This window comes from Strongylocentrotus purpuratus, unplaced genomic scaffold (assembly GCF_000002235.5).
Source record: "Strongylocentrotus purpuratus isolate Spur 01 unplaced genomic scaffold, Spur_5.0 spur5_scaffold_8, whole genome shotgun sequence".
Lineage (NCBI taxonomy): Eukaryota > Metazoa > Echinodermata > Echinoidea > Camarodonta > Strongylocentrotidae > Strongylocentrotus > Strongylocentrotus purpuratus.
In genome coordinates this window covers 17,155,917-17,228,005 of record NW_022145614.1, presented here as the reverse complement: position 1 = coordinate 17,228,005, position 72,089 = coordinate 17,155,917, and the positions used below count along the sequence as shown (strand labels likewise).

Sequence of the window (72,089 nt, the reverse complement as noted above, 5' to 3'; positions counted from 1 at the left end):
TACTATTGTTATCATTATTACTAATAACATACTTATTATTGTGAATATTTTTATGAATTATTTTGTAATCATTATAATTATTATCATTATTGATTAACGTCAATTAAAAGCATGAATGAGACATGTAATACTGCGTATGCTCATGCTGCCCAGGTTATTCGATCGCAGATGGGTTTTTTTTTAATCTGAAAATTGCATCGGCTTGTAGAAGTATAAATGAAAGAAATGCACTATTAACAGACCAACTAATTCCGATACAAAGTCTCAAACAAATGCGATTATTAAGGCTCTGAAATTGTTGCGTTTTTCTTTGAAACTTCCCATGGCTTGCATAATGTCTATCCTTGTTTTGTTCTTGTCTACCATAAACGTTATGTGTGCCAATATAGTTTGGTACGACAGAATTATAGTTTGCTTTTATCGTTGGGAGCTCAAAATAAATTAAAGTTGGAACGCTGACGGACATTTAAATACGCAAGGAAGCAATTTCGAAATGTCCCGAGGCTCTTTTAGCTAATGCTCATACAATAAAGACAATATCGGGACTTATATCAAGTAATCACTAAACTAAACGTAATAAATGAAGTAAAATAAAAGTCATGCACGTAATATATTTTTTTATTCAGAAGATCTCTTTCATCAAGCCGCCAGGTACAATATCTAACCCCAAATGTATAAATCGCACTGGCGTATCCAAATGTGGATATGTTTGGGGGAGGGGGGGGGGAGGTAGCTTCTTGATGGGGGTGAGGTAGAATGTGCCATAACTGCCCACGTGACAAAAGCACATTGCATGTAGGGTCATTTTGTTTGGTTGATTCTGGTCTGTGCCTTCAAACGGGATGAGAGTGAGGGGGCAGAGGGGCTGTACGGCAGCTCCGTCTACTGATTAATGTACGTCACTACAGTGGCGGATTTAGGGGAGGGGTCAACACTGACCCGCGCCCCTTCTTAAAACCAACAAGTGACATACCTTAAGTACGAACCAGAAGAAAGTGCCCCCTTTTTGCGTCCTTGTCCCCGTTTTTTATATTTAAAAGACGTGCTATGCCATATACCCGTCAATCTCTCTCTCTCTCTCTCTCTCTCTCCCCCTCTCTCTCTCTCTCTCTCTCTCTCCCGTTTTCTATTTGTTTCTCTCTATTTCTGTTTGCCTAATTCACTCTCCTCGTGGTCCTCCTCCTCCTCCTTCCCCTCCTTCAAAATATCATATGATATCCCAGTGGGGCACTTAAGTACAGCCACATAGTTTTACCCGTGTAACAACTTTGTTGACATTTGCAGGCATCTGACATTTTCAATTCGGAGTTAGCCGTATTGGAGAGGAATGCTTTACCGGTTCCCGACAACCAATCAAATTAATCACACAAAAGGAATAACATAATGCCCCCAGACTGTATACATGCTGTATACCGGGTCGGGATTCCGCCGCATGTAGTTGCCTCTATAACATACCACTGGCACTGGCTAGGATGAGTGGCACGTGAATTTGCCTTCAGGTGGATCATAGCAAAGAATTTTGTACAGTATTTGCATTCAGTTCAACGTAATCGGCTTTGATAACTGGTATACATTGCATCAAGAGGTGAGTTTCATACAATTTATCCGCGTTTTGCCTCTCTTGTTATTTATGAATAGCTGATATCAGCGTCGGTGTACTTTATAAACCATAATTTGTAGCATGTGTATTACATTTTTTTTATTCAGTGACAAGTTTACCGATTGGGGCGTCAATTCTATATTCAGGAATGACGGGAGAAGCAGAGGAGGGGACCAGGGGGGGGGGGGGGAGCACTTACAGAGACTTCCGAGTCTATTTTGCTCTTTAAAAGCCCACCTTTATTATCAAAGCCCTAACACATTGTCTGCTGGATGTGATGTTAATTCCTTAATGGTCGATAAGGGCACGCGTTCAGCTGTTCCTTCTCCACGCCCCCTCCCCCTTAAATATGTTACCACCGTCAGACGATGCGGATTATTGAATCATGTTACATTGCTTTTGATACCAAAGCAGGTGCTACAAGATTTCATTCGGTCGTGAGAGTGTTATCACTGGTTGTTACACGTACAACTAATGTGATTTGTCAGCCTTGGCTATTAATAGAAACACACAAACCACAAGCTGACACACCATGCATACTCATGTTTCATTTGTTGTCGCTTTTATTTCCGCATAATAAAATCAGATAAAATACATACAAAGTAACCATACAGAAAAAAGGAACAAAATACGGCTGGTAGCCTATTTTCAGCTGCAACGTTATTTTTGCTGCTGGTCTGCCAACGGTCTGCCAAGAACATAAATATATGCGAAGTCATGGAAGTCTATACATGTACAATCTAACCTGACATGTCGGCCACCTCTCTATAAATTCCACCTGTCTATAGTGGTCATGTATTTCGTACCCTTGAGAAGGAAAAGTGTGTTGTAGAACATCTCAAGAAAGGTCCTTGAGTGGCTTCGGTGGAAATGTTTGATTGTAATAATCTATACGCGTTCGCGTGTATGCACCCCTTCACCAACCCCCTCCCCCGTTGTGAGGTCCAATATCGCCCCCTCCTCTCTATCTCTCTCTCTCTCTCTCTATCTCTCTCTCTCTCTCTATCTCTCTGTTCTCTCTCTATATATATATCTCTCTCTCTCTATCTCTGTTCTCTCTCTCTCTCTCTCTCTCTCTATCTCCGTTCTCTCTCTCTCTCTCTCTCTCTCTCTCTCTCTATATATATATATATAAATCGCATTTCCTCCTCAACGCCAATGTCTATATGCAAATGCATATTGAAACCAAACACAGCCAAACCCGAACAGCTGTTGCCAATGGAAAAGACCATTTTACTCTAACATCATGGGAGTACAAAAAATACCAGGCAATAATGTGTTATCCCTTAAAGGGATAGTTGAGTTTTGTTGCAGAGGGCGCAACACAAAATATTTTTTTGTGAGATAATGAAAAACTGAGTATCAAATTTGAAAGAACATACAATCTAAATGACACAATCATCTTTGTTTGATCAAAATCGCTTCAGAGACGGCTGAAGTATTCATAAATATAACGATTTCCAATATTTGTGGTGCGGCCCCACAAATAATTTAAACCAGCCGTTGAAAAAACGAGATAGCGCCTTATACGTTTTATTCCAGCCAATGCCGATGTCAGCTTTTTGTTGGCTTTCAGTTTCGTGTTTGTTATAATACGCACAACCAGCCGGCATGTGTAGTGTTATTATCAATTAATAAATTGATTAACGGTCACCATATTTTTTTTAAGTATTGGTATGATCGTATTGGCTAGATTTCACACATTTTGGGGTCTAAAATTACTTTGATAGCAATTTTAGGTCCTAAAAGGCCACTAGAAATGTCATAAATAAGCATAAGAGCAATAACCATGCACTTTGAAGGCATTTGTGGTCTGAAACAAGAACTCAACTATCCCTGTATCATTTTACATTGTATTAACTTGCCTGTCGTATCTATATATTTCGAAACTTCGTACCTCTTTTCCGTACATTATACTTGTTATGATATCTTGAAAATAAAGTACGCTTTTAGTGATACGCTTGTAAAAAAAGAAAGAAAATTAAATTGAACTGTTTTTTTATGTAAATGTAGAACAAGTACACTTCAAACTTCACACTTCAAATGACAGGGTGTGAAGTGATCAAATTTATTTTGTAAATGATCGGACCAGTTATTTTAGATTGTCAGAATTCATGTTATAAAGCAGTAAGTCGTTTAACAAAACGTTATCTGTCAGGCTCTTTTTTGTTATATGTTTTATGCCTTGAAGCGTCATTGATCCTATCAAATCGTATCGCATCTCAATGTGAAACCCCCCAAGTCGACGTCTCTATTGTAGATGACGAATTCAATTAATATGAAGGCAAGGTACGACAATCTACGAAATTACAATTCGTCCCTCGTAAGCGGTGGTGGAATACTGCTACTTTTCTCCAATCGATATCACCTGTCTAAATTATTAATTCATAGCATTTGAGAAAAAGAAAATCGTGTTCTCACATTCCGCTGCAGACAAAGACCATCTGTTCACCGCGTGTACTAATATGCATCTGAATGTCATACATATGCCGTTTTGCAGTACGCGGGAATATGATTTTTTTACATGGAACTGTTTGATTTACTGATGTTCTTTCAATATTTAGAACATAAAAAGCATGTTTGAAATAGATTTCTAATTTTACGCCACGTGGCGTTTTCATGTTGACAGAGTGTATTCTGGGATGTTGGCGTAGTCCGAGACCATTGAGAGGGAGGGGGGGGGGGGGGGAGGTACGTGCTCTTTGCTCTTATTCATACTTTTTTCACGTTTCGGTCTTTTACAAAAATCCTTGCCTCCGTTTCCTTTCTTAAGTTCTCTGTCTCCCTATCGCCCCTTTCCCCTTGTGTTCCTTTATCTTTTGATTAATTTGACATTATGTACATTATTTTTGTTTTCATAATTTCCTCTTCAGAGGTATTTATGAGGTTATAAAATACATTTAACAACAATATAATTGAAACAGAATTATACATTCACTTTACACCTCATGTACACCTCATGTACATTTATAATGATTCCAATACTATTGTCTTTTTTTTCTATTGTTAATGTCATCGCAATTTAGCATTGAACATTTTATTCAACCGAATTTAAATTGAAAGAACTAAACTGAAGTGATTTATTTTTAATAGCAGGGGAGGGGGGAGAGAGATAGCCCACGATGCCCCCCTGGTGCTAACTTTGCCATTCATCTCAATGTCCAGTAGCACACACTAATAACGGTTTTCTATTCTACATCTTTTTCTCCACGAAACACGCTTCGCCTGTTTGGATAGTGCAGTATATAAATTACATTGAGGTTCATTGCGTTGCTTTCGAGTACCACACTCTAATAAGAGGAAAATATACGCAAAATGTATATAGTTTCCCCATAATTTGTGGCATGTACATCACTATGGTCTAATGGTGATAGTGTAGTCTGACCATAGACGTGACAGTGTATGTTTTTGGTTTATAAAACGTAGGATTTTTTTCAATTGTTTCCTATTATTTAATTATAAAGGAGGATGTAGAGTGCAAGGTGTCTCTTTTAAAGCCTTACTGCACTACTTATAGCTACTTGCGCCCTCTATATAACAAACAATGCCCAATCGGTGCCTGTTGGTCCCCATGATCCTCTTTATAATGTTAATAGAGAGCTGATTTGATGAGATAACCACCTGTCAGTGACATTGCAGGGAGGTCGAAACCCCCTGACCAAACTAGTGCAGACGGGCTTTAAATGCAGCGCACATCTTTACACCTATGTAATTTCCTACTGTTACAACATAGAAAATTGACTTTTGTTCTATCTATCAAGATATCTTCTCCATGCTCTGAAGGTTGGTTGCAACATTTTTTCCACACATCTCTGTTCTCTCCCGTTGTCAGCTAATAGACCAGTTCACGGTTAGCACATTACTGCAATGACCCCCGAATATCCACAGATCTTCAAAACATGAAGAGGTCCTACTTTGTACATTTTGAAATAATCACTCCTAGAGCGATGGAGGTGCTACATAAATAGCCTTTGTTTCCTTGGTTCTTGGTTTCCCTTAGAATTCGTAAAATAATCAATGATAAGAAACATGAGGAATGATTTGTAATCATCATTTCAAACGCCCAGTCGTAATACATCTCGATCAAAAATGTCACAATTTGGGTTTCATCGTATTATTGGCAAAGGCTCTCAGTTTTTTTCCCGTAAATGTATAAGTCTTGAGATAATTCCAATTCAAAAAAAAAAAAAAAAAAAAAAAAAAACTCAAAATCAAAATCAAAACTGAACATAGACCAGAAAGAAACAAAGCAAACGAAACAAAATGCTTTTGATTTTAGTCATATAATAGACAGAGCATATCAAAGAACAGAAAATCGTAGAAAAGATAGAGAAACAATAGATCGAGGTTTGAGGCAAGACTAAACCGACAATTGCATATCTCTGATACCTTATTACGCGAATTCATCACAATCTATAGTAGATGTCAAGCCATTATCGCAAGCAGCCATCTCCATGCCCCGGCAAACTAATAACGTTTATATGGCGTCATTATTTTGCAAAGCCGGGAAATCTACATTTCATTAAGAAGCATGTAGATAATATATTTGTTGACATTTCTTTGGATTCGCAGGCGGTATGACAGACGTTGATATTATTTTCTTTGTCAGGTGATCCGCTGCAGACAGTGAATATTAGTTTAAGTTTCCGCCTGCCACCAAATGTATTTTGTAATCAACATCTTGAGTGTGCTCGTATTTCGATGTGGATTTCTTTTTGTATCCATTCTCTTTCTTTATCTCTCTTTTACTTGTAAGCTCGTCTTTCTTTTCCCCTCTCCCTCTTCCTCATCCCAGCTATTCCCCCCATTTATCTCTCACACTTTCTCTCTATTTGTCAATCCTAAAAATAGAATAGGATTGATTAAAATTGATCTTCTTTAATATAGTAAAGATTTCTCTACCAACAAAACAATTGTTTTCAGTTTGCTGGTTCGAGATAAGAGCTTGCAATAAGAGATTAACATCTACTCTAGATCATGATGACTCGTATTGTAGGTTGACGTTTTCACGACGGTATCTGAATGTTATAATCTCTTCAATGATGGTGCTTCAAGTCTTGGGTTTATTGCTCTTCTCTCTGTCGTATATATATATTTTATCGTCTTTATTCTTATTTTATTTATAGCGTCCTTAATCTCGTAGCCTTGGCTACGAGAGATGTTATTTGTCGATAAAATCAGCATGTAAGAGAATCTTATGTTCATAGAGAAAATCTATCGAGCTCTAAAGGCATTTGATTTTCAGGAAAATGAAACGCTTTCCTTTTTTCAAAAAATCCTCTAAAGTTACCGCGAATAACTATACCATGAATTGTACTACAATGATTATTTTAATTGTTAATAATGTGTTTTCCCTTTTAAAGTGCTTATGTGCCGATATTTTATTGAAATGGTACTGAACTTCATGTTTCAACAGACCCCTTTCTATTTAAAGGACACGCTGAATTAATATCAACCACTCAATGATTTCCTTAGTTTATTTTGTTCTTAATTTCACGATTGTTTTAGAATGCCCTGTCATTTTCTGTCTTTCTTTTTTATCTTCCTTCTTTTGTACCGCAGGTTGACAGCTGAAGTCCATTAACATCTCTGCAGCACCTCCTCCTTAACGCCTACACAGTGTCAGGTGCGGAGGAACCCCTCAAGCGCATTGGAGAAAAGGTGTTGAGCTACAATCCGCCATCTTGGGTCAAGCAGCATCAAGATCAAGCAGACGGTCGTTGTTAATCCTCCTGAATAAGAAACACATTCTTCCGCCTACTCCTCCAACTCCTCAGACGTAATACATAAAAGAGTCTCGAACTCCAGCGCTGCCCCAGCGGGTAGCTCTTAGTATAATTTGTTTCTTGTGGTGGGCACGCTGGCGTAAACAAGGAGGGGTGCATGGTACAATAACGCGGTCTCCCGTCGAGCCTAACGCCTTTCACCTCAGGGCCACCAATCAAGCAATCAAGCGGGGCTCAATCAAGCCAGATTACCTGTTTATCTCCACACCACACATCATTCTCTCTCAATACTCCTCCGCCGGAGCGCGCCCCTCGCGTAAATGTTGGTTCTAATTCGTCCGGCCATTTCTCAGCGGTACACCCCTACGAGAACTAACGCGGGCTATATTGAGAGAAATTGATGTAATCTAGCCGACCGACCGTAACGCCGGAGTTAATATAGATTTTTTTTCTTCTTCTTCCTTCACCAGCCATTTTCTGCTGGAGGGAATGTTCTGTGTACAGGATCGTAGGGTATCTGGAATCTTTTGTTTGACCTGTTTGAGGGCTCAATGAGAGAGTGGCTGTAAATTTTGAAAGCATGGATAAAAGAAGCTTTTCACTGCCCGAGGAGGGTACTCATGTTAATGATATTGATATTCATGTCGAGGGCTCGGCTGACGGGACAAGACGCGACGGAGTTATGGAAAGATCCCGCACATCGCCAAACTCGCGACGCCGCGTGCTATCGGACATGATGCCTGTACAAAGACAGAGCAGTCGTGATCATGTCAATCATCATATGAGTGATTTGCCCGAGCTAAGAGAAGAAGAAGCACAGGGAGCGGATGTAGGGGTCAGAGGTGACCACGAACATGAAGCAAGAAATGCTCATTTACATCCGCCATCATGCTACGGTCGGAGGTCTCGACGGAGCTCAGCACCGACCTTGTTAGAACCGATTCAAGAAGGTCTGTTTGGAGCAGGTCGAAGGAACAGTACTCCTGCGGTAATTCCGCTACCAAATCGACGGGACGCGTCGTTATCACCCGCAAGGTGTGGCGACTCGCCCCCTGCTCGTTCGCCACGTCTATGTACGAAAGTGGCTCATCCATCGTATGCCGTCACGCCGGAGGAAGACCTCGCGGTGAGACTTCAAAGACGCCGTCGGTCCGAACCCGACCATCACTTCAAAGGACTTCAAGCCAATATCCTCTATACCACAGAAGGCTTCTTTCCTCAACCAAGGCGAAACAGTCTGGCTACGGCTACTCTCAATGACATCGCAGCTCGCTTTGAACTACTTAATACACGGAAGAAGGTGGTAGAGGAAGGCGTTGATGGGCGGGGCGCTGCCTTGCCGGGTGCGGGAAGCCGGTCTGTCTTCAGGTGTGAGGGAGGGGCCCATGCAGCGCCCCCAATCAGTGTAACCGAGGCCCATTACTGAGCAAGCATCCCAGACTTTACTCGGATATAATAGCAAAAATATAATGATGTATCATAATCAGGAACTTCAAGGTATGAAACTACACGATCTTGGGCTAATAATCCTATTTATTTATACGTTTCTACTATGTCTATCGAGATGGCAGAATGATCAAACGTGTTATGAGGGCAGTTGTAGTAAAATTATTTGTTGACATGAAAACAGATGTTTATATCCAAGAACAAAGCTTTGTAAATAATAATTCTATCATTCTTATATTTACTGATATTTCAATGGGATGGTTTTTATAGCAATTCTGGCAGTAAAGGTTCGTCGATAAAATATCGTATCATTGTCGCCGAACTGTCGACCTCGTCACACAACACAGTGCGTCTTTAGTTGAAATGCGACAACCATAATGTTAGTAAAGAAGGAAGAAAAAACCTTCATGTGATCAAGTTTCCTGTCCATCCTCCAACATTCAAACAAGATCATAGATTTGAGGATTTCCATGAATTTGGAAGGATTTCCATGAATTTGGAAGGATTTCAGAGAAACCTTTTCTTTGTTTAGCGATTGTCGGCTGACGAAATAAGTATCTACGGATCAATACCTACATTACTTCTCCTCGATGCCACCATCTCGGCTTTATTTTGTGAGGCAGGAACCTCGGCCACTTGAATCAAGCGACGTCTCCGATTTTAATCAGAATCAAAGGATGTTAGGAAATGGGCGACCGACATAATCATAATCGACGTCGGCACGAAGTAAGAATGAGTAATCAGAGTCCTGGGAACCGTTTCACAAAGCCTTTTTTCAATGATAAATGACACAAATCAATGACAACTCTGTTGATAACCAATCAGAAGCAAAGGATCTCAGTAGCTTATAACAAAAACTGTCATTTGTTACTGATGACAAGTTTTGTGAAACACCCCCCTAGTGGCCACCCTCGTTTTCATCCTTGTCCTTTGTGGAATGAATGTGCAATTATATTAGTCATGAAAGACACTAATGGTCTTTGTTTGGAGGCCTACGTCCTTCTACTGGAGTATCATTACTGGGTTTAATTGGATTTCAAGTCGTCTACATCTATGTAACGAGGAATCCCCTTCCTCCTTTTCTTCCCATGACATACATATCAAAATGCATCAAAGGGAAACTGTGATGATCAATCGGTGACATTCAAGATGATTGTCTTCTCAAGCATTGTCTCGTTCTTAATTTCATCATGTGATATGTAACTTATATTGATCAAAGTATTATTATGTTCATTGCAAAGAAGATTAATGATTTGGGTACCAACGTACTATCTGTTTATCTCGTATAAAGTTTAGATCAGGTAGAACAACAGGCCTGCATGGAAATTGCAAAGATAATACATCCTTATAAAAAAAAAAAAACTTGAAAGTGTAATGATCATCTCCTGACATTCAAGAGTATGCTCAATTATTGTCTTCTTTTATTTTCGAAATGTGATTCATAGAATTTACATTAATCAAAGTGTATATCATTATGTTCATTGCAAATTAGATATAGGATTTGATTACTAATGTACTATCTATTGTAACCGTTATAAAGTTGCAATTCCGCAGGAAAACAACCTTGAAAAGAAACTACATAAGATTTTTAGGTCAATCTTAATTACATCTCCAATCACCAAACAACGATGCCGCTTCGTCTGTGCTGCCCCTAAGCGCCTTTTTTCTGTTTTACACCATGTTGTCTCATTATTGACAACCCAATTATCTTATTATAATGATGTAAGTCGGGTAACCTTTTGTAGTAAGCACTCGAGTTAATTAGGCGTGTTGGCTATAATCGTTTCATGTTGCAATGAACTTGTATTGAACCCACATTGTCCGATGCAATTATACCGAAAGTCCCATTATAATTTTATGCTATTTGGAGCAAAAGTGATCTTTCACGTGGGATGATGACAGACATGATAATCCAAATGGCGATCAAAAGGTAAACGGGAGAGGGTAGACAAAACCTTGGACCTAAATGTATGGATTATTACATGGACTAAACGCATTTCAATATACTTTCAGGCTATTCCAAATCTTCTTTAAAGAAGTCGCAAGTTATCATCACCATTGGTCCTTTTACAGTGTTTAGATTATACAAAGAGCACCGAATATTATTTTTTAAATAATGTTTTCATCTCTCGTTTAGCTGTTTTAATGTTGGTTGCAGTTTATCCTGTTTTCACGTTATAATTAATGTTATAACCGGCTAACCTCATGAACTGAAGAGGTTCTTCTCTTTGTATCCCTTGTATGACCTTACACGATGGTGAATTTGGTGACCTTGAAAATAATATTGTTTCTGAGTTTAGAGCAGGCGTTGTCTTATGGAACATAACGAAAATCTTATCTTTAAAAAACAAAGAGTAAATTCAGCAATGCGAGCTGAGATAATAATACAAAAGAAAAATGGAATTCCAAGTGGGGAAAGTGCTTGCCTCGGGCACATTGAAGCATTAGGCATGATTAAATACAGTATCATAACAACAATGAAGATACTATCAGTCTATCAAAACACAAGGGCTGGAAGATGCATTATTCATTTGCCTGTGTTGCGATGGCCATCGCAATTGTTGATGAAACAGAACAGTAATTGCCCTCGGTGCATTTCATAATGGATTGCACAGGCACGTTTTACTCGAGCTCTTTGCAATTGAACCCAAATAATTTGATGGTAATCTGTGTATTTTTCGTGTAAATGTCGCTAGAGGCAATGTTTGCAGTTAAGAGGCAGTGGGGACGGATGATACATCATCTTGAGGGGGGGGGGGGGGGGGTGCCCCTTATCATATTTTCCTTTCAAAATTATATTGAAATTGCAGAAATGAAGAAGAAGAAAAACATCTTTCATGTATTCTACAATAAGCAACACTTGGTAAATCCTTTCAATACATTTGCATTAAACGGATTTGGCGTGTATGAGGGCGCTGTTGTTCGTTTGAAATTCTCGACACTGCGCCCCTATCAAAATCTCTTGCGCCGCCCCCAATGCGATACTCGGTTGGTCACCCAATATTATTCGTTAAGAAATCATATCCATCAGGAAGTATGATCATAATGACATCACACGTGTTTTTTCTGAGTAGCACATATTTTCCTTCTATTCGACACTTTATGGCAGTGATGATGGCAGTAATAATGCTAAGGATGGTAGATTGTTATCAAACGACGTAAACAAGAATGCTTTCTTTTTTCTTCCAACACAAGGATAAAATAGATTTGATAAAAGTTGAAATCGAATTATTACGGCGTTACCTCATTAGGTCAAGATGACGGCTACTGATAAAAGAAATATCATCTGTAGTTATATTTGTTATCGTTGAAAAGGATATTTTGTATATTATTGTAGAATTCATGCATAATTCATCTTGATAAATTGTGACTCCTTTTTCTGCAAGTGTGATAATCTTACCTTCACTCTCGATTTGGAGATTATATAATTGAAAAATAACCTATTCCATTAGTTACATTCCCTTGTATTTACATGCTTTTTTTTAATGTGGTGTTTTGAATAGTATTACTATCCTTGCCATCCTATTTGTGTCGGTAGCGTAGGTTAAAGGTTATCTATCGTCTCATAGCTGTCAACCATTCCCATGTTTAAGGATGACTTGTGTTCCATCCTTTAGCCTTCAAGCCATCATTTTGAAACCTAGATTCCTCTCTTTTTCTGACAAGTTATGTGTGAAAAGTATATAAAATAGATTGTTTTCCTAATTTTGCCTCGAGAGATTCTTGTTTTGCTGTGAAAGGTCAACCAACTATCAACTGTATTCTCTAAGGGGGGTGGGAGATGAGTAGAAAGCACAGAGCCACAGCAAAGACACACTGAATTGTAAAGTGTAAGTAAATGGCAGCTTTGTGCCCCCACAAAATGTCACCATATTCCATAGGTAAAACAGCACATTGTCTTGTATCCTCGTACCTTTATGGAGAGATTACAGTGCCAGAATAGTTGACGTTGTTTGTCTCAAGAGTAGGCCCCTTTCCTGGCTTTCCTGGCCTTTTCGTAACTGAACTTTAGGAAAGTCCTGAAGATGTACCAACTGCCACCTGAGGTCATTTAGATGACATTTATGTTTAGGAACACCAAGAGCATAAAGATGTAAAGAATACAAATACAAGTTATTTACGAAAAAACGTGTTTACGCACTGATACAACTTTCTTTGTTTTAATTTATATAAGGTTAAGACAATAATGTATTCCCCCGCCCCGCACCGCCCCCATCACTACTTGTATATTCCATAATCAGAAAGTTAACACCAATATGTGTATGTTTCCCTACATTACATAACTCTATTGAGATATAGTTCTTCTTGTTCGTCTGGGGAGTAAGTTCGTTGGAGCTCTAACAAAAATAATGACAATTACATCACCTCATCGCACCGCCATATTATAAAGCAAACTTATGTTCTGTGCCCCTACATAGCTTGATGATGTTGATGTTATTTGTCTGGGGAGTAAGTTTTTTTTCCACGATTTTTAAAATTAACGTTCTTTCTCCTTACCGTATCAACATAATTTGTCTTGTTCCAGGTATCGCTTGTAACTTTAGGGAGGGATAAAAATAGTAATTTGATGTTGTTTGTCTGCAGATTGAGCTACGCAGGCCCTTTTTTAAAGCCAATTTCTGTCAACATCTCAGGAAATTATTCCCCACGACAATCCGTTAAAAAGCCTCTCGCTTGGAGGCAACACGCTCGCATCCACAAAGCTCTGCACAATCCCCAAACCTGCCATTAGATAAAGGACCAAACTCCTTTTTATTACGTGCCAGTTGCGATCCAGCATCCGCGCGCTGTAGGATCTAATAATGGAGCCGGTTTTGGGATTTATTAAATCTATTCTTTAAGAATCCCGCAGGGTAGTCGAACTCTCTTTCTCTGATCGCAGTGTAGCAACAACACGATTTTGAGTTCGATGTAACAAGCCCTTACGGCAGGGCAGGGGCGTACGCAGGATTTTTTCAAGGGGGGGGGGGGTTAAAATCTGGCCCAAAATATTTTGCTCCCGAAAATTTGAAAATCGCGCCGGCCGAAAAGTCGCTCAGTGGGGGGGGGGGGGGGGGGGAAGGGTAAGCGGACACTTTTTTTTTTATCAGGGGCTGAAAGAACATGTTAAAAGAGCCGAAATGACAGATTGTTTCAGTATCATTATAGTTTCAAAGCCACTCGGATGACTTTACAAATTGCAAATTTAATTTGTATAATAACCAGTCCAATGATCAACATACTATTGCGTTTGACACTATTTTCCGTTTACCAATGTAAGTGAACAAATTGTTTATATTATGCTTTCTAGAAGATGTATTTGTGTTTTTTGTACCATGTATTTTCTTTAATCATTACTGGAGGGTATTTCTATTCAAGTTAAAACGATTTCATCCTCTGTACTAGTTTGGCTAGGAGGGGTTAGGCAACCCAGGAAGGTCACTGACAGGTGGCTATCTCATCAACTCAGCTCTCAATTAACATAAGAAAAAGAGGATCATGGGGGACCAATGGTCACCGATTAGGATTTTTTTGTCTTTACAGAGGGAGCAAGTAGCTATTACTAGTACATTGGGCCTTTATTAATACATCATTATTATTGATTTACAGTTTTAAAACAGGTGAAAAGTAAATTACCGATGTTTTCAAATCTTCGGTAGATAGACGCGGTAATGCAGTATCGCAATCTGAGTTAACCGACTAAATCTTTCTTTTTCTCCCGGCCACATTGTTTTGTGTATTTTCCTTCTGATTCATCTAAATTGTCTAGTCATTCGAATGATGACTTTATCATTCAGTTTGGTTTTGTGAAGAGAATAAAAATATGATCTGTAAAATGAGATATCTGCATTAAATGTAGACATCGTCACTCGCCCCAAACAGTAGACCCTTGCGATGCACAAGGTACTGTAAAACATGCTAAATGCGTATCAAAAGTCCTGTCGTAACCATGGTAGCTCTGTCATTGATATCCTTTTACTTAGGCCCTAAACAGACCGCATACAAATAATGCATAGTCCATGATCAAAGTTGAGAAATTGTCTATCTAAGATTTGAAAGTATCATAAAAAACATAGGACATACTAAGCGTTTAGAATTTCAAAGAATACCGCAGATAATTTGCCACGGGGATATCGTTTATCTACCATCGATGAAAATACAAATATGAAAAAAGAGAAAGGACTTTAATACCGACAATTCGCGCAATTAGGTTAAAAGCATAAACCTGTGATCAAATTCATATCTGCATGAAGGCCTTCTAAGGAAAAAAAAATCATATAATCTTGTTTTGTGATCGCGCCAGGCATTATTCATATAATTGTCTTGCCGGATACGACGGCTAGCTAAATGTGTCCGATACCCCTTGCATTTCTTAGAAAGGGTAGGTCACACGTCCCCTGTCGAAGTTACAGGTAGACTTGTGCGATTAGTATGCGTGGGGGTATATATGACGAGGTAATGGTATATATAATACTTTCCCTCTTTTTTGCCGCAAAAGGCACCAGCGTCTCTCATCGGGGTGAAAAGGGTCACGTCTAAAACGGTCTGATCCACGTCTAATGCGCGTTGGACACGTTGCGTCATTTCTATTACGTTATCACCTGCGCTAATGGAGCTTTAGAAGCAGAATTTATTTCATGTGAAAGTGAATGTATTTCAACGCAATGTTGCGCTACTCATTTTATATTCACCATTTACAAGGCGCGTCAATACCACATCAATCTCCAATGCCGTCCTACGTCGGGGAAATGTCGTCTCCTGTGCAGTGGGTATTTAGCAGAGTGATCCGCCATTAATGGGACACATGAATGCCCCTTGCACATGAGCCGTCTTTTCGCTGACGGAGTGCTGCGTCAACGACTGACTCGGTTTTTGATGCACCATGTAAGAGGAACGTTATTTACTCTAATAGAAATTCGTAATTATAAATTATTACATGACATATATTCTACGCAGGCAGAATCTTTATTGTTAGATATTTTATTTTGCCTTACCTGTGTAAGCTAGCCAACGTGTAAGGATATTTAGCTGTGCAGACGCATTCAAAGTATAGATATGAATTCAAGAAAAAGAATAAATAAATTTCATTAGTTGATAATTATTGCCTGTGGAATTTCGAACTACCGGCCCTTTCGACAACAATCAAGAATTTCAATTACGCGATGAGTTTATTCGATTTATTATTGACCATGGTTATTTCCATTGTCCACTATTGTGGTTATCTTCTAGTTTTAATCTTTAAAATCACACTGCAGTGCATACATCAGTGGGTAGAATCACAATTTTTCATGTCCAAACTTTGAAATGGTAAAATCATCTTCAACCAAATCCCCTTATAATCCTCAGTCAGCAACCTGAGACATTTCATGACCACATTTTTCAAGGAATTTCCATTTCGGCATTTCGCGCATTGACGCTCTTATGTACATGCATATGCCCCGATGGCCGTCGTGAGGCAACATTGGTGTAATAATTTCATCTCATTCCGCGCTCTAATTTTAATGACTTTCCCACATGAGGGATGATCTTGTGACGTGAGATACAATTTGTGTGGGAACATTACGTTTTGGGCTATGCAACCCAAACCCACTCATAATAATGACGCAGACATAAACATGTAATCTATTGTCGCCGCGTGTGGCGTCGTAGCTAGAAACCAACAATATGAAGATGACAACAACGATACGCTGTGTCTCTACACATAATCAGTGATGTCTACCACACAAATAAAAAAAGTAATCATGAGAGTGGAAATACCATGATTAAAGTCGAAACAGTGCAATATGATGTTAGGACAAGGAAGTGATTAGATTAACAAATGTATGAGATACGTACATCTAAATGAATACATTCGGATGAAGTTGTAGATGGTCTTTCGGCTGTCTAATTTTCAACGGTCAGGATGGTTAAAATGAATATTACGTTGTTCAATACGGAATGATTTGAGAATGGTGTCGCGGAGTAATTTATTAAAAGTACATTAGCATGGCCGTTATGTACTCAATCACCTTTATGATAAAAATGTATCTTCCATCTTTGAGTTCAACGAAGCATTTGCGCCTTAGAAAGATGTGTTTCAAACGTGTGATTTACGAAATTATCTAGTGGTAAGTCAAGCTTAAATCGTGTAAGTTTGAGCTTTTAGCCCCTCATGAAAGATTTTCTTCCATAGCCTAAAATTTTAGCGAGATTGCTCAGAATCACGATGGTATTATTCGAGTGAACTAGGATATGGATAGATAGAGAGCAATTGTATGTAGTGACATGACATGGATATCCTGTATACAATGATGAGTATTTGAAAATTTGAATGTACAATAAAATTGAGTAACACATTGGTGTTGTCAAAACTTAAAGGGATAGTTGAGTTCTGTTGGAGAGGGCGCAACACAAAATATATTTTTTTTGTGAGATAATGCAAAACTGAGTGTCAAATTTGAAAGAACATAATATTTAAACGACAAAATCACCATTGTTCGATCAAAATCGGTTCAGAGACGGCTGAAATATAACGATTTCTAATACTTGTGTACCACCACAAACATTACATATTTTGAAAAATTTGAAAAAAAACCGTTGAAAACACGAAATAACGCCTTTTTACGTCGTATTTAAGCCAATGTCGATGTTGGCTTTTTTGTTTTCATTTTTGTGTTGCTTATATTACGCACAACCAGCCGGCCCATGTATTGTTATTTTTAATTAAATAATAAATTAACGGTCACCGTGTTTTTTTTTTAAAGTGGAGCTGAAGTGGTATGATCATATTGGCTAAATTTCACACATTTTGGGGTCTAAAATTACCTTTATAGCAATTTTAGGTTCTAAAAGGGCACTAGAAATGTCATAGATAAGAGTAAGAGCAATAACCATGCACTTTGAAGGCATTTGCGGTCTGAAAACAGAACTCAATTATCCCTTTAAGCGTACAAGATGCTTTAAATTGTGTAGCTTACGCACCCAGCTCCTATTATATCAGTCTGTCAGCACACACGGTCTGCATGTTTGCAATCGTTTAGCCTCAAAATCCTCGTCTGCAATTTCAAACATAATTATTACATCTTGGGACTAGAAGGGCTATAAGTGGCTCAGATTTGTTAATGTCATTTTTGAGTTGTTGTTGTTGTTTGTTTCACTTTATTATGTTTGTTAGCATACTAATTTGCAATTTGGCCCGTGAAGCCCGTACCCTTACGTAGATTTTTTGTTAACGTAGTGATGCTCTATCTATAGTATGATGACACTACTTACACAGACATAACGAAAGTCATTTTTTCTGTTAAACTTGTGAATATTAGTTGAGCACGGAATTTATCCAGTGCCAAGCGTATTATTTTGAAATTGTAATGATTGTTCCTCGGGTGTGTATATATTTACATTAGTATAATCACATTTCCTTTACCTTGTTCATATGTAAATTGATCAAAGTATTCTTAGACTAGTAAAATAAGATGTATACAGAGTACGGAATATGTAATGACATGTACATAAGATGACGAAATATTCCAAATGTACAGTTTTTGTACGCTTAACAAATAAAGATCAAGCTTGTTTCCTCTGAAAAGACGTTTGCATTGTATTTCTGTTTGACGTTATATAATTTCTTTGTATTGATATAATTGATTTCAAACGTGTTTAATTAATTTGATTACACAAAACGAAAACAAAAGTATATCTCTCCAAAAAATGGTCATTTAAAGAAATGAGAATTTTCTAGATACAATCTTCTCTGTTCTCCCTTTCCATGTTTGATTAAATTTGCTTTATTTTGTTATTAAGTTCTGTACCATAGATCAATGTACGTTGAAAATATTCGATTTGCGATTATGAGAAGCGAAACAAATCAAATAGATCCAGACAGAACAAGCGCTTCGTGATAAGTGAATACGTGGCGTCTTGTAAGCCCTTACAATAGAAGTAAAACAATAAAAAAAAGTTCCTGGTGATGCAGAAAAACATCTCTCTACCCTTTACCATTCCTCCTCACCCACCCCCTATTTTCTCTTCCTCTCCCTCTTTCTTCTTTTCCCCTTTTTACCCTCACTAAATCCCATCTACTACTACGACTACTGTACATGTATCAATAAAGTCTGCCATTTCCCTGTCGATTACAGACATGTGTTTAACGCCCACACACGGCCAGATCTCCTATTAAACTAAAGGTGCATAAGTTTGCCTTTGAACCGTAGGACATTGCATAAACCCTTGATTTGACCATAGCTAATACACATGGTAACAAATCACAAGTTTGGCACACTTAAAACTCACTTTTATAAAGACTACACCCCGTACGCGTTGCAAAGGAAGCTTCGTAAAATATCACCAAAACAATACAAAAGCAAATTATAGGATGCAAAATGTCAAAGACGAAGCTTATTTTGAAAGAAAGGTTGTTACATTGGCCCTCAAGGTGTGTCAGTGTACCCTTGTAGGGGTGTAAAATGCGGAACAAATAGTGCACCCTTTTTATGATGCAGCCATTGTACCGACTCGTATCAGTAAAGGAGATATATATGAAATTATTTTGTATAAAATTTCATATAATGTGAAACCTCGTTAAAAGGTATAGACCAGTTTTGGAAACGCCCCCCCCCCCCCTCTCAAAAATCAAATGGAAGCTCTTATTACTAATCATCTGATTGATTCCACAATTTTTCTTTCACAATACAATCGCACGACCAGAACTGGTCTATATATCTTTTTTATAGTGCATGTGTAAGAGCGGCTACGTGTGGAATGGACCCATCTTTCTTCAATCTATTATTCATGAACCTGAGTAATTTCCACGAAATTAATGTAGGAAAATGAATACAAATATATATATATATATTTCACTATTCTAACATTTTATGAAAATATGCAAGCAGGTTTTCACTCTCTAAGAATACGATAGGAGCATACAGGTCTTTTCTGTTTGTGAATTTTTGTTTCGTTTTGTGCTTGTATGTTTGTTTTGTTTTCTTTTTTTCACAATGCGTGTAGATGTTCATCCATTACAATTTTATATTCCACACTTTTCAAACTGTTGAAAAAACTTCTCTCCTTAGGGGTGAGGCACTGACGTCACAATAGACACCTGAACAGCTGAGTAGCCAGTCATAGATTTAGGTCACGAGATCTGATGCACCCATGTCACATGTCACGACTACGGATGACAATAAATATTGCCAAGAAATTATTCTTTTTGTGTTTTCACATACTGCACTTACTGTCAGCAAGAAGCAACTATTTTCTTCTTAATACCTTTGTCTTTTTGCTTCTTGTCTCGTTTCTTCTTCTTCTTCTTCTTCTTCTTCTTCTTCTTCTTCTTCTTCTTCTTCTTCTTCTTCGTCGTCGTCGTCGTAGTCGTCCTTCATCTTCGTCTTCTTCTTTCTTCTTACGCTTCTTCTTCTTTTCATCATCTCCGTATTCTCCTTCTTTGAAAACAAATGACAAGGACTGCCAAAATAAAGAACGAGTTTTTTTTCTTCATCGATTTTTCTTTCTGTACATATAAATCCATGATCCGTTTTACCATCTGTCCACTTAATCAGATTTCCCCCATTTTTTAAAATTTTGCTTTGATCAAAACCAATTTTTTAACATCCTCTTTTTAATACCGAAATACATATTTGTTATTGTTTTTATTGAGATTGAGATTTAGTCATATTTAAGCAACGTCCGAATTTATTTAAACTTTTAATTTATTACAATTTAAAAAAAGAATTATTCGATTTTATAGAAGAGAAGTTAGATTGGATAATACAACGCAGTTCGTCTATTGAAGTTTGCCTTGTAAACTGGATAGTACTCGAATGCATGGGGAGACAATATGGTAAACCGTAAATCCATTCAATCAATCTAAATACATATAATTCAAAGGCTTTTCAAAAATAAACATGCATAATGCATCATGCACCTGGGGGGTGTTTCATAAAGCTGTTCGTAAGTTACGCACGACTTTACGCACGACTGGTGATATGTTCTTGTGCTACATGTAAATGATTGAGAATCTGATTAGTACCCAAGAACATGTTCCAGTCGTGCGTAAAGTCGTGCGTAACTTACGAACATCTTTATGAAACACCCCCCTGATGGCATACCGTGGCGTGAGGGGGAAACGGTAACCCGACACATGCTCCGCCGACGATTGCTCCGCCGACATTTACTCCGCAAAACGCGACAATTGCTCCGCGACATTTGCTCCGCGACATTTGCTCCGACGTCAAATGCTCCGCCGACAGTTGCTCCGCCGACAGTTGCTCCGCCGACAGTTGCTCCGCCGACAATTGCTCCGCCGACAGATGCTCCGCCGACAATTGCTCCGCCGACAATTGCTTCGCCGTCAATTGCTCCGCCGACATTTACTCCGCAAAACGCGACAATTGCTCCGCGACATTTGCTCCGCGACATTTGCTCCGACGTCAAATGCTCCGCCGACAGTTGCTCCGCCGACAGTTGCTCCGCCGACAGTTGCTCCGCCGACAATTGCTCCGCCGACAGATGCTCCGCCGACAATTGCTCCGCCGACAATTGCTCCGCCGACAATTGCTTCGCCGTCAATTGCTCCGCAAAACGCGACAATTGCTCCGCCGACATTTGCTCCGCCGACATTTGCTCCGCCTGAAGCGACACTTGCTCCGCCGACATTTGCTCCGCCGACAATTGCTCCGCCGACAATTGCTCCGCCTGAAGCGACAATTGCTCCGCCGACATTTGCTCCGCCTGAAGCGACAATTGCTCCGCCGACATTTGCTCCGCCGACAATTGCTCCGCCGACAATTGCTCCGCCTGAAGCGACAATTGCTCCGCCGACATTTGCTCCGACGACATTTGCTCCGCCCAAAAAGTGTCCCATAAACTACAAATGCTACTAGTACTACGACAAATGCTTCGCCGACAATATTTTCTTTACACCTATTTTTTTCGTTTCTTTTTTTCTTCTTCATTTTCTGAATGCATTTCTTGAAATAATGTAGATGAAATGAAATGAATGAATGTTGATGAAGTGGGAGGAAAAAGGAGTTACCTAAAAGTCATTTCGAATATACTGAAATAACTTTCCATCTATCACTGTACGTCCCATATAATGTACACTAAACACTCATTACATGTCGTGGGAAGTTTTTAAAAAAAAGTAGAGCAGCAAGCCACATTCCCCAATACGCCCATACCTCCTAGTTAATTTCAAGTAGCTCATCAATATGTAATACCTGAAATTACCTCGATCAATGCATCTTACTAGGTAAAGCATTATACAATGTAATAGGTCATCATGGAAGTTTAGAAAATAAGTAAGGGGGATTTACCAAGTGTTGATCTTTTTAAGAGTTTTATAAAGAAACAAAAAGATATTGAATATTTCTCAGCGAAAAAAAGGAACAAGCTTGTTTCGCATTTTAAGAAATGGCGATTTGACTTATGATACTCATGTTGATTTAACTTTTATTCCTGTGCCCCCTCACTTCCCTTTATGCACTGGAGTTCAAACTATGATTTATATGTGTACAGTGTATTTTTTTTTTTACTATAATGTTTTTTTTTTATAACTCTCTTGTCCTTTCATTATTGTTAGTTGTTCTTATACATATTGGTTTTTTTGTTTGTCTAATTGTTACCAATGACTTGTAAATATGTAATTTTTATATGATTGAAAATTTAATAAACACACAAATATAAAAAAAAAGTTTAGAAAATAAGGGCACTTATATACGTAAGGAAGAGAACCCATTCAGACGGGAAAATGAGATGACAGCCTTTCTGCTTATTCACATTTATACAAATCATTTTGTTGCAGTTTGATGTTAGTTCTTCATGATAAGCCAATTGCTCTTCTTCCGGTGGCTTCGTGAGTCCCTTAAATTATTTAGTGAAAACAAAGTACTCGAATGAAACGGAGTGTTTTGCACACTAACATATATATATTAAAGCTACATACACTTAACTAAAGGAAAGAAACCTTTAGAAAATGGACTGGATATTATTGAAAATATTATTCTAAACAAGAATGTACTACATGATTGTATTACTTTACGTTTCAATTTCACGAGAGAAATAGAACTCGAGAGGGGGAGCAGAGAAGAAGTGATGGAAATGAAAGAAGACTAATAGCATGAGAGGAAAGAAAAGAGCAAAGAAGACAAGAAAACGGTGTAAACAGGAAAAGGAGGAGCATGGGAGAGAGAGAAAGAGAGAGAGAGAGAGAGATAGCCTTGAGCTTTGGATCAGCTAATGAGTAATACATGAAACAGATTTTGAGCGGAGTAATTATCTTTCGCCGGAGAACTTGCGTAAGGAGCTATAATTTTATTTTTTATTTTTTTAAATCAAACATTATGGGGAATAGCAAAAAACGGTTGTCTTTTTTGCTCTTTTCTTTCCTCTCATGTTATTAGTCTTCTTTCATTGAGGTAATTTCAGGTCTTACATATTGATGAGCTGTTTGAAATTAACTAGGAGGTATGCGCGTATTGGGGAATGTGGCTTGCTGCTCTACTTTAAAAAAAAAAACATTATGTGGGACGTATACAGTGATAGATGGAAAGTTATTTCAGTATATTCGAAATGACTTTTAGGCAACTGCTTTTTCCTCCCACATTATCAACATTCATTCATTTCATTTCATTTACATAATGTCATGAAATGCATTCAAAAAATGAAGAAAAAAAGAAAGAAACAAAAACAACCCGTGAAAAAAAAATATTGTCGGCGAAGCATTTGTCGTAGTACTAGTAGCATTTGTATTTAATGGGACACTTTTTGGGCGGAGCAAATGTCGTCGGAGCAAATGTCACCGGAGCAAGTGTCGCTTCATGCGGAGCAAATGTCGTCGGAGCAATTGTCGGCGGAGCAAATGTCACCGGAGCAATTGTCGCGGAGCAATTGTCGCGTTTTGCGGAGTAAATGTCGGCGGAGCAATCGTCGGCGGAGCATGTGTCATGGAACCGGGGAAACACCGCCAGGGAGGTTTTTCAATGGGGGTGTTGCTCATGATTTAAAGAAAAATATTTATATTTGACATGCTTGGGAATGTAAATTCAGTGATATGAAAGAAGATAAAGGGGAAAGTGTCTTATCTTCTTATCTCCATTGATCAAAACAAACAAATAATAGGGCGAAATAAGGTGGACTCCGACAAAGAAATCGTATATCAATAGTGCATGGTAGTCGATTGCTACAGGTATGTTCATTGTACCCCATCGCTTCATGTCTTGACACCCACCTCTTTGTTTCAAGGAGATTTAACGGATTTAATTGGATTGCTAGAATTTTTCATTCAATATTTCGGTTGTTAACAAGCAGAGGCAGTGGGTAAGAACACATTTCTTTAATTCTGTAAGAGTTGTACATGAGGGCGTGTGTGTGTGTGTAAAGCATAACGATATCAGTCTTCTTGCGGGAAATTTGTTGAAATTACAGTAACCCATGCAAAATGTGTATCCAAGAAATTGCTCTAAGACTGATTATTTAATTTCATCCTAAAAAACCTCTTTTACTGCTGTAGCAAAAAGGAAACGAAGACGGGGACATAATATAAATCTTCTGAAAGAGAAGATATTGGTTTAAGACAAAATTAAGCTGGGGATAAACGTAATACAACCTTTGTTAATGGTATGAATTGAAAAATTACTTTCCTAATTTCCTTTCGCTTATATAATCATGTTTTTCTTTATGTGACGGAATATGCCATAATTATGAAAGCCTGCACATTTTACTGTCTATGTCGATAGGGGGCGACAAACACTCTAGAGCAAGACATCAAGTTGACAACCATGATATCATGGAAAATCGGTACGAGGCAGTCTTACAAGAAACGTGGTGAATAGGAAGAAAAATTTGAACCACCACCAGCAGCAAACTACCAAACAAACAAAAACAGCAATGTCATGATGACCCGTTCGTCATGTTTCCGAGCTCACATTAGGCCAAATTATGCAAGGAAAACGTTTATTTTTCCCCTTCTGAAAAAAAAGTCGAAACTTAAGATAGGCCAAACTGCCTCAACAACTCAGCCAGCCGCTGAATAAGCGGGGGTGGGGGGGGGGGGGGGGGGGGGGGGGGTAAGAGGACATTTTTGTTTTGTTTGGGGGGGCCCAGAATTGATAATTTAGCCGATCGATATTTCGAGGGGGGTTTCATCCAAAACATACACATAAAAAAGTCAAAGGGGGGGGTTCAACCCCCAACCCCCCCCCCCCCCCCCTCCTGCGTATGTGCCTGATTAAAGGTATCGTTTACATTTTAAACCTGAGATTCATGGCCCTACGTGTTATCAGTGTCTGTGATATAGTGTAATATTGAAGCCCTAAAATAATTGCGCTTCAAAATGATCATGAAGTGCCTCAAAAAAGTAAAAATCTTTGAGTGACCGGTTTTACCATAAACATTTTTTTACAATAGACTGTAGTGTAATGGAAATCCTGATATACAATCCAAATTTGAAATGCTGTCATAAAAACTATGATGTCATGCACTTATTGTATTGTGTGATTAACGCACTAAATGGCCCACTTTTTAAAGTGTCTTGCATGTCATTAGAAGAGGAGTGGGGGTACATGGGGGTACATGACAAAACATGCTAACCATGACATATGTTTGAAATAAGTAACATTTTAATCAAATGTGATGAAACATGGATGTAACCCCTTTTGGAAAGTAGTTCTTCACTACGTTAATAATAACAAACTAGCTAGATTAGGGAGAGTATGTCGCTCCAAAGAAAGAGTGGCCCTTTATCGTACTGCCATTTTCAATTATCTGTTGGTACTTGGCTTCACGGAGTACTATTCTCTTCATTCCGGAGCAACGTACGTACGGACGTACTACGCAGTATATCACACCCCATTATGACACACGCCTGTGACGTAATGCATACTCATGTCGCCGCTAAACGAGTTGCCAATATAAACAGGTTCATTCGATGGAGAGATACCAACGCAGCTAGAGGCCGGAGTCCCTACTGTCTGCAACATTGACAGTTCGTGCTGTTATGATTTACTGGGTACCGGTATATTACATCCAAAGGTAAGAATTTGATGTCATTGAATGTGAGAGTGTGAATTTGTCGATAAAGACTTGTCACCCAGCCGCGGTATAGGTATATATGCGATATTAGCTCTTGGCCATCTATTATAAAGCCTTTTGTCTTTTGATTGATCGTTTTCAGTATATATTGTAATATTGTAATATTGTAATATATATGCAACTATATTAAGCGGAGGGCCAAAGTCAGAAAAGAGGCGTTTTCCTGCCACTACCACACAAACTAAGCACACCTTGTTCATTCAAAAGATTTGTATCATAATATAAAGTATGTCAGAGGTCGTGTTTAACTTGTAGCGAACACACCTAATCCGGAGGGGGCGTCCAAAAAAGAGGTCATTCTGACGAAAAATACATCAATAATTTAAGGACACCTTGATCCACCATGAATTTGATGACATATGAAAGAAATTAATTTATCCACAGTTTGATACTAATATCAACAGAATTGGGATTAACACTTTGGAGACGACGGGCTTCTACAGAAGCCGAGCGAGTTGTTAAGTCTGTGACGACACTTTTTTTTTTTTTTTTTTTTTGGTCACCTTTTTTAGTTCAGCCATGTGAATATTTTTTTTTTTTTTTATAATTAAAAAAAAAAAAAAAAAAAATCCAAAGGGAGGGATTTTTAGGGGGGTTATGGGGGGGGGGGGGGGGTTTACACACATAAAAATACCAAAGGGGGGGGGTTAAGATGTCTTTTAAACCATCTTCCAAATTATATTGTGAATAATTCAGAGTCCGACGTCGACGATTCTAATATATATATATCATTATGATAATAGAATATAAAAAGGCAAACATTAACCACAAACAGTTTAACAATCAAAGAGATTTATCATAGTTATTGTCTATATGGTGGAAAAATAACCATGTATATATCCTGATGTTCCGATAGATCCACAACAATTATTGTCCCTATACATGAAACCTAAATATGGGTGCACTCAGTGCAGTATGTTGTATAAAATATGAATACCTATTGAAGGCAGTATGAGATCAGTATTAATAAACATGCAATATATTACGACATGTGAGTATAAATAGAAAATAGACTTTTTCATTTAATTTGAGAAAGAGATGGCTATTGTAAGAAATTAAATATACGTGTCCTATAATAAATACAGATATATTTTTGATCATTTCCTACAATCAAATAGAACAGAAATAAGATACAAGTGATACATTTTTTACATTTTATATATCATTCAGCAGACGGATTGAGTACGGAACAAAAGAGTTCAGGTACCTCGAAGTGCGGGATTTCTTTGACTGCCACCTTTTACCACTTATTAACTTGAGATAATTACCATTCAGGGGGTGACTGGAATCCCTTAACAGCTTGACAGCCGTTTCCACTGCTTTGTTTCTGCAAACCTCATCAAAATCCATTGGTCTATCTATTATTTTGGCTGCTTGTTTGACAATGGTTTTGAGTTTTCCTTGATCTTTCTTTCTAGCACTATTGTACCACACTACAGAGTCATATGTCATTATACTTTCAACTACGGATCGATAAAAGAGTGACAATATGGTCCTATCAACATGGTATGAACGCAGCTTGCGCAGAAAGTGCATTCGCTGGCTCCCTTTTGTTGCGAGGGCTTTTGTATGCCCACTCCAGACCAGTTCATTGTCAATGTTTGTACCCAAATATTTGTATGAAGTAACAATTTCAATATCTTGCCCTTTAATGCTTACAGGGTGGTCACTTGGTTTGCTTTCTACTTTGGTCTTGAAATCAAATAGGATCTCTTTAGTTTTCTGCACATTCAGTTCTAGATAGTTTTCCACACACCATGAGTTGAAGTTTTGTACACAATCTCTGTAATCATTTTCATCATTCTGTAAAAAATAACGGTTTTTAATTTAAAATATCACCAATAAATCATGTTTTTATCCTAAATTGGCGATGTAACCGAAATCGCTCCGTCACAGGGGAAACAATCGCTGTGCGCGGGCTCGCTCTCAAAGGGTTAATTAACATCGAAAATTTAGGATAAAAACATGATTTATTGGTGATATTTTAAATTAAAAACCATTATTTTTTACAGAATGATGAAAATGATTACAGAGATTGTGTACAAAACTTCAACTCATGGTGTGTGGAAAACTATCTACATCAAAATTGGAGAAGTGCCTTTTTTGTAACTTTCCAGGAATTCGCCCATGCTCAAGGACAATAATCATTAAAGGAGAGGCTTGTGTCTCTTTTCAGTGAAAGTTAAAGCAACCCAAAGTTATCGATTTGATTTCCACAAAAACGACATTTTTGCCCCACATGTGTAATAACTGCATTCATATACGTGTATTTCTTTTTAGTGTATTGAGGACGTAATTGATGTGTTCACATCGAGTTTTTAAGATAACTTTTAATTAAACCCCCTAATCACCATAATCATAATGGTCTCAAAAGATCGATAATTAAAGTACCTTCAAAATATATCAATTTCATTGAGTTATGTCATTAGAGGGAAGGCCTTGGAGTGGTTCAGAAGTTATCTTACAAACAAAAAACAATTTGTTATAATTCAAAACCATAAATCGTGTGAAAGAGAAGTCAGATATGCGGGGCCGCAGGGTTCGATCCTCGGTTCACTACTCTTTTTATCATCTATGTCAACGACTTCTTATCTATGATATTTTTATCTATATTAAACTATGATATTCTTGCCTGGGGTAATTGCAATAGATCTAACCTAAATAAAATACACCTCTTGCAAAAAAGAGCAATGAGATTGATTTTAAATAAAAGATATCGTGCTTACACCAACCTGTTATTCCTCCAAAGCAAATCCCTGAAAATTCATGAATTATACTCCTACAATCTTGGTAATTTTATGTATCAACTTGAGATAAACGATCTACCAACAAAATTAACGTAAATGTCTATTCAAAAACAGAAAATTCATAGCTACCAGCTCATAGTCAGCTTCATAGTCGAAGCATTTTCGTCCCCCTCGCACAAAAACATTTACTTTACCAAAAACATTCATTTATACTGGACCCATACTTTGGAATTCACTCACCCGGCTCTCAAATCAACCCCCACACTTATAAGTTTAAACGTAAACTCAAGCATTTCCTCTTGAATACCTACGACAAACATCATACTTAAACAAGTCGCACCTAACATCTGATTTTAATTCTTTCTCCTTACTCACCGCACTCTCTGGAAATACTGTTTACCAGCGATCAAAGATGGCTTTATCCCTATGCTAATCCTTCCCTGATATATCTGCCCCTCCCTTTAGCTCTCTCCCTTTTCTTTTCGTTCCCGCTTGTCTTGCTATCCCTTGTTTTATTTGTTGGTGCTTTTTGTCTTCTTCTTCCATTTTTTTTCTTACTTTCCATTCTCGTTAATCATCTTTTCTTACCGTACGTACCTGTTCTCTTTTCTTTATTGGTTTCCTTGCAAGTATTCTTCGTTTCCACACCAGTAGTGCTAAAATAAGCACTGATCCATTTATATAATTGATATATATTTGGTTATGCTGAGGAAAGCACAGAACTCTTCCCTTTTTTCCCTCAATTGTTTACGCTATGTTGAGTAAAATATGTCACTAAACGATAACCCTCGTATAATCATATGCTTTTGTAAATATCTTATGTTTATTCAGATACCCTAATTTATATACGAACCTCTAACTGGGACCTACATACCTCTCCAACAAAGCATAGAGAGTCAATGCTAATGCGTATATTGACCTCCAGCGCTGCATTACGTGCTAATAGGCAGCAATTGCACACATGAATAGTCAATACACACAAATGCACACAATGTAGACGGCTGTAAGCAAGTTTGACAGTAGACTCACTATTTGAATTTTCAAATTATTCTTTCTAACATCAGTAAATTGAAACAAATTGTATTTTACTGCTATTTAGGTGTCATCAATTGTCACTAAAGTACCGATTTTGAGTGAAATTAGTTGAGTTTTGTCCAGTGGTGTTTGAAATGTGAACAGGTTTTAATACACAGCCAGGATAGTAATGCAGCTATGTGTGCATAATACAAGCTTTGCTTTCTATAGTAGATCCCCACTATATTCATCTTTTTTTGCAATGTATCTATCATACTTATGATTGTATATTTTGTTATAACTAATACCATGTACATGACTATTGCCATGTTCATTATGTTCAATTATGTTATCTTCGATAAAGTGGAAACAATAAACTTGAAACTTAAAATATAAATTTTGGCCGAAAAAGTGCTTTTTGGAAACTATAATTTTGGCAAGTATCTCGGTATATTAACTGGACAAAAGTGATTGGACATTTTGTAGAGCAGAAATGTCAAAGGATTTGTGTGCTGAATGCAATTGATAAGTACTTTTTCTGTACTGTGTGATGTTTTAGGAAATGTGGGCATTGGCAGTCCCCCACATTCCCAGCAAATGCTCTCTCCCTGCACCACATCCGTAAAGATAGAAATGGTTCCCAAGACACCTTTTGTTGTACAAAATTGGAGAGAGTGTGAGTTTTAAAAATTACTCAAGTGGACCTTTTATTATTTACACAATTTCTTCCTGTCTTCTGCTTTGAAATCACTGGAACAAAGAAATGTAACAATGTAAATCTAGAAACCCTATTCAGTAAAGGATGAAGTCTTTTTATGCAGATAGTTCTTCTCCCGAAGTTAATGGAATGCCTAATTTCAGGGCTTCTCAGGAGTAATGCATAGTCATGTCGCCACTAAACAAGTTGCCGATATAATTATGTTACCGAGTGTGCGAAAAACAACTTCACTTGAAGAGAGATACCAGCGTTCTTGTTGTTATGTTTACTGGGTTCCAGTATATTCTATCCAAAGGTAAGAATTTGTGGGTGTCATGTTTGATGTTATTGAATGTGAGAGTGTGAATTTGTCGATGGAGACTTATCACACATCCGCGGTATAGGTATTTATGCGATATCAGTTCCTGGCCATGTATTTATTTATAAAGCCTGTTGTCTTTTGATTAAACGTTTTAAGTCAATTTTTGTTGCTATTGTGAATGTTTTCCTGGCATCTAATAACACAATGGAGACCATAAAAATCAGTGCACGATAACGTCTTTTAAAATCAAGTAACTGTAACAGGCACATCACATTTTCACTTGGCAGCCAAAGGGGGGGGGGGGGCCTAACCACCCCCCCCCCCCCCCCCGTAGATCCGGCCCTGTTGCACATAGTGAATACCCTCATGCGCTGCATCGACCATAACATACTCACACCTGTGTATTATTTGTAAAGTAATCTAATCAAATAAAGCCTTCAAGTGGTGAGTTTTCCCTTCTGTTAATACTTTGCTGCGCTTTTCGATTGATATTGGAAGAAGATAAACAATATGTTCATGTACTGTTTTCAAGACTTGGTGAAAATTATAATATAAATATATTTTTGTCTTCTTTTTCAGAAAGATGTACTGAGAACATATTTATGAAGTATATGTATATATGAATGTTTTATGTATCATCATCTTAATATGTCTAGATTTCACTAGAATTAAGTTGATTTTATTACACATTTTTACAATATTCAACGTTTAGGCAAAACGTTTTCGGAGAATGTTTAATGTGATATTCATGCTCCTTTGTAGTAAATAAAAGTTATCTGAGACGTTGTTATACATATAGATTTTGTTATATTTTTGTCGGTAGTCTAATCATGATGATAGATGTTTAATTTTTTTGGATTAAATCAGTATAGTAGCTTTGTCATTTCAATATGCGATATATGGAATGTTAGTTCTGTCCTTATCATGTTTTATTCGAATCGAAGCTGTGAAGTACATTTTATGTTCATTGAAGTTTTTCACTCAGATCATTTACAGTTCACTGTTTCTTTGTAGAATAGTAAAACCCAAAATGTATTTTCTCTTTTATTTGCATTACAGTACAATAATTAGGTCAATATCTGCCGGAGAGTCCTCGAACGCTTCTTGGTAATCATCATCCACTGCTTCTGCACCTAGATTGAGGAACAGTCTCCCTATGTTTTTCCGCTCTTGTGATGCGCTATCCACTTTCAATACCCGACTAAAGACATGCCTATGATAAATGCTCTTGTTAAGGTTGTTCCCGCAGGTGTTTCAATCTACTAGTTTTACTCCTACTTCAACAACTTCGAAAATCGGACCCCGATTGTTGCAGTTCTACTTTTGAGGTGATTATTCGGTTTTTTAATGAATAATATAGTAAATCCGCTTATCATACAGTTTGTTTGAGTCTCTCTCAGATAACCTTATCTATGAAGAAATCGGTAAAAATTTGATGGATATTTTCGAACTTGTTTTTATAAACAAATACCTTAATAAACTCGCAATATATACATGTAAGACATAATTATCTTACATGTGACATTTATTCTCATATCAAGAGTTCTAGACAATCAGTATGTATTTGTATTCTTATCCAATGTGTCTTTAGTGTATAGTATATTGGTATGCCTTTCATATATTTTACTTGTATGTATTACGAACCATGAAATGATGGGTAAGAGCAGAGGACTGAATCGTAAAGGGTTGGTGTTTTTTTTAATTAAAAAAACCTGTGACCGTCTCTACAGGTACATTATTGTTTTTGTTATGATTCATCATTATCATGTATATATCATGTATATATCATACATATTATCATTATCATTATCATTAGTATTAGTATTAGTATAAGTATTATTATCTTCATTATTATCATCATCATCATCAATTATATGATGATTATTGCGATGATTGAGATTATAATTATCATTATTGTTATTATGATTAATTATCATGAATATTATTATTATTATCATTATTATTATTATTACTATTATTATTATTATTATGTTATAGATGGCATCAAGTACTGGATACACCCTTGTATTATTTGTTTTGCTTTTTGCAAACATTATAATCATTAATTTGTGGTGGGACCAAGACGCTTTATATATGAAACGTTTTGCTACAGTACAACCTCTGCCGATTCCGAAGGTAAGAATGTTTGGTTAGGGTCTATTTTGTATGAAATGTACTTATTATATTCCTTCTACTGTACTTATCCTCTAACAGGCAAAAAATCCTGAGAAAATTCTCAAACCACAAAGATATTTATGGTTTTCTTTGAAGGTGTCACTGTGTAACACCCTCTATTTGTGATTAACAGTAAATTCTCCCCACCATTTTTGAATTTTCCCAACCGAGTTTCCTTGAAAACAAGACATATAAAGGCAGGCTTTAAAAATCTGTGAACACTTAAAAGTCTGGAATTATATATAGAGTCGATTCATTGCTTCGTGACGATGTACATTCACCTAAAATGTAATTAAATTGTAATAATATAGTTGGGAGAATTAAGGAATCAATCAGATCAGTTTTTCCCCAATTTTTTCATTAATAATGCTCCGTTTTCACTCAATACATTGTCAAAAAAAGAAAGAAAAAGAAAAAAAATCATAAAAAAGAGTAATCGTAACAAGATAAGGAGGAGGGACCTTGTGCTACAATTCTGCAATCTTAGATTTGAATGTATTAACACTAGGGGACGATTTAATACTAGGAGGAGTGTGTGGTTGGCCTTTGCGTTTCTATACTTGAATGATCTTTTGAGGTAATTATTTTGTTCTCAGTTTGGGTAATTTTTATTTGAGCTCCCATTCGGGAAGGGAAGGAATGGGTTATCAACTCAAATTTATTTCTTAAATATTCAGGGGTTAGATTATTCATAATTTTATACATAAGAACAAAGGAATGATGATTTCTTCTTTTTCCAAGAGTTGCCAATTAAGAGCATTATGCACTTCCAAAATAGAGACATGAGATTCAGGTTTTATTTGAATTATAATACGGCCTGCCGTATTTTATTATTTTGGAGGCGATCTGTATATTTCCTGAAAGCTGCACTGTAAATAACATCACAACGATCAAAATACCAAAGGATCAGTGAGCTATACATTAATTTCAGTACCGATTCACTAAGGAATTGCCTTAGTCTTCCTAGAAAGCTTACCTATGTAAACCAAGTTCAAATTGTCAATCATGACTTCATCATCATAAATATATAGGCCTACATCTATTTTGGTTTCATTTACAGCAAAAACCTGTATATCATTTGATTTTACAAATGTCCTCACTTCTTCTTTATGTTTTAGAAGACTATTAACATTTAATTGAGCAATCTTAAGACCATTACCATGCAATTCACGCTAGTATAAACCACTAGAGGTATCCATTCTTTGTTTGTTTGCTTTAGCATGCGGACATACAGAAAGGTAATTCCTTAAGAAAACAAATGTTGCATTGTCATGCAGCCAAAGAGATCCTCTGACGGATCATCATAGATTTGGGAGGAAATACCAGCACAAATGATGTGAAGCTATTGGTTACATTTCGTACACTTCAATCCCTTTTGATTATTTTGTACAGGTTACATACAACAGACACATGGGTATTTGTAGACGTTAAAGACCATACGTAAACAATTCACATAACAATTTAAAAAAAAAAGAATTTAAAAAAAATACAGTCAGTTCGAGTCGTTCAAATTACTTTAAAAAAAAAAATCGGTTAGGAATAAGGAGATCAACCGATCGTAGACCATGCTATTGTATCTGCAAAGAAATAATTCACTTATATAGCAGTGCATGATAAGTGGTGTGAAAAAAGAGAATTTGTCCGGTATTTTCAAACGTTGGTTGTCATTCGAAGCACTGACCCGTTTGTCGAGAGCTGTCTGTCTGTCTGCCCGATAAACGCGCCCACATGTCGCGAAGATGTAATGGTTACTCGACGAATGGGTCACTGTATCCTTCCTCGGGCTTAGTGATGCGTGAACCACAGACTAGCTATATATACACACAGGACCTGTCAGGGGCATTTACACTGTCATCCAAACACGCCAAAAAAAAAAAAAAAAAAGCCAAACCGGAGCCTGACCGCGATGTATACAAAGGGCAACTACGCTTTACCGGCAGAAATGCCAAGCCCGAAACATTCCACATCAAAGTGTGATCTTTTGGCGTGTTTTGGCGTGTTTGGCAAGTATAAATGCTCGCAGTTGTAACATCGCGATGTTAGGTCACGTGACTTTAGGAGCGGAGCTAGATGTCGTCCTTGAAGAAAATGATAGAACGATAAATACAAAGAATAACATCAGAGAAGGTGATTGAAGGAAGAAACAAGAATAACATAAGAAAAAACAGAAAGAGAAAGTGATAGCATGATAAAAAAAAACGAAGAATAACATAAGAGAAGGTGATAGAAGGAAGAAACAAAGAATAACATAAGGAATAACATAAGGAAAAACAGCCTGATAGAAAGTAATAAAAGGAAGAAACAAAGAATAACATATGGAAAGACAGAAAGAAAAAATGATAAAGAATAGATAATGGAAAGATAGAAGATGAAAGATGGAAAAACAAGGAATAACATAAGAGATATAACGAAAGAAACAAAAAGTTCACTGGACTGCAGCAGCATGCACAGCATAAAACAGCTGATCGAAGGAGGTTTTTGCATCGGAGTGCCGCGCATGCGCATTACCAACTGAAACGTGCCAAAACATCACTGATCTTTTCAGTCGATGATACTTCAGCACAAGTGTAAACGGGTGCGCGAAACATCAAGATTTTAGGAAATGAGGTATTTGACAGTATAAATGCGCCTAATAAGGAGCTTACGAACGTTGTAATAGCTCCAATTTAGTTGGCATATCATTACAAAGGCATGAACTTAAAAAGCCACTTAAAAAGCTCTCCTCCAACAAAAGAGGAGGGGCAAACTGAAAAATAGAGAGGATCCATCCACACCAGATTAGTGTAAAGACGACGTTTAGTTCATTCTCACAGGATGATGGCTAATGACGAAGAATTCAGGATTTGCTCACTTTGTGAAGGTCACCTTCCGTTAAAATAGTTATTCGCTTTTTTCGTACGTTTTGATATGGCGAGGATCCGGCCTAATGCCTCCACCTTTTCCATGCATGTACTTCGTTTTCACTTTCCAGAAATGCTCCGTTCGTCTTCTTGTCAGACTTTCATGGATATAACTTGCCTCATCCTGACGATGACGCAGTTTTCTCCTATTTTTGTAGAATTTGTCTCTTACATGGTATTGAACTTTACAATCACACCTCTATTTCTCTTCTCTTTACTCTGACCCAATCTATGGCTTCTGTCAACTTCCCTGGCGTCTAAATCAAGGTCTAAATTCTCGGCAGCGTTTTCGTTCACTAATTCCTCTTATATTCCGTTCAATATCGAGGTATTTCTTTTAGAGTATTGTTCTGACTCGTCCTGTTGATCTAATCACGCTTGCATATTTGTTTCTTAAACAGTTATAACGAGTATCTCTCGCCTGCAATTCGAAGTCAATATATTCGCGTAAGATTTCTGCCACTTTCTTCGTAATTATTGGTTTAATTTCTTCTATCAAAGCTTTCTTAAGTACACTCACCAGCTTATTTTTCAAAGTTGTGCTCTGTTCAGTACATCCCTTAAATGCTATTCGTAAGGTCTCCAGCTTGGTGTTCAAGTTGCGAGTTGTAGTCATTTTAGCGGAAGATGGTATACAGTTCTCCAAAAATCCAAAGATTAGATGAAAATCAAGTCCAAGAACATCAACATAAGGAGGTGAATCTTTAGCACTGGTAATTAAGAGTACTTAATTACACTGACATGCACGCTATATCGAGGGAGAATATATACGGTCTGTCGGTTTGATGGCGCTTTTAAAAACACGTCAGTTCATGTCAAATATGAATGAATTTCAATTGGGGATTATTCATTCCTTAAATCGTTAGCTGGATTAATAATCTTCCAATATGCTTGTGGCTGATTGATTTTAAGATTTTTATATCAAAGTTGATTTGAGCTGAAAGAATAGCTTTTTATACATTTTCTTGACTTTGGTACATTCCTTTTCAATACTATCAGATATGTCAATCTTCCTATTGTGTTTAAGATGAAAATACTGAGCCTTTAACCGAGCACAATTTGCATCAAACCATGGTTTCCCATTACGACCAAATTTACAAGGTTTATGATTTCCATAGGCTTTTACCATTCCACTATTTTGGCCGCCGTAAGGTAAATATTTTGTTATAAACAAGTTACATTATTGATTGATTCCTGATCAACCTGAATGTCGTGACCCTCCAAACGATCAACAGCATTATGTATATTTTCAACTAGACTTTGATCGATGTTATCAATAAAATCTTTAGCAGAATTTACACTCCATTTAATTTTCATTGTTGATCCCGAATCTGTTTTCACGTTTTCTTTTTATTTTTTACTTTTTTCTATTATAACGATTTGAAATCGCTGGCCCTGCTTACAAACCGATCAGCATAAACCATGAATATAAAAAGTATATATATATTTTGCTATCGTAAATGTTAACTTATTTTCTGTCAACTTGAAGTAATTTTCCAATGTTTCACTGTGTTTTGCTGATCTTTTCTTTTTGTGGGATATGTGTTCACGCTTGGATGAACAGGAGGCACTGTTTGCGTGAGTGCAAAATTCGACTTGCGCCAAAGTTGCTTATGTGATGTTTGAATAAAACAATTGGGATTTGGGTATTAATTCGGTATTTGCAGATCCAAATAACATCCCTAACTAAATTGATCATGCCACACATATCAATATCGAATATCAAATATCAACGAACATTTTGTGCGCGCGTCGGTGTGTGTGTGTCACTGCTTCTGCAAAAAGCATATGCCATGCATTTCATTTGATACATTCAATTCATTCTCTCACTCCGCTAATCCTAACATAATACATACTGTAGGCATCGCTTTGGCGCAAGTCGATTTTTGCACTCTCAAGTTCAGTTTCAAGTTCAAGTTCAGTTTTATTTCACATCCAACTTATTCCCCATTTCTCGTATCCCCCTCGCAAACAATGCCTCTTGTTCATCCAAGCGTGAACACATATCACACCAAAATGATACCAAATGATTTGGGATAACACACTCTTTCATAAGATGAATGATAATTTACTGTTAATAGATGATTTTTAAAATAATTAACAATTTTCTAGGTGTAAACTTTTTTGTTTTGACTCACACGGTATAGTGGACAAAGTACTGGGTATAGACCAAATGAAGTTATACGATGTAGATATTGGGCCAAAATGCATTGGACCAAATGGTAATACAAGAAATAGAGAGGGTACAATAAAGTTTTAAGTCTCTCGTCATGATTCTTCTCCCATTTCCCCTTGTTATTCCCCCATAATGAATTTACACATGATTTTTGTATTTCTATAGGGGGTGACATCTGGCAACCTGTACAATGCATCGCCTGCTGAACCTGAAACTTCGCATAGCCATCCTTTATGTCCGAATCGGAAACTGAGAAATATTCCCCATTTCTCGTATCCCCCCGCTACACCAAGGCATTGGGTTACACATATGGACACGACAAGCGGTACCTTGAGCCGATTCACCATCGTCAATGACAAGGAATCTTATTCCGTATGCGACCAACTCGAACTCTTAATCGAAGCACGGAACGGCTACGATGAGCCCAAGACTTACGGTGGCGATTTCTTTAGCGCCAAGATCTTCACTCAAAACGGGTCTTTTATTGCAGGCTCGGGGACAGATGGAGAGGTTCTTGACCTTGGTAATGGGAATTATAGCGCCTTCTTCACTCTAAAGTGGGCCGGGACTGTCCGTATCAATGTCACTTTGATTGTCCCGAGTGAAGCTGTTTTTGAACAACAAAACCTGAAGGAAACATTGCAGCCTCTTGTCAATTATCTGGGGAAATTCAGCAAGAAGATAGATGGAAAAGATGTAACAGAAGAAGTGAGATGTGGTAGCGTGCCCGTTTACAGATTGGTAATTCATTGAGCATTATTTTGTTATCCCCGTTGCACACGAAGCATCATTTGTTGACGTTGGATTGCGACATCAAGTAAAGCAGTCATTGCGTTGAATAATTTGTCGGTGTAAACTAAGCTTTAGGTCATGACGCAATCGAAATAACGCCTCGTGTGCGGCGGGCAAATGAATATTCATTTATTCAGGAATGATGAATAGACCTGTTTACTAACATTCAAATTGTATGCATACTTTTTAAACAAATGTTGTTCTTGCCCGATGCTTTCCCGACATAACAGCAAGTAATGTATGCAGACGGTATACCAAGCATTGCCGTTCATTCATTAATAACCGGTTAATGGAATACCTCTTCATTAGGGCCCCAAACCAAAACATATATCTTAACCCCCTCAAAAATAAATGAATTAAATACATAATTCAGAAAGAAAATCTAATAATTGTTAAGGTGTATCTTTTGTCACCCGAAGAATCAACAAGAATGCAACATCATATCATTGTGAAGGGGAAGCGTTACTGATAACAAAAAAATTGTGGGCATATTGCCTCTGAGTTATGGAATAGTATCCCTCATAATGTAAGGCAAGATTAGACAGTTCAAGAATTCAAAACTGCTCTTGAAACATATTTATGTCATTGATATTTGTATTCATTAGTCAAAATTAATTTCCTGCAGCTTTTCTATCTTTCTTACTTTTCCTAAGCGCAATGAGACGTTTTCCCCCAAAACACGAGCGCAATCAATTAAAAAAAAAATCATCTTGGGCGAACATTACAATGATGTAATACGTATTATATACCTCACTTAAGTAATCCAGCCATCTGATTGGTCGAAATTGCATTCATAAACTTCAACTGTTCCTGTAAAATTCCCGGTAACCATGCATAAAACATTTAATATTTTTAATAACCATGGTTATTAAAAAAATAGGTCAGCCTCCATGGTTACCCCATAGGTTTACATGTTAAAAAATGGTTTGAGCGATCGAGGATACCGTATGTGTGCGAAGGATTGGTCGGTAATTTCAATACAATTGAATCTCGATCGATCTTACCGACAATTTTATCCTGCATTGTTGACATGAAGACGAAAATAAACTTCCAAAAATAAAAAAACAACATCTGCCGATAGATCTTGATCTAAGTTCGTGCCAATATGCATTGCAAAAGTAAAAGAAGGGTGCTTTTGCGAAGCATTCATCACGCCGAAGCCGGTTTCAATCCCTTTTAATGTATATATTGTACAAAACTGCCAAGCATGTGAACAGCGCGCGATGGCCGAGTGGTGTAAGACGTTGATGTAAGATTCATCACTCATTGTACGCAAGAGTTCGACTCTCACCTTCGACAAAAAAAAAAAGTATTTTTTATTTTTTATTTTTTAGTCTATTTTTTTTCGGCATATAAAAGTATTAATGACTGCTTTAATATTCGAGAAATAGTTGTTTTTATACGCTCTCGGGAAGGTTACAATTGGGCTATTCCCCTCGGCACGCCTCGGGTAATAGCACAATTCTAACCTTCCCTTGAGCGTATAAAAACAACTATTTCTCTCAAAGCAGTCATTAATACTATAATGATTTCTATATAATAATAATCATAATAATAATAGCCTAATAGTCCACTCCAATAGTCCACTCCAAATTTTATTAAACCGAAAAGGAAATTCTTTTTGCCCAAATGATCGTGAGCCCGGCTGATCGTGTTGCTCTATTCCTTATTGTTGAACGCCAAACAAGGTAACAACAACTCCCATCTTAACGTCTTTTGGTATGACGCGGCCGGGGTTCGAACCCACGACCTCCCATTTGTGAGGCGGACGCTCTACTGATATTGAAATTACCCTTGAGTTGATTTCTCGAAAGTAGATGCGATCGTGTATAATGCTGTATTCATGAATTCTGTTCCGTTACTATATTATGGTGTTTGTGTGTTCTCACCTAATACAGACGTCCATATGCAACCTAACTAATCCTTATGTGGGATTAACATGGTACTGTCAGAAACCTAATTCAAGCCTTCTCTCTTGCGCCGATTGGACGGAGGTTACGTCACTTCCTTATGATACCAACAAAATGATCGAAGACCAAGCTTACATCAGGAGGTCGTCTGTAGTTCATCGGTAAGTGCTATGTTAGGAGCCTCGGGGATACAAGGGGCACGTTGAATTGCAAGAAATAAAATAAAATATTTAAGATATTTATAGGGTAATTTAAGCAAAAGGACGAAGGAGAGGGGAGAGGACGAGAAGAGCTGATACTAATACCCCTTTTTATACTGTTGACTTGTATAACAATTCATTTACCAATCAAAATCTGTGTCTACCCCCCCCCCTCCCCCCGCCCATGATGTCACTGCCAATCGAATACCAGGAGCCACGCTGCACCGTCGTGTAAGCCCGTGTGGACATTTGAGGTTAAAGTTGATTACTAAAATAATAAATATTTGATCAAATTTCAAAAATTGTAACGAATTCAAACAATTAAATGGTGAAGGCCTTTTTTTCAGGAGGTTTTTTGTATTCTTATGTATCCCGAAAATGGTAACATTTCCCTGACAACGACATTTGTAAAACACGATAAGACATTCGATTTTGTTTGTTTTGTCTTCGGTTTTCTGTGGTGTGGCTTGATAACTGATAATTTGAGAACAATAGTTTTCTTGAAAATCTGCAGTAAATTGGTGCAAGGGAACACCCTACTGACAAGAAAGGTTTCTGTCAAGTCTACTTCCGTTTGGGCAAGAAAAGATCCCACATTTTTGCCTTTTTTTTTCTTGCCCTTGTCAATTTGAAAGGAAGTGTATACTTGTCGAGACCCAAGATTTTGTCTTGTCGACAGCAGATACAGTGGGAGACACTTTGTCGAAATGCAGGGTGGTGTCTCCTTTTCTTTCTTCTTATCCTGGGAAAGCTGACAAGATCCGTTTCCCCACCCTTCCCTTTTAAATTAACTCTCCATTTATTTGTCCTTTTCCTCCATGTTTCATCTAGCCCTGCAGCTCCAATCGTGGGCCTTCCCAATCACGTGACAGTAAACAGCAAGTCTGATGACTTTATAAATGAACAAGTGGATCGTCTACCGGTGTGTGGCCAACAACATGCCCGCTTTCAAGTTATACCTTGGGTGGCGGGCTTCTACCGGAATAAACGTTGGTTTCCTCCCACTTGCAAAGTGAAACTCTTCACCGGTAAGGAGTGCAAGAAGTGTCTGGCCAACAAGAACATCTACATTTACGGTGATTCGACCATCAGACAAGCGTATTCTCAATTGGTTAAATTAAGTGGGGCCAAATACCCCGCAGGACAATCTATAGGTCCTGTTGATACATACGTAGCTGAACACAACATTCATTTGCATTACAGCTTTCATAACATTCCTATACTTCACAAAAACTTCTGGCATAAATTAAGTATCCTTCGATTCGTTACAAATGAACTGGATGCCATCGGGTCTAATGAGACCGTTGTCGTTGTCATAAGTCTCTGGGCACATTTTCAAGCTGTTAACAGGCAGTTATACGAGCAGCGGATCAAGTCCATTGCTGATGCCGCCCGGAGGCTACTCAACAGAAACCCTACGGCAGTTGTCATGTTTAAGGGTGGAAATACCCAAAATCCTTACGGGTCGAGGGTCCAGTATGCAAATGATCACTACGCACGAGACAATGAAGAAGCCCTGAGACGCATCCTCAAGTCGTATCCAAAGTTACAGTTTATTGATGCTTGGGATATGAGTAGAGGACAACTTGCCCCTGCTGATACTCATCCTCCGGAACCTCATTTGTCAAACTTAATCGATCAAATTCTGACAATAGCTTGCCCTAGATCTATTTGAGCGCAGCAGAGTAACGTTGAGTACTGGGGGTGTTTCACAAAGATCCTAAGTCGAACTTAACTCTAAGTTGGACTTAAATATTATGGAGAGCCATTTGTAGCCTCATAATGAAAAATATTCAAAAACAAAAATTTAAGTTTCTTAGACTTTTTATAAGTTCCACATCAAGAACATGAAATTTCCCATGATAACAGAAAATATGAATGATTTGAATTAACATTTTATGCCTTTTAAAATAACTTTTACAAAATATTTTCAAGGATGCTAACGGCTTTCCATAATTTTTAAGTCCAACTCAGAGATAAGTTCAACTTAGGATCTTTGTGAAACACCCCCCTGGTCCTGTAATTTAAGAAAGTACAGTGGGACCTCGTTTTAAGAAAGAACACTGTTCTAAAAATAACTCTCATTGTACAGGTTATACAATCTTCACGTCTTTTGAGTTACACGTACATTTGTGAATTATCAAGTCCTAATTTCCAAAGGGTCGGGTGTAACGTTTGGTCCAATTTCTGAAGAAAAAAACCTATATATATATATATATACAGTAAATCTACGTAAAGCCGCGTCCCGACACGACAATTTTTCACTACGACATAAAATCACAAGAGTCCGTAAAAAGCTGGCGATAAATACTTCGCCATTGTGTGGGCATATTTTCACAAATGTTTATGTAAAAAGAGAAGCCTTAATTGTCTCAAGAACCATCTTTGACAAATTTCGTGAAAATGTGGGGGGGGGGGGGCAAAGTTTCGTGTAACCCGACAACGTAAAGAACCCGAATTTTCGTGCATGTATATTTTTACGAAAGGGCGTGTAACGCGACAACCTGACCCGACGCGAACATCTGATGGAACGAAGTAAGCCTACTTCATGGATATATGTTCAGTGATGTGACCCTGGCCCCGGGTTTATAGGGTTAAATTTGTAGAACTTGGCACATTGGCATTAATTTATTTGTCGGTAATTGGTGGCTTGCTTTTTCGGTAACCTTAGGCCTCTACACCCCCACTGAAAAAGGTACAAGCCCCTTGTCTGCCCTCATCTTGAGTATACGATTCCAGCGTCTGGGATCCTTACAACATCTCGGATATCCAAGATCTTGAAAAGATCCAGTGCCGTGATCAGCACATTACAGTGGTCTGCTCTGTTTACAAAGCGGTTTGCAAGCAAGTGTTTTTTCTGCCTTTCCTTGAAAGACCTTTATTTCTTCAACAAATCACGAGCTCAAAAGAACCATGACACGACCCTCCAGATGCATCGAGCCAAAAGCGACATAGACAAGTTTGCATTTGCCTAACGCCGCTGTACAAGAATTAATGGAACTGCCTTCCAGCGATTGTAGTGCATGCTGACAGTCCAGAGAACTGCCAGGAACTCCTGAGGCATCTCATGCCCTTATCCCACTAAAAAAAAACATCTGTCTTCCTTTCACCACTTGTAATCCTTAGTTCATCTTCGTGATCGGCTACATAACCCTTTGAAGATTAACAGAAGAAGATATATCGAGGACCATGAAAGTATTATTTACTTGTTCTGATGTGACTTGTATATGATTTATATCCATATAACATTAATTAAAAGTGGTTCCTCTATGGCTACCATTTCTTTCTCTCTTCCTATATCTCTCTTTTTCTGTCTCCCTCTCTGTCTCTCCCTCTACCCTCTCTCTGTCTTCTTTTCATTCTGCTGTTTCCCCCCTTTTCTGTTTGTCACTTTCTCATTCTTATTTTTGTATGTATCATCCTCATCTTGTCATTCTGCTACTGTTTTGTCTCGTTAATTGTTCGTTTCTTTTGTCTGTCATGTTTTTTTGATTCCGTAATTTGTTTCACAATTTTTAGTTACAAATGTATAAAGTTTAATTATTATTGTGCAAACCTAGACCGAACAAGCATTGCTTTCAAGTAGGTTCGTTTTTTCATTTACTGTAACCAAATAATTTGCATTACAATGACTAAAAAACAATGTCAAATTTATTTCAATGCTCATTTTAAAGAAGTACTCCTAAAACTCAGTATATACCTGACAAGCACAGTGTGCTTTCCATAGATATATAGCATGTTGATAATCAAATTAATCATATGGATTTTTTTTTTTAAATATCTAAATTTCTAAATTTGTTGTAAAATTTTACAACTGAAAAATGTGTGTTCAAGAGGCCGCAGGCCCCCCCCCCCATTCACTTGATACCTTTCTTTTCATGATGTAATATAATAATAATAACACATAAGATTTATAAGGTGCCAAATCCACTTAACAATCAAATGCTCAAGGCGCAGCTTATGTCATGTTGCATTTAAAAAGATCATCATAGAAAGGAAAAAAAATATAAATGAGTTCATAAATGTTAATAAAATAATTTGATACTGCTTAATTCTCTTTTTTTTCCCTTATTTTGTGAAAGATATATGATAATGTAGGCACTCTGTAATCATAATGATGACGGAGGTGTGATAGTGCTGATGCAGTCTTAGAAATGTAGGATTGAGTAATTGGTGTTCACCCTTGTATTTTTTTAGATCTGGCATCAGCAGGATAGACTTAATCTTTCCTAATGTGGGAGTGTCGTAGTCGAGTGGTTTAAGGTGCTTGACTAGAGATGCGAAGATCGAGGGTTCGAATCCCGACACGGCACTAATATCCGGTGGCAAGATATTTACCTGCACTATCTACTCTCCACCGAGGTGTTAAATGGATACCCGGTAGGATGCGAAAGTTCATGGTTGGACGAGCAAGTGTGCGCTTGTTAAATGGCGACTGGCTGGGATGATCCCTAGGGAGTGGAAAATGTGCATACATTATCTGCGGTTAAGCCTGAATACGATGACCGGGGTAATAATATATATCTGTATTGCGCCTAGGCACATCGTTGGATCGATGTATTGAGCGCTTTCTAAAAACGGAATGTTATTATGATTATTATCATTAGAAGAGGGAAATGTATGAAGAGAGATGGCAGGGCAAAAGTATAAACGCAGTTTTAAAATGGTCTACAATAGATAGAGGGGTAGGGGCAGGGGTTGGGGAGCAAATCATTAAAATAAGTTGTCAAAATGGCAGGTTAATAAGGCCTACATCTACATGTATGTAGATTTCAGTATTGGAAAGGCGTCCTGGATTGAAAATTTCACTGTATGCGGGGGGAGAGGAGCATATTAACAAAAACAAATCAGTGGCGTTGAGTGCAAAATTGAAATTTCATTGCGAAGGGGGCACATTATGAAAGATCATTGAAGCATATTGCTCCGGTTGTCTCATTTTCGCTCGCTGGACCATTGCCAGCACAAACGTAGCTAGTTCGACGGCACAACCAAACTAGAATGTTCCACTATGTTGCAGGGTGTATGCCATTGGGTGAACCGGGTGTGCGGAAATGGTGTGTGGAGGAGGGGAAGTGAGAGTGTTCGTGTGTGTTTGGTAATTGTATGTGTGTCAACAATTAAAGACTAATAGTGACAGATGGCTAATTATAAATCTACAATGACGAGTAAACTGCCTACATCACAGTCCACAGATAAATGTGACTTGAACGTATAGCAGACGGCAATCGGCGGATCAGACGACACTTGATAGTGATTTTGTATGTGAGATTGCTTTGCTAAATATAAAATACAAGAACCTTTTCCATATCTTTAAACTATCATTGATATTTGATGATTAAACATCTAGTAAAATAAACCTACCAAACTACACAATATTACAGTGAAATACTGGACTTAAAGTAGGGGAGTTTTATGTGGTGCACAATTGCACCCCTCTGTAAATAATATTTATAATTTTGCTTACCTCGGCAAAATGCTTGCCTATACTAAATGGAAAAAATTACGGTGGTGGGTATGCTGAAATGGACATTATGAACCAGTCAGAACTGATCTATGATAATTCATGCTTGTTATCCTTCGTGTGCTATAACCTCGACTTAATTGTTGCTCATGTGTTATATAGGTAATGACGAGCTGGCGACCTATTTTGACCAAATTACGGTGGGTAAACTTTCAAAAGTCGATGGGACATGAGGGTTCCAATGAAAGAGCAGGTGTCAACGTACGTCGGGGTGGATGTGCTTTTCGTTTAAACAAAAAATGAATTTTTAACGATTTTGAGCTAAAAGTCCATAGGCTAACATGTTAGGCTGCTGCATGGACTCTGACGATAGGGGGCGTTGTCCAATGAGACTACTCGGAGCCACATGACGAGGCAAGTAATCGTTTGGGCACTAAATTATGAAAATGGCACTTGTTTAGTGGGCCAAATGATTTGTGTAATTTGATAGATAATCATTGATTTAATTTTGTTTAAATGAATAAATAAATTGTGTAATTAAACAAAACAATAAAACACACGAAAAACAAGATGTCCAAAATAGAGGTCATTGTTTGTTATTTGTTTATGTACTTTTCATCTTGGTGGCAGTGAATTTTCTTGCCCCCAAATTTACCCTTTTAAAGTTTATTTACCCCCCCCCCCCCCCCCCCCCCCCCCCCAAAAAAAAATCTGACCTTTGTTCCACACTTTTCAATAGTTCGGGTCGATAGGATTCTGTCTATAGTTACGCATGCGCACTGTCTGTTTTTATTCCAATATTACTGTAACGAAATCGTTATTTACATTACCTAGCCTTTAGAGGGCGTTAGTTATTGTAATTGTTTATTGTTATTGTAGATGTCGCTATGGTTACGTCGCGCACTGCGATGCGCGTACGTGGGGTTAATCTTGTGGGCAGTCTGTGTTGAGCTGCCGTAGAAGGAAGTTGTGCCTTAATTTGTTTGGAAGTTCAGATTATTAAAGTTCTTGGAAACATTACTTGATCTGTAAGTGCATATTATTTCCTGTGTTGGTAACTTAATTTAGTTAAGTGATTGTAAGCTGATCTGAGAGTGTCTGTTGCACAATATATTTTTGTGAGAACGTCGAGTACAGAGAAAGAGCGGGTTCTGACTGAAGAAGTGACGCTACCCATAGAGTGAGAGACCCGTTTTCGTTACATTGGTGGCTAGCGGTGGGATTAAAACAGACACGAGACACGGTACTCGATCAGCATACGGCAGAGCTGATTATCAAAAATAAGGTTAATCGAGCATTAGCTCGACACGGCAACTCCTCACCGGCTTCAATACGGTGGTCTATAGCACCTCACCGCTACAACACGGCGGTTTATAGCGCCTCACCGCTTCAACACAGCGTTCTATAGCACCTCACCGCTACAACACGGCAGTCTATAGCACCTCACTGCTTCAACACAGTGGTCTATAGCACCTCACTGCTTCAACACGGTGGTCTATAGCGCCTCACCGCTTCAACACAGCGTTCTATAGCACCTCACCGCTACAACACAGCGTTCTATAGCACCTCACTGCTTCAACACAGTGGTCTATAGCGCCTCACCGCTACGACATAGGGCTGATAGCGCCTCATCGCTTCAACACATCACTCTGTGGCGCCTCCACACAACAACGACGCAGAAAGCATCAGTGTTTGGAAGAAACATTGTGGTATGGCTTCTCAGAGACTGACTATAGAGGACGAGGTAGAAGTCCTTGCAGCAGAAGTGCAGCGAGGCGACGAAGATCTACGTCGGTCCAAGACAGAGATTCAGTCATTATTAGAACAGAATGAGCTTCTCAGACTGCAGGTAAGAAGGCTGCATATCGATCAGTCTCCTGTAAGTTTCCCTAACCAGTCCCAGAGTGGAACGCCACCCACTGCTGGTAGACGGGAACATGAGTCAACGGAGACTCATGCGACCACAATGAATGATAACTTGCTGGTCAATCCCAAGGGACCTGAATCACCAATGCATGGATGCCTAGAGGATCAAACGCAAGTGAAGGTGGCACACGAGCAGACTGCAGCTGCTGAGGCGAAGGGACTTCATGCTGCACAGTGGTCTCCAAGTAAAACATCAACAGCCGTTCGTCGGGCAGATGGGCTACGAACAGGCTTCTTACATAGGCAAGATTTGGATGCTTCAGATGTTCTTGCATCAATTCCTCACTACCAGCGACACAGGAGCGAAGTTCCAGGGGTACGGTCACCTGTTACACTGTCTAAGCCAAATGTATCGCCCGACAAATTCGATGGGAGGACACCTTGGAGGGATTACCTCAGCCATTTTGAAGCCTGCAAGGTCGCCAATAACTGGGGTGATGACCAGGCAAAGGTTTTCCTAGCAGCAAGTCTGAGGGGATCAGCACTGAAGATCTTGGGCAGCAAAGCAGCTGACACTTCTCGGATCGCATACCAAGACCTGGTAGTTCTTTTAGAGAAGAGATTTGGCCCAGGCCAGTTGGCAGAGAACTTCCTCCTTGAACTGCGTTACAGACGCCAAGGGCCCAGAGAGACCCTCCAGGAACTGGGTCAGGCCATACGGGAGTTATCCATGTTGGCATACCCGGAACTTACTGAAGAAGCCCAGGATCGGTTGGCAAGGACACACTTTGCAGAGGCGATTGAGGACCAATCCATCAGGGAAGGGGTCTTTCGATCTAAGCCAACAACTATGGATGAAGCCATCCAGGCGGCCTTGGCAACTGATAATTTTTTCAGACTCGAGGAACAACGGTCTGGCAGGAGGCAGAAGCAGGCAAGGGCCGTTGACACTGATTCAGCAGCTACGATCAATGAAATCTGGAGAGAGCTGAAGAGAATAGATGAGAGAATCGCCAAACAGGAACGACCCATCAAGTCAGAAGAATTCAGACGGGAGAGACCCAACTCGTACAGGCGGAGAACACCAACAGCCACAGATGAATGCTACGAGTGTCATGAGAAGGGGCATTTTAGGCGTAACTGCCCTCACGCAAGAGAATACAGGAGGCCTTCGGGAAACGAGGCTCAGCCAACCCAGAGGCCCGAGGGGAGGCTGGACGGACACCAGGGCATGTAACTGACACACCTCCATCTCCTCGAGAATATCCTTCAAGGAATTACATATCTGATAAAGCACGACGTGGTCTTTTTGCTGAAGTGGAGATAAGGGGAATCAAAGCAAGGTTGTTGGTAGATTCAGGTGCCACCGATACCATTTTATCTTCATCCGTGTACTATCGGATACATTCAACTAATAGGCCAGACTTGACAGAAGTGGGAGTTCGCAATGCAGATGGTAGTAGCATGGAAACGCTAGGTAGTGCATGGTTGGAGCTTGGTGTAGGAACATGCATCTTTCCACTAGAAGTAGTCTTCGGCAATACCGACCAGGTAGACGGGCTACTTGGGCTGGACTTCATGGAACCAAATGGGTGTATTATCGATCTGAAGACAAAGGAACTGCGGCTCAAGGGAGAGAGAATCAAATGTACGGATGCACGAGGAGTTTCATTTAGCTCCAGAGTATTGATAGGGGCAACTACAAGGGTGCCACCAGGTCATGAGGTTATTGTTCCAGGCTACACGACAGGGCTGCGAGATGGGACAGGTCTAGGTCTCATTGAACCTGCGGAGAGTAGCGAGCTCTTGAACAAAGGCATCATCGTTGCACGGGTAGTTGTAGAAAGGACGGAAACAACCCTCCCTGTTCGAGTCTTCAACCCAGGAAAGAAGGCATGCGTAATTCGCAGAGGTACACTTGCCGGCCATCTAACACCCATCAGCGGGGAGGACATTGAAGAAATTCCAGGCCAACCTTTACCAACAACCGATAATCATACAGTCCCAGACCATCTCGTAGATCTCTTTGAAAGAAGCAAGAGAGGGATAGACAAGGTCTTCCATGACAGAATTGCCAAGCTACTGTGCGAGAACCAAGACATTTTCGCAATTTCGGACTCAGACATTGGAAAGACTGGCCTTGTCAAACATCACATCAACACAGGGGATAGTCTTCCAATCAGACAAAGGCCCCGTAGGTTTCCACCCAAGGAGCAGGAAGAGATTGATCGTCAAATCCAAGACATGCTTGAACATGACAGAATAGAGCCCTCAGACAGCCCTTGGTCATCCAATGTTGTTCTCGTAAAGAAAAAAGACGGGTCAAAAAGGTTTTGCGTGGATTATCGTCGTCTGAATCACTTGACAATCAAGGACAGCTACCCAATACCTCGCATTGATGATTCGCTGGACGCACTTGGAGGTGCAAAATGGTTTTCTACTTTGGACCTGGCCTCAGGATATTGGCAGGTCGAGCTAGATGAAGAAGCCAAAAAGAAATCAGCTTTCGTTGTTCGAGGAGGGCTATACAGCTGGAAAGTGATGCCCTTCGGGCTATGCAACGCTCCATCCACCTTTGAGAGGCTGATGGAGCAGGTCCTGTCCGGACTGCATTGGGAAGTACTCTTGGTTTACTTGGACGATGTCATTGTATTCGCCAAAACAATCGACGAAGAACTGACTAGACTGGGGATGGTCTTCCAACGTCTTCGGAAAGCAGGATTGAAGCTCAAAGCAAAGAAATGTCACCTATTTCGGGAGAGTGTCTTGTATCTGGGACATGTAGTGTCCAGGGAAGGAGTGTCCACAGACCCAGAAAAGATAAGAGCTGTCAAGGAGTGGCCAACCCCTACTAGTGTAAAGGACGTCCAGAGTTTCTTAGGACTGGCCTCGTACTATAGGAGGTTTATTGAAGGATTTGCCAATATCGCCCGACCACTACATCGGCTAACCGAGAAAGCCCACACCTTCGTATGGACTGAGGAATGTGAAGATGCCTTCCAGGAACTCAAGAAGCGGCTGTACCAATCGCCTATCTTAGCATACCCAGACCCAGAACAGGATTATATCCTGGATACGGATGCTAGTAATGAGGGGATAGGGGCTGTCCTATCTCAAGTGGTAGATGGAAAGGAACGAGTCATATCATATGCTAGCAGAGCTCTGAACAAAGCAGAGAAGAACTATTGCGTTACCAGAAAGGAGTTGCTCGCCGTCGTAGAATTTTTGAAGAAATTCCGACAGTACTTGTATGGGCAGAAGACTACGGTCAGGACGGACCACGGAGCATTGCGATGGCTTCTGAATTTCAAAGATCCGCAAGGGCAGATGGCCCGCTGGCTTCAAGTGATAGCTGAGTATGATATCGAAATCATACACCGAGCTGGTCGCTCGCATGCCAATGCAGATAGTTTGTCAAGACGGCCTTGTCCCCAGTGTAAACGGGATGTTGAGGAGTCTGCAGGCTTCGAAGTCCAAGCAGGACCTAGAAATGGCCGTGCAGAGGTAAATGCGGTTACCCTAGCACCAAGTATCACCAATGCACACCTGAACCAAGAACAAACTGAAGATTCATCAATCAAGTGGATCTTGAACGGCAAACAACAATCAAAAGACAGGCCTGAATGGTCTTCAATGGCATCAAAGTCTAGTGTCGAAAAGTCTTACTGGAGAATGTGGGATCAACTAGCTGTCAAGCAAGGAGTTCTTCACCGAAAGTGGGAATGTGATCAAGGTCAGAAGATCACTTGGCATGTTGTCCTCCCAACCAAACTTCGGTCAGAAGTCGTGAAAGAGTTGCATGGTGGGAAGTCCAGCGGACATCTAGGGATGAACAAAACCATAGCCAAAGTTCGCATGAGATTCTACTGGTACGGAATGGATGCAGACATACGGTCCGTAGTTCGACAGTGCAACGTCTGTGCCTCCAAGAAGTCACCAGCTAAGAAACGGAGGGCCCCCTTGCAACAAGATACGGTAGGAATGCCGATGGAGCGTGTCGCCATGGACGTAGTTGGACCGCTACCCGAGACGGAGAGAGGGAACAAGTACATTCTGGTTGTAGGGGACTATTTTAGCAAGTGGATGGAGGCCTACCCAATACCAGATCAAACCGCTGTAACGGTTGCAGACAAGTTTGTAAACGAGTTTGTTTGTAGGTTTGGTGTTCCTGAAGTATTGCATTCGGATCAGGGCCGGAATTTCGAGTCTCGCGTCTTTAAGGAAATGTGCGGCATCCTTGGCATTCACAAGACACGCACCACCCCATACAACCCAAAGTCCGATGGACTCATTGAACGGTTTAATGGCACTCTGCTCAACATGATCTCAATGATGATTGAACCCCATAAGCGACAACGAGATTGGGACGAGAAGTTGGCGATCGCAGTGTTTGCCTACCGTAGTGCTCCCCAAGACTCCACAAGGGAGACACCTAATATGCTGATGTTAGGGCGGGAAGTGCATTTGCCAATAGACCTGACCACAGAGGCTCTAGAGGACCCCGAGGAGCATGATGTTGAGACAGACTACGCATACACCTTGAGGCAACGCATGCGGGAAGCTCACGAAAGGGCCCGTAAGAACTGCACTGAAAGTGCTAGGCGGCAGAAAAAGGATTATGACTCCAAGGCAGGGGGTAGTCCTTTGGCAGTGGGCGACTTTGTGTGGCTCTACAACAAGGCAAAGACCAAAGGCTTGTCCCCGAAGCTCCAGAGGAGGTGGGAGGGCCCTTACTTGTTAATTCGGCAATTGTCAGATGTTACTTGCCGAATACAGGCGAAGAGAAATGGAAAGATGAAGGTGGTCCATGTTGACAGGTTGAAGCCGTACAAGGGGGAACCTCTTCAATCCTGGTTAGAAGCAAGTGAAAGCAGGGACGCTCACGGAAATGAGCAGGAGGCTCCTAGCCAACTGACACAGCATATGGACATCGAGGACTTGAACAGGGAAGATTCCCAGCCTGTCACACCCCCTGTTCCGGCGCCACGAAAAGTTCCGGTCCAACCCCCTAGAAGAAATCCGTCAAGGAAAAGAAACGAGCCTATCCGCTACAGTTATTAATTAGATAGTTAACCCATTGCAACTATATTATCTGTGATGAATGATAATCCAGATGATCTCGATTTTGTGTTAACCTGATGTCCTCTGTGCCGATTCTCTTACAGTAAGCCAGTATGCGACATTCCAGGGGGAACGTGAAGTGCTATTCTTGCGGTCATTACTTCTCCCACAAGAGAAGTTTGGAGAGACACATTCAAGAGAGACATCGAAGAAGGGAGGAACACAAATGCAGAGGGTGCGACAAGTTTTTTTTTAGGAAGGACAACCTGACGAGGCACGTACAGAGTCGACACGAGGGGAAGACAACAGAAGACAAGCGGCAAGACGCGCCTGTGGTAACCCCTGTAGCAGCAGGTGAGCTGAGTATTCATGCTTCGAAGGAAACACTTTCTTCAGAGAACGGGAATGCATCGAGGCCGACCGGTAAAGATCTCAGCATGCTGTTAAAGGAGAGGGAAAGTGAGACCTCTTCGGTATCGTCAGAATCAGAAGCTGAGGTGGAGGACTGCCCAACCCCAACGTTTCGGAAGATCCAGATGGGAAGGCCAATGCAGGGGTTGGATCTGCGACGCACTCTTCCGGGCACCCCTCTGCAGGTAGAAGAGAGGTCTTCCTCAACACAGTTCTCGGGGGGCAAGAAGCTCTTTCAGGAGGAAAAGGTACGAGAGTACAGCGTGGTTTTCCTGCATGGGTGTGAGAAGGAAAGTTCGCCGGCGCCTACAAAGTTGCATCACCTCGCATCGGATCAGTCGCTAGGTTCTCCGATGTCCGTACAGGAGCTGGAAAGGGCCCTGGTCGGCCGGGTTAACAGCATTACTGAAGTCACCACAAGACGATCTTTTTGTGACGGGAGTCTGGTAGTGGAGGAAGAGATCAGGACCAATTACAGTATTAACTTGAAGGCTGGAGCAATCTTACCAGAAGTTTAACTCATACATGTATATCAATTCAGCTATCATTAATATTGCAATTACTTGGAAACCTGTTTTCTTGTATGTATTTTATGCTGCAATTGAAGTTCATGGCGGAACTCATTTATATTCCTCTTATAGTGATTAAATTTTCCTTACATGTAACTATTGATGTTGTTGTTGTTTTTAGTTTTCACGGCGCTATCATTGAAAATATGAATATTTACGCCAGAATGAATTCCTATGATCTATTCCACCAAAGATGATAATGCGTGTGTATATACTGTGTATATATTACTTGTACATAACTCTTACCTCATGTTTAACTGCAGGCTTATTCGAGGATAGTGGTACTGCGTACATACTGATAGTACAGGTTGAAGTAGTTTAAATTTGGAAAGGACTTGATCTTTTCCCACTCTTGTTCTTGTACAATTATATGTAATTATTGCTATACGTGAAAGTATTCCAGCGGATTTTTCGGCCTTTAATTGCAAAAATGTATTTATAGATGTTGTTCGCAGGACAGAATGATTAATTGAAATAAATGTATAAAAGTTTTATCTATGTAATTTTGTGTTTTTGGTCAGAGGACTGCCCAGACTTGGGGCGGGGTAGTGTAACGAAATCGTTATTTACATTACCTAGCCTTTAGAGGGCGTTAGTTATTGTAATTGTTTATTGTTATTGTAGATGTCGCTATGGTTACGTCGCGCACTGCGATGCGCGTACGTGGGGTTAATCTTGTGGGCAGTCTGTGTTGAGCTGCCGTAGAAGGAAGTTGTGCCTTAATTTGTTTGGAAGTTCAGATTATTAAAGTTCTTGGAAACATTACTTGATCTGTAAGTGCATATTATTTCCTGTGTTGGTAACTTAATTTAGTTAAGTGATTGTAAGCTGATCTGAGAGTGTCTGTTGCACAATATATTTTTGTGAGAACGTCGAGTACAGAGAAAGAGCGGGTTCTGACTGAAGAAGTGACGCTACCCATAGAGTGAGAGACCCGTTTTCGTTACATTACTATGCTTAAAGCTGGAAAGAGCTCATGAATATTTAATGTCCATATTTTACGCGCTCGCAGGCCAAAATCTCCATTTCGCTGGTTCACTAAAAAATCTTTTTCATAGGCTAATAGTACATGAAAAGAGGGAGCAGTGTGCACTTTTGTCCCTCCAAAAGGATGCAGAATCGGAGTTGATCTGAGCCCCTTTGATCAGCTGATTGGGCGTGCGACACGAAGACGGTACAGAGGCTGGACTAGCCTCCCATCCCCCCCCCCCCCTCCCCTCATCGGCCAAAGAGAGAGAGAGAGAGAGCGAGATGATCGAGAGCGAGGGAAGAGATGAAGGTAAGGGGAAAGAAGAAATGTGAGATAATATAAAGAGATAGATTGCTCGAAAACGTTCTTCAAAGATTTTAGTACTGAAACAGCAATATTCTCAAATATATATCACTTTTGGTATTTTGATGAAGAAATAACAAAGAGGGTAAAGTGAAAATTTCCTCCCTTGCTTTGCTCGCTCGCAAAATTTAGAAACTGCCATGGCTAGTTCAGACAGAGAGGTCAATGAAAATCTCCATTATGATTATATGAAGTTATTCGGGCACCTCGGGCAGCATAGCGCCCGAATATAACCTTATTCATTGTACTTTATGTCAAAATAAAATTGATACCACGACAAACTTCCCCCCTCGTTCGCTTAACATCTCGCAAAATTGATAAATTGGGATGATTCCTTTCAACAAAATGACCGAATATACACTGTTGGTCATAATGGTGGAATAATTATTTTTTACCCCAATTCATTGAATGATTTTGACAATGATTTGTTTCTTATAGATCTAGATAATAGTATACATTCTCAGATTTTATTGAATGACAATTGGGGAGTGTTTGTTTTGCGTGACTGCTGAAGAATGTGTGTGCTACTATGCTAATCAACTAGGGGACCTACGTCCTTAAGTCATAACTGACAGCAATAGGGATTAATGCCTCATAAAAGGGCACTAATATATACCACATCGACAAGGTTTTGATCCTGGGGGCTCACAGTAACGAAGCCATTGCTTAGCCAATAAATCATGACTATACACAGCGGGCGCTAGGGTCATCGAAGCCCCCACAAAAACAAAAAAACAAAGAAAATGCAATAAATTTTCAATAATTCATTGCATTTTGCCCCGACCCCCAACATACAAAAATCTTGTATGTGGGCATGCCTTGAACCATAATGCATGGCCCTACAGAGGAATTGTTCCTGTTGGGGACTGGGGGGGGAATGCAATGAATTATTGAAAATTTATTGCACTTTTTTTTTTTGGAGATGAAAAGTGGCACTTATTAAAAATTTTAAGGGGCACCTTTCAAATTTTAATAAAGGCACTCACCGGAAATGAGAAGACGCACATATATTTTCTATTCTATATAGTTATACCATAGATCCATTTGATTTCTTCTTTGACTTATTGTTGCTGCATGGATGTCTGTATATTTGTATTATGTTTATGTTGAATTTAAAAATATTATTGGATCAAGAAAAGAAGACGCACCTAAAACTTTCACAAAAAAGGGGCGCCTCTCAGATTTGAAAAGAGGCAATTATAAGAGGTGAAAGGGCACTCATCAGATGTGGTTCGGGGCATTTTTTGTACCTGAAAAGGGGCACTCACATGAGATGAAAAGGGGCAATTGTGAGAATGGAAAGAGGCATTTATATTGTTACATGGGAAATGAACACTTGACGAAAGAAAAAGGGCACCTATGAGATTTTCATAGAGGCATTTATCAGACGTGTGAGAAAGGGCATTTATGAGGAAGGGAAATTTATTCGAAAGAATAAGGGCATTTATTAGAAATAGGTGCACTTGTCAAAATAAAAGAGGGCACTTATGAGTCGGAGGTGAGAAGGGGCACTCATCAAAGATGAAAAGAGGCATTTATCAGAAGGGGAAGGGGCACTTATTTTAAAAAAGGCACTTTTCAATGTAAAATGGGCACTTCTCAAATTTGAATAGGGCCAATTATCTCTCGGTGGAGGGGAATCTTATCAGAAGTGGTACGAGGCATATACTTACACGAATGTAAAACGGGCACTTTTAATTATTAGAAATAAAAAGGGGCTCTCATCTGAAGTAAAAGAGGGTACCTTTCCTATGTAAAAGGGGGCACTTGAAAAAGTGACCGCCTCTGATCTGGGCCTTTTCATAACAGCTTTTTTTTCTTCATTTTTTATATTTTTAAAATCCTCATATATTCCTGGGTTTTTTTCTTTGGGGGTAGGGGATGTGTAAAGACATGATAGGACGTACATATGGTTCGCACATTTCATATGATTCTGATTCAACCTGGTTACTTTTCAGGGCCAGTGACAGTCATATTATTTCAAGAAAAAGAAGAAAACCAAAGAAACAAACCGAACTTGCTTCATCATATGGACCTCGATCGATAGCATGCATGCATGCTCACTCTATCGAAAAGCCAACGTCGACTCGCCTTAGCTTGGCGAATCCATCGTATCGAGAAGAAAGGCCGAATTGAATTTAGGCTAGACAATTTTAAGTTTCCTGGTAAATTCGTTGGAAATCATTTGGAAAGATGGCAGATGAGGCTACAGCTGTTACGAAGTTTGAAGACGAAGATGTGGAAAATTTCCTAGAGACTGCCGTTGAGGTGGCTAGAAATGCTGGCCAGGTAAAGAAAGCTATTTATTATTCTCCTTATGAGACTGAATGTGACCTCCCCGACCATTTTTTACTTGCTTTGTCCCATACAATGATTTTTGTGTTAGCTATAGAAGACGGGATGAAATTCTTATTTTGTCCAGGAATTTTGTTCAAAATTGTTCAAAATAGTCAATGGTCCATGAATCCTAAAGATTGCTAGAAAGAATTGTGTTGTATGTGTGCATTTTTTCCGCTGATGAGATTAATTTAAATATTTTCATATTTTGCAAAATTGCAGTGTCCTGACCAGAATCAATGTAAATTCTAGTCTAGAATTCAAATCAATGTTTGTTTTGTTTATGTTGTGTAGATTCTACTTTTTCTAAGTCTAATTAAGCTTCGGTTAGGGTAGACCAAAAATGTATGTCTCTTTCATTCTTTAGCCTCTTATTTGGGTAGAGTCGGCACCTCTCTTTAGAGACAGAAGCTGACCATATTCTGCTCTGCAAACTCGGTGAATGGATCTAACCCACTCCAGCAAAGCATAGATATTATGATAGAGTGACCCCACATGCTAATGCGTATGGACCTCTAGCACTGCATGTATGGGGGAGGCACGGAATAGAATTTTTTTACTTTTAAACATGTAAAATGCTCGACAAATACAACACGACATAGACCTAGGTTATGTTAGCCTTAAGGGCTCTCTCGAAATGTTTTTTTAATGATATTATTCGAGAGAGCCTTAAACGGCTCCCATACCCCTGCACGGAGAGGCATGTAAACAAAACTCAAAAGTGGTCCAAAATCACACTTTCGCGCACCCGACCAATATTGGACAGTGGCTTTGATAAATTTTGTCGTAGTTTTGGTCTTAATTACCGCTTTAATTTCAAAATCGGATCTAAAAATAACAAAATAAGAGCAATTTTCTTACCAGACCGATACAGCTCAGCTCCCTTTTCACGTGTACCGTGTGAATTCACGATGTCTACACAATGGTGATGACCTCTGACTGGCACTTCCGTAATTGTGGGTAAATTGTGCTGCTTCCGTATAATGCGCCGTATGAGTGTTATTCAGCGCATTATACGGAAGCAGCACATTTACGAAGTGCTAAAAAAACGGTTAAAAAAAAAACTTTTTTTAAATGCCGACCGTAGATCGCAAAGGGCAATACAACAAGTTTTTACTTTAGGCCTTATCAGCGATATACACTGTTTATCGGCGATATTAGTGTTCATCTGAATTATTGGGCAAATGGCGCGCCATGGCGTGTGCGTGTACGTATCATTAAAGTATGAAGGCGCTGTCGGGCCACTTATTTCAACACGTACGTAACATTAGAAAATGGAGGTTCAGAGTTAAGAACGATGGACCAAATAGGCAGAAGTCTTGCTAGAATTACCGGAAATTCAAGTAAAATTCATAAACGAAACTGGTAAATTTTATTTGTTTGTTATTTGTCATCAATATTGAGTGGTTAATACCGGTATGTACGATAACAGTTTAGTAGGGTAGCTGCAGCATGTTTTTCAAAATGTCGCGTTAATGTGCTGGTGGACAGTGTTGCCTGTTTTACTACATAGCCAGGATAGTGATGCTCCTATGTGTGGATCTAACCATCAAATTCCGGCCAAACTTTTGGACTAAAATGTCACTTTAGCAGATTCATATCCGATGCATTTATTTTTGAAAATTATGCCTAGGCTAATATAGACTACATCCATACATCTGTTCTACTTAGATCTACCAGATTGACTGTATGATGCGTTTAAGGGTCCTTTTTTTCCGGATTTTCTCCATCGAAATTGAGCTCCGTTTTGAAATTCTTGCAGCCGTATACTGTTACTGCACATGAAGAAAGATGACGTCTGCAAGAATTTCAACATGGAGCTCAAATTTGACTGAGAAAATCTGGAGAAAAATTGATATCAAGGTGGACTTCTACTTTGATGGTTAAAAATAAACCTGCCTCAGATTGAATGATTGGCACTAGGAACATTTCAGACTTGCTGGAGCTGGGAGTCAGCCAACAGAGATGAATCGATCTTAAACTGTTGTGTGATTTTTATTTTTTATTGAGTACCTCTTTAAAACACCAATTTATTTGGGATTATGATAAAATTGTGTAAAATAACAGTTTGCTTTAAGAAAGAAAGAAAGAAAGAGAGAAAGAAAGAAAATACATGCTGTCTTTAAGTTTAGAATGGCTATTGTCAACCATAATAGTTATGATGTAGTCAGTCAAAATTATGAACAGCTTGAATATGAGTGCGCAAATTTATTTTAACTTGTTATGATCTGCAACAACTTTTTTTTTTGTTCTCTCTCTCTCTCTCTGTGATCTTAACAGGTAGTTAAGGCAGCATTTGCACTTGAGAAGAGGGTAGAAACCAAAAGTTCAGCAGCAGATCTAGTCACAGAAACTGATCAGAATGTGGAGAAAATGATCATAGGCACCCTGCGAGAAAAATTTCCAGATCATTGGTAAGCATATTGAATGGAGGGATACAGAGCTGCCAACCATTCCGTATTTGCCGGAATTACTCTGTTTTTTCCTCCAAAATACGGTATTACGTTTTTTCTTTATAAAATATGTTTTTTAATAAAAAAAAAATTTAAATTTTTATTTTTAATTTTTTTTTTTTACATACCGCACGTCAAACAACTGACCTAAAATGGTGATTTGATCGCAATTTCAATAGAAAACTCATTTTAAAACATACTTAAAGAGAAAAATATTCTCAAAAAAAATGAAATGCCGATAATACCAAAATAACCACCGAAAAAAATTACCTGCTTATATGGAAAAAACAGCATGATGAATGAACATTTCTGCATTGGAAGTGTGTCGCACATGGTTGTAAGTTTTGTTTTTATGAATTCCTTTTTTTGCTTGAAATTCCTTTTTTTTTGCCATCATGATTCCTTTTTTTGGTCGCACAAGGTTGGCAGCTCTGAGGGATATACTTTTTCCTCATTACATGTATTGTTCAGAGATTTCTGAACATTTAGGCCAATTTCATTACAGGAAAACAAATTTTTAAAATGAAAGAAAGGAAGAAGGAGAAAACAAACTTGAGGTGTGACAGTTGAATTGCCTCCAGCTCTATTTCAAGTAAAAACATTCTTTGTCTTTTTTTTTTATCAGTGTTCAACAGTATATTTGAAAGATGTCAAAAACAAATAAATTGGTAGCCATGAGAGTTTTTGATCTCTCAAAATGAATGTAAAAATGCTTTATTTTAGTAATATCAATTATAGTGTAGTAATGTGAGATAGTTGCCTCCTGTGGCTAGGCCTGGGTTTGGGGCAGGCTATTGTTTGGTCTGCACTCAGGCCTCTCTTGCAATGGCTTGAGTGCGCGCTGGACAATGAATGGCCTTGGCTTGGGTTCGGTTGCAAGAGATGACAGCTTTGACATTACTGGAGAGAAGTCACAAGTGGTGCACGTGCACATAGTGGGCAATTGAGTTACATGACCTCAAAGACTGTATTGTACAAGGGCGTACGTTGAAGACAAGCCTTTTTTTTATAGTGCGGGCGGGGCTGTTTTGTTGCCTTCAGTATAAAATAACCTTCCATCAACTGCAAAGCGTCTAAGACTAAGAGTGAATTTATTGGCCTTTCTTTCAATAGTATATTGATATTTTCTTGCTATAGGTAAACTGTGATAGTTATTTAATTTATCTCAGCTTTAAAAAGGCTTCTCTCTTTCTCTCTCTTCTTTATTGAACAGGTAAGGACATTGCCGTATTTCAGAAATAATTTTCCATGCTTTTTGACCCAGTTTTATAGGCGAGGAGAGCGTAGCTGCCGGTCAGAAGATAGAGCTGACGGATGCCCCTACATGGATCATCGATCCTGTTGACGGAACCACCAACTTTGTCCATAGGTAAGCATGATCAGTAATGATAATGATAAAAGAACGCCAATTCCATCTCATGAGATGCTCAAAACACCTACCAAAAAAAGTATTGATTATTCCAAAGAAAACTGACACCTCTGTTGTGATTAGGAATGGCTTTCCGAAATATTCAGTGCCAAATTGCTCTACTCTTTGAGCCTATAAAGTCCTACTTGAAATCACACCAGAGTGGTGACTGTTCGCTGATTAGCTCATTGGTTGTTATTAGATGGTTAGAAGAATCCCTGCAATCTGATTGGTCAAATGCTGTGTAGTTATTTTTACTGGATGCACGGGATATCAACACGATATATGCGATATTGGAATCGATAACACAGATATCCCGATTGTTTGCACTTTCTCTCTTCTCCACTAAGGAAAACAACCAAACCAAAAACAAGATGGCGAAACCGCTCGGCAATTTGATTTTCCAGCTTCTGTAAGAAGAAGAATTATCTAAATTGTTGGATGATTCAGATGCGGCTAGCATGAAAATTTCTATTAAAGTATGGTTTCTCAAAGTTGGAAAAGTTTGCACAGATCAAGAACGTCAATTTAGGAGACATTTTTACGCCAGAATTGGACAAACTGTTATCGTTCTAAACTAAGTTCTATGCTTCTGTACATAGACTGACGGTGAGTTGTAAACCTAGACTTTAGTACCTTCGCTGTGGCAAACAACGCCACTTTTTGGATCACTGTACTTTAGATATCTGTAACAAATTTCAATTTCTTGAGAGCACACGTATGTTTAAGGCTGTGTTGGTGAAACTGAAGCGAGAGGGGCGCGTCCGGGAAGCACCACACACATAAAGCCTCAATTTCTGTACTTGATATGGACAAGATCCAGACCTCCTCTAATTTAGACTGCACCTCCCCAAAGCTCAAAAGCTTGCAAAATAAATTTATGTTGATTTAATGACTTTCTTTTGTTAAGGTTTCATGTTAAGGTCAGTTAGGCCTGACTTTATTTTGTTAACGTTTAGGCCTAAGTCATTCTACATTTGTTTTAATACATTGCACTAAGAACAGACAAAATTGTGCAAATTTAAAAATCATGCTTTCCGGTAATTACCGGAAAGCATGGCTATGGCAAAATCATGCGTCCAGTAAATCTGTAAAATAACAACATTTTGTATTTTTGACAATATTTGGGGCCCCATCTTATAAAACAGATGATGCACAGGTATAATTTGTGGGTCGGTGGAATTGTGTGCACGAGGTACCTTTGAATTTGGTCTAAAACCATTCAAAGGTACCTTGTGCACACAATCCCTACCGACGCACTCGAACCTGTGCATCATTTGTATACTGACTGATTACTTAAGGAATTTGGTCGGCTGGAGTTTTTGTTGAATCTAACAAAACCATACTTTTCTTTTTAATATTGTGCAGCTTTCCTTTTGTTGCTGTTTGCATTGGTCTGGCCATCAACAAAAACCTAGTTGCAGGAGTGGTATACAATGCTATCTTAGATGAAATGTTCACTGCCATCAAAGGCAAAGGGGCTTATTGTAATGATGCTCAGATCAACTGCTCAGGTCAAGAAGGTATGGTAACAGTCTTTGAGTGTATTATTTCATCCATTCATTACTTCATTCATTATTTACATCCATCCATCCACCCCTCTTTCCATCCATCCATCCATCCATCCATCCTTCCTTCCATCCATCCATCCATCCATCCACCCCTCCTTCCATCCATCCATCCATCCATCCATCCATCCACCCCTCCTTCCATCCATCCATCCATCCATCCATCCACCCCTCCTTCTATCCATCCATATTGTATTATATTTGTTCATTCATTCCTTCCATTTCTTACTGAAAATTCAAGTTACATTGTAGTTATGCATGGCAATAACTATGCATATAGTAATTGGAGCCCACATTCATGTAGCAAGAGCTAGTCACGGTTGACCCCGTTCAATGCACCATAATGTGTGGCTTAAACTTTCATTAAGAGTAATCATTGAATCACTTTTTGGTTTGCACTAATATTGAAACTTTAATAGGAGAAGAAGAACTTTACCCAAATTGCACATTGAATATGCATATATGCTACATGTACTCTGCTTGATGTACAAACCTAACCCTAACTAACCAAAACTCCAAATTGAATGTAGGGCCAATTGATAGAAACATCATCACTTTTGCTCATAACTTAATTTTTCAATTTTCAATGAACAGTTTTTATTTTGCTAAGAAGGCTAACTTGATAGGGACTGACTACCAGCAAATTTGATGTACAGTTGGCTAATTATTTCCTTAGGGAACTGGTAATACAGCTTGTGTGTACACCAGGTCCTGTGGTAGCAGTATCAGTCAACGTTGAATGCTCTCTGTTAAGATTTCAAGCTGTTGGTCTAGAACATGCCATCACATTGTATCCCTGAGAGAGTCCTTTTCTCAGCATCTCATGTACCGACAAAAATAATAACAAAATAACAAAAAATATGCTGTAGCCCCGTACTCCTGGAAGGACACATATGTACTGTTTTGCATGGTTTCTGAGACATGGGAAGGTGATCTCAAATCCTACCCTTTGCTGCTAAATTATAATAGTTTTATTTATGAAGTTTACCTGTGAGCTTAAAGAGTTTGTTAAGATGCCTTTTCTTTATCTCAAAAACAACCACACCAACAATGCTGTAGAGTTCGCCTTTTTAGCATTATTTCATTTAGATTTTCTTTGCCCATGTGACAGTCTTTCTTGCTCTCTTTTGATCGATTGCATCTGCTGTATTATCTCCTAATAATCATAAAATTATGGCACATGTTATTTATTGTCAGGCAAAGCTCATGAAATTGGCATCAAAGCAAGTTCTGTACATGTTGTGTAACTGAATATTGTCTTACACTATCCATTTTCTTAATTGTTGTAAATTGCATTGCTATGTAGAGGTGTTGTCGTCTAGTGGATACGTCGCCGAACTGCGGATGACATGGTTCACGGTTCAATTCCTACCGTGGCACTGATGTCCTTAGGCAAGACATTAATCTACATTTGCCTCCCTCCACCCTGGTACCCGACAGGATGTGAACGTATATAGGGTGGGATTGGCATGTGTTCACTTGTGAAATGGCACCTGGCCAGAATACTCCTCAGGGAGGGGAGCATGTGCGCTGTCATGTGTGGATTAGCAATTGAATCCAGTAACTAGGGTAATTACAATTACAATGTAAAGCACTTAGAAACGAAGCGTTAACAGCTATACAAATGTGACAATTATTATTATTTTTCCAGATGTCAAACTGGGTAATGACAAATACCGTACAATGTATTTAGCTTTAATGTCCTTTGGCAAGACATTGATCTACATTTGCCACACTTAACCCAGGTGATGTAAATGGGTACCTGGCAGGAATTGATTCCTTGAAATGGTAGAGTGCCTTAATGGCAGCACAGCTGAAGCCAGGGTAATAATTTCCAAATTTGTTAAGGCACCTTGAGCATCCCTTGGGGTGGATATGTGCACATTAAAAAAGTCATTATTATAACAGTTATACAAATGTGACTATTGTTATTATTTATGCAGACATCAAACAGTCACTGGTGATGACAGAGATAGGGTCAAGTAGGAAGGTAGAGCACATCACAGCTAAGCTGAAGAACATCGAGGACATACTTCGGACAGGTGTTCATGGGTAAGATATGATGTTTCTCTTCAAAATTTGCATATCGTCGGTGGGGTGACAAAACCTCGTATCTCAAATTTTTAGAGATTTTGATTTGTTTGCATAATGTTGTTCCTAATGGCCTACGACACCACCTGATAAATCCATGGAACGCCTCCTCGGTTTTTTCACAAATTCCACACAAACACCCTTAAACTAAACCTCCTAACTTTAACCCCCTTTGAAGCTGAACTGACAAAACCTTGTAACATACATTGTAAGATACGTAATTCCTTTTCTTCGTAACTCACACACGGCCTAACAGTACCGAAGTTAGTGTATTCAAATCCTCGTAACTCATTCAGAGTTGAAAGTAAAAACTCGTATCTCAATGTAGATAAACGCAAAAAACTCGTAACTCACTTTCAAATATAAAAACAATTATTTTACTGTATTTCAACAATGACATTAAAAATTGTATAAATATTCCAGTTTTAAAAAGAAAGAACGGTGTCACAGCACTAAATTTGTTGAGACAGGAAAGTTTTTTCGCTCTCCTGAAAATTCATGATTTTTGAGATACAAGGTTTTGTCACCCCACCAACGATATAGTGTAGCATATGGTCTAGATGTTTTGTTTTTCCTTTAATATCTACCGGTATTCTAGCTTGTAAATGCGTTTATTCCATGCGGATATACATGTACATCTCCTCCCTCAAGTAATGTTACGTCATGGGTAAATACAAATTAAACAAATTAGGTCATACCTCATCTTTGGACTTCTTTTAATGATGAATCTCTGATGGCTTTTAAGAAATAGTTAGAATAGAAATTAAAAATTATTGATTTAACAACTAGTCAGATAATGAGAAGTTCAGAAAAGACTTTCATACACAACTTCACCTGTACAGGTACCATGCAAACAAACTATCATCATTTTAAAAAGTTCATGCATTGAAAATTTTTGATTTTCAGGGTCATCAATGACCATAATTTGCTTAGGCTTAACCCTTACTGTACTGGGGGGGGGGGGGGGGGGGGGCTGGGAGGCTCCCCCTAGACATTTCAGAGATTGCGCCGCAACCGCTTAAAATTTTGAATTACCGTTTCATGACTTTTTTCCCTTGAGTCTTACGCACATTTTGATACCATTTTCGTAGAAATCAGATATACCTGTAAGGTGTTACATAACAATTAGTATGCGCATGTCATCAAAAAGTGCTATAATTGCATATATTCATTTTCAAGCAGATGTATTTCTTCCTAATGCCTGGATTATATTTGGCCTGCGATTAGTCTACGGAGCCCGTATCCTGCTTGTATCCCCTTTTCCGTGCGGCCTCTGTGCGGTGGCAGGAGGCGGCCGTGAGATTTTCGTATGGATTCATGGGCTCTGCAGCCTTTATGATTTTGTTTCGCGAGAAGTTAAAAAAATTGAAGTTGAAAAAATCGTAAGCCCGTAGCCCGTATACATGTCGTAGGTGGCATTGCACAATCCCCGCACGGGCATCGCCCGGAGGCCTTGCACTGATTGTGCAGCAAACGTACAATTTTTCGGTGAACATGGGGGCAAAGAAAATCGTACGGAGATTGTAGACTCGTGGGGCATTCGCACGGCAATTGCACAGCTATCGCAGGGTTGCTGTACGGTCACCGCGCCTTCTCCGTGCAACCTTTGCACGGAAGCTGCACAGGCTCCATATGATTTCCGTGCGGAGGCTGCGGAGACTGCACGGCTACTGCATGCAAATTGCACGATTTCCGTACAATCTCCGAGCAGCCTCTGTACGGATTTGCCCGGCCTGCCTTCGAGGGCCAATACAATAAATGGCACGATGCTAGTAGATAATGTAAACACAAACATCGTAGCCCGTAGCCTCCTACGATGTCTACGAAAAATTGTAGACTAATTTATCGTACGGCGCCCGGGGCAAATGTAATCCAGGCATTAGTGGGAGATATGAATTGATGACAAAAGCTTTTACATGTTTCTCAAAGTAACTTGATGTATTCCAGAACAAAAGAATACATTAGAAATAAAACAATAGATATAATACGAAATAAAATACATAAGAAAATAAATATTTGAAAATTGCATGAATTTGCATAAATTATCATTATTAATTACATCAAAATAACTATTTTGTGTTAGAAAAGAAGTTTCATATGAATAATGAGTTTCAACATTCAAAAAGTGGAGTCTGACAATTTGTGTAACTATTCTAGTTCCCAGTATATTTCCAGATTTGATATTCATGAATGCGTAATTTGCATATTCATAATTTAAGCAAATTAACCTATGCATTTTCAAATATAAAATTAATGAAACCTCATGAATTTGATATGAAGGAAAGATTTATTCAATTCATTTTCAAGATTCTTCACAAGTCTACAGACAAATATGTAGAGTTTTCTGTAAAATGCATAAAATTTGCATTTTGCATAATTAATTAGGCTATAATGACAACAATTTGCATATTAGGAAAAAACTAATTATACCATCTTGTTCCTTACGTAAATATCTACAAACATGCAAATTTTTGTGTTCATCGGACATTCGACGGCCTAGATCATAATAGCCCAGTACAGTAAGGGTTAAAGCAAATTTGCCAAAGTGCAATTTTTTGTGTCGATCAACTCATAAGCTTTTCCAAAAATATATAGTTTGTTGGGGTTCAGGTACATGTACCTAATATGAATTATATGTGCTTGATTATATACCATAGTCGTTTCTCCCCGGTAATAGGGCATCTGCCACCTGAATGGTTTACCGGTACCATTTTCACCAATTTTAAGAGGAAAGGTGCCAAGAATGTCCTATTGTCTTTTCTCAACCTTCCTCTCCTTCTATTCGTTTTCTTCGTCTCTTTTCTCCTCATTTCCCCTTGTTTTTGCCATTTGAAAGGGTTGGGAGTAGATTTCATACACCTGTGCCATTATAATGAACACTTTCAATTCATACATTAAAATATTTTGTCCCTTGCAGTATGAGGTCGCTTGGTTCTGCTGCCCTCAACATGTGCCATGTAGCTCGTGGTGACAGCGACCTCTATGTTGAATATGGTATTCATTGTTGGGATATGGCTGCGGCTGCTGTTATCCTTGAAGAGGCCGGGGGATATTGTGCAGATCCTAGAGGTAGGCTATACATCTACACTTGCCACTCTCCATCCAGGAGGGTGGTTCACAAAGCCTAAGATCGACTTTAGGTTGGACTTAACTATGGCAGGCCACTGTTTGCTCTCACCATTAACGGGCATTAGTCTCTCAAAGAACGTACAAATCATGGTCACCAATATCTAGAATTTACATTTTTTGATGATTCAGTATTGAAGGAAAATGTAATATCTAAAGATCATAATGGTCGGAGCAAACAGTGGCATGAATGGCCTGCCATAGGTTAAGTACAACTCAAAGTCAATCTTAGTTTGTGTGAAACACCCCCCTGGCGTTAGTAAATGGGTAATTGATAGGAATTATAATAATATACTAAAAATCCTTTTGAAGACGAATCCAATATACAGTGCGTCCCAGAAAAAACAAAACCGAGAACAATCAGCCGTAGACGAAAGACTTCATGCATGGATGATTGTCTACGAAACGGAGTTAAGTCTTTTGTCAATTCTACTTTTTGTTACAGCAGGCAGCCAGTGAAAACAAATTTGTTTGATAAAACTATGGAAATGCAAGCACTACTTTAAACAAACATAACTTTGTCATTCCTTGCTCATTTTTCCTTATTGAGGTGTCATATGAAAGAGCAGAAACTCAACTTTCTGGAAATGTAATTTTCTCTTTGAAATTCAGATACCGCCCGCCAAATGAAATTTTGGTTTCCTCTCTTCAAATTCATTTAAATCACTCATGCGTGAAATATGTATTATATGAGTTGCATCAAATGAAAGAGGAGGGTCTAAGCTTTCCAAATGTGTGTCATTTATTGATTATAATTGTGATAAAGTTATGAAAAAACTTCGATAATTCTCGGTTTCATTTTTTCTGGGACGCACTGTATATCTTGATCATTAAGCAGGATATATGTATAGCTATGTCTTATCAGGGAGAAGGGGTGTTTACAGTTTGGACATTTAAGTAGAGCCTTTTTCAGAGAATTGTTTCCCCTTTTAGTGTCGCCTTGTTTTCCTTGAGATTAACATTGTTTTACTACAAGATGTCCTTAACGCATACTGGTAAAACTGGTAAAATATTTTGTTTGCTTTTACTTTACATTATATGACAGTTTGCAAACAAATGCCTTCAAAGAAAATTGCTTGTTTTATGCAATTTATACTCCATTGTCTCATGATGTAAGGTATGTCTATTTTAAAGCAGTATTTATTAACACTTATGTATATGCACTATAAATCTATATACAGTTTATATTTATAGATATTGTAGGGAAGGGAGCTTTTCACCCCTCCTCTTCCGTTCCCCTTTCCTTTCCCTTCCCCTCCCCTCCACATGCAATGAGTTAACCCATCACTTGTATGCTTGTCCCACCTTGTATCCAGGTGGCCCCTTGGATATCATGTCCAGACAGATCATTTGTGGGAGCAGCGTAAAGCTGGTGGAGACCGTCTCCAAACTCCTCACTCATATAGAGTACGAACGAGACTGAGGGCCAATCATCGGAGTACTACATTTTATGCTGTACATACGTGTAGAAGATGAACTTTGGAAAAAATATATTTGGTAATTCATGTATATATATATATCTGGTCACTTACATTGTAGATAGATATAGCTGGTAATGGCAGATGTTAGTCTTTATCATGTAGAAAAATGATGTTAGAAGTGAGGTGAAGTTAAATGTATGTATTTAGCTGAAGAGGAATAGCTTTCACTGAAATACCCATAGTCATAGCCATGAATAGTGCAGTCAAACTCAAAGACTCTCCTATAAGGGAGTTTACAGATACAATCTGCGCGTGGGCAGATAAAGGTAATTTGTACCAAAAAGGTAAAACCCACAGAGATGAATACTGGATATGCGCTCATGAAAGTTATGTAACATTATTCATTTATGCACCAACGGTACATTGAACCATCTAAATTCAATTCTATTCAATAACAACTGCTTGTAAAACTCGTCATTGGTATCAATTAAACATTTTCTGACAGACCACTTCCACTGCCGCTTTTCTTGTCTCCATTGAGCAATCTTTACATACAGGTTTAAAAGGCATTGCAGGGATATGCAAGGTGAAAATCCCAGACTTGTAAAAGGTCCAAAATGTTGTAAATATTCTAAATTGAACACTTTCCTAAAGGTATGGTTGCAAAATATTCATTATTGGTAAAATCAAAGTCGTGTTTATTTTCAAATTTGAATTTTGCAAGTGGCAGTGTTTCATTCACCCCATTTGTTGGGTACACATTGAGGGCTTCAATTTTCACTCAGTAAAAAGAAAACCATAGAGTATTTTGCATATTTAGCATTTAGTTCCGTAAGCTCACCTTGCTGCTACAGATCAGTTTTGAGATTTTGAGGTCTTGTAAGTCCTTCGTAGGTGCTTTAACTGTATATTATTAACCCTAATCTGTTCTCAATACAGTTTTTGTGACAATGGTTAGCTCTAAGCTAGCTAACTGAGTAAGAGAATATCGAGGAATAGGTGACACAAAGACGTAACTCCATTTTGGCCATTTTGAGAAAAAGTGGTTTATGTGTCACTGAGCACTTGGGCCTTTTAAAGGAGTTAAGTCTATGTTTCACTAACCATTGACTCTAAGGGGGTGTTGGGTGGAGTTAAGTCTTTGTGTTTCCTGTAAAGCCCACAGTTTTCTGAACATGTTGATATCAAATACTCATTTTGGCAAAATATGGAGTTACGTCTTTGTGTCACTGAACCCTCTATATTATATCTAAGATTCATCACGACACTATCTTACAAGGTAGCTCATTACCAGATCAGGGCTGCAAACTGCCAAATTCAACTCAACTTACCTCAGGTCATCATCATTACTTGTTGCCGGGAGAGAACAGAACAGAAGAAATGCTCTAATTTATGATTCCACATTAATATGATTTGAAAATTTAAAAAAATATATGTTCTGTGGCGGGTAGATGCTTGATTGAGGATGTCTTACTGTGTTAATCATCACATGAGGGATTCTACAATATTAATGTCACGGCAAAGTAGTGAATAATTGTGTAAATGTACTATGCACATGTGCTCTCAATAATTCTCAATTTGTAGTTCCTCCATGCAATGTAAAACCACAAGTCCACCACCAAATTCAAAGAAGAAGAACAAAACAGGATCTTTCTTGATTAATGTTTGGAAGATGAAACACCCTGTTTTTCAATCATTCCATGATCTTAAAGGTAAAGACCAGTTTTGGAAACGCCCCCCTCTCAAAAAATGAAATGGAAGCTCTTATTACCAATCATGTGAAAGAATATGTTTTGACTAATACGTGATCATACAAATTTTGCTGAGAAACCGCCAACTAATTGATATATTGGGTAAATTATTATATCTATTTGGACCTGATAGATATTGCGTAGTCCCATATACATCTTTCTGTGTACAGTGCTTGTAACTTTACCAAGACTGGGCCAAATTTCTTATTATTTTGATGATTCCAGAACCTTGCAGTACACACCAATACTTATGTGCTAGATGATCAACCCTTTCTGATCGATTCCACAACGTTTCTTTTACAATGCAATCGCACGACCATAACTGGTCTTTATCTTTATCTTCAGATTTATATGTGTCTTCTCACTTTATGTTCATTGAAAATCACCGAGATCACTCTGAGCGAGCATAGACACAGCTATTGAGTTGTTTGATATTAGGTAACATTCCTTAATTGAGAAAGGTAAAGTCATATGTATATATACAT

General features: G+C 38.8%; 2 protein-coding genes across 2 annotated transcripts; both read left to right on the top strand.

Annotated features, from left to right (window-relative positions):
• Positions 1–31,181: 31,181 nt before the first annotated feature.
• On the top strand, positions 31,182–42,517 carry LOC115918381 (NXPE family member 3-like). Its single transcript, XM_030975900.1, has 5 exons — positions 31,182–31,923; positions 32,594–32,731; positions 38,012–38,587; positions 40,537–40,709; positions 41,580–42,517. Exons 2-5 carry the CDS (start codon positions 32,594–32,596, stop codon positions 42,421–42,423), a joined length of 1,731 nt encoding a protein of 576 aa, XP_030831760.1. The 5' UTR covers positions 31,182–31,923; the 3' UTR covers positions 42,424–42,517.
• A 15,053-nt stretch (positions 42,518–57,570) lies between these two features.
• On the top strand, positions 57,571–71,268 carry LOC100891888 (inositol monophosphatase 1). The gene is made up of 7 exons (XM_030975616.1): positions 57,571–57,738; positions 60,067–60,200; positions 61,504–61,608; positions 63,016–63,170; positions 65,159–65,267; positions 68,224–68,375; positions 69,749–71,268. The coding sequence occupies exons 1-7, from the start codon at positions 57,643–57,645 to the stop codon at positions 69,853–69,855; spliced, it is 858 nt and encodes a 285-aa protein (XP_030831476.1). The 5' UTR covers positions 57,571–57,642; the 3' UTR covers positions 69,856–71,268.
• Positions 71,269–72,089: the final 821 nt, after the last annotated feature.

Coding starts and splice junctions, on each gene's coding strand:
- LOC115918381 (XM_030975900.1), top strand. CDS start 32,594: ATGGCATCAAGTACTGGATACACCCTTGTATTATTTGTTTTGCTTTTT. Junction 38,588..40,536: donor GCGTGCCCGTTTACAGATTG/GTAATTCATTGA, acceptor CACCTAATACAG/ACGTCCATATGCAACCTAAC. Junction 40,710..41,579: donor AGGTCGTCTGTAGTTCATCG/GTAAGTGCTATG, acceptor TGTTTCATCTAG/CCCTGCAGCTCCAATCGTGG.
- LOC100891888 (XM_030975616.1), top strand. CDS start 57,643: ATGGCAGATGAGGCTACAGCTGTTACGAAGTTTGAAGACGAAGATGTG. Junction 61,609..63,015: donor ACCACCAACTTTGTCCATAG/GTAAGCATGATC, acceptor AATATTGTGCAG/CTTTCCTTTTGTTGCTGTTT. Junction 65,268..68,223: donor CTTCGGACAGGTGTTCATGG/GTAAGATATGAT, acceptor TGTCCCTTGCAG/TATGAGGTCGCTTGGTTCTG.